The sequence below is a fragment of the Bubalus kerabau genome, chromosome 5 (genome assembly GCF_029407905.1).
Source record: "Bubalus kerabau isolate K-KA32 ecotype Philippines breed swamp buffalo chromosome 5, PCC_UOA_SB_1v2, whole genome shotgun sequence".
Taxonomy (NCBI): domain Eukaryota; kingdom Metazoa; phylum Chordata; class Mammalia; order Artiodactyla; family Bovidae; genus Bubalus; species Bubalus kerabau.
The window spans coordinates 101,943,927-102,011,581 of record NC_073628.1 but is presented as its reverse complement, the minus strand read 5'-3'; the positions used below and the strand labels follow the sequence as shown (position 1 = coordinate 102,011,581).

The 67,655-nt window shown below is 53.5% G+C and overlaps 1 protein-coding gene across 1 annotated transcript; it reads left to right on the top strand.

Moving 5' to 3' along the window:
- Window positions 1–30,783: 30,783 nt before the first annotated feature.
- On the top strand, window positions 30,784–67,248 carry KCNAB2 (potassium voltage-gated channel subfamily A regulatory beta subunit 2). Its single transcript, XM_055582454.1, has 14 exons — window positions 30,784–30,995; window positions 37,798–37,841; window positions 38,666–38,703; window positions 48,401–48,480; window positions 51,066–51,110; window positions 52,979–53,023; window positions 53,811–53,854; window positions 54,836–54,922; window positions 58,674–58,759; window positions 60,473–60,593; window positions 60,833–60,927; window positions 61,816–61,936; window positions 62,278–62,366; window positions 64,402–67,248. Exons 1-14 carry the CDS (start codon window positions 30,784–30,786, stop codon window positions 64,489–64,491), a joined length of 1,197 nt encoding a protein of 398 aa, XP_055438429.1. The 3' UTR covers window positions 64,492–67,248.
- Window positions 67,249–67,655: the final 407 nt, after the last annotated feature.

The window sequence follows — 67,655 nt, the reverse complement described above, 5'->3', positions numbered from 1 at the left end:
CCCTTCAGGTCTGTCCACGGCAGAGCACCCGTGGTCACCACGTGGAGGAGGCACAAGGCAAGTTCCCTGGTGCCTAAGGGGCCTCCTCCAGGCCCGGAAAAGTGCAGCCTCTCAGTACCTCCCTCCCCCACCTCGCTCTTCTCTCTACTCTGGGCCCCAGCAGGATATCGGTGCAGGCTGTGGTCACTGTGGGAGGCCAGGGCGGCGGGTCGGAAGGAGACCCTGAGCTTCCTGGGCTGGGACAGGAAGGCTCTGATGGTTGCTGAATGAATGACCGTGGGGATGCCTTGGCCTGGGCACTTGGGCAAGGTTATGGAGATTCCAGAGCATGTGTGGGGTTTTGTTTCCTGCATCTTGCCCTGACCCACTGCAGCTCACATGGTCTGTAGAGTGCCAAGGCCCCTATTCCCAGGATCAAGTGACCACACCCTTCCACTTGTGGTCACCAGGATCTGGATGGCGCTGGGGGAGCCATGGCCGAGAGATGAGCCCCCATCCCATGAGCCAAGCCTCCATCCCCTCCCAGGGTGTCCCCAAGACTGGGGGCCTTTGGCTGCTGACCCCCAACCCGCAATCACTACGTCCAGCTGGGACATACCCAGGAGCCACAGTGAGGCTTCACCTCAGGTGGAAAGCACCCAGCCAGCAGGTGCATAAGCAGTGGGTGTGGACCTGGGTGGTCTGCACTAGGCGAAAGGCCTTTCATCATTGCTTTGGGAGAGGTGGGTCTGGGGACTGTAATCTTTTTTATCATGGCACTAATTATATATGAGCAGGAACTCTCCCTGAAACAGTCCAGCCCCAGCTCTATGCTGACTGACCCATTTGTAATCAGGGAACAGGCATCTGAAGGTTTCTCTGAAAAAATGGAAACTTTTAGTCTGTGATCTTGATAAGGAATTCTTAATGGGGCACTGATCAGACATGTGAACAGATGCCATCAGGCAGTCTTACCCCTGGGCTCCATGACGGGTCCAGATTTCTCCACTGTTGTCTGACCACATGTGGTCCATGCTATGAAGTGTTGGGTTGGAGGGGTCACCGTGCCACCCATCCCCCCGGCTCAGGCCTCTGGAGCTGAGAGGAGAGACTGAGGTTCTCATTGGCAAACAGCAGGGCGTCCTGGCTGTGACCCCCAGCCCCTAATAAAGATTGCAGCGTTCTCCCCATGAACTCCATCTGACTCAGCAAGATCTGGATGGTGCTGTTTGGTAGTGGTGTTGTTAACCTCCAGCCCCTTCTGGCAACCAGGCCCCTCTGCTTGTTCCCCACGATGACTCCATGAGCACAATGGACACCTCAAGCGCTCACAGATTCGGTAGCTCTCACCCTTTGCTGCCCATCTTGCTCGTAGGGGAGGAGTTGTCTCCCATCTTGGGGCTCCTAGCTTCTGGGAGAGAGAGGAAGGGGAGTTACACAAGCGCCCTTCCGGATCTGTGTGGTTTCAAGCAGTTACGCCTCTTCCTGTCTCTTCTCAGCGCCCTGTGGCCATCGTGGCTCCCGCAGGCTCTGGGCCTGTAAAGGACGGTGGTTTTGTGCTGTGTCACAGTCAGAGCGATACCTCAGGGCTTTGGTAGAAGGATTTCCAGGGTTCGAGAAGCAGCATGCAAAATGACATCAGTTTGAGAAGCAGGAACTTGAGTCCTAACCCTGAGGCCTGAGCCTCCAGGGAGATCACCCAACGCCTGTCACATGCCCATCACACCCAGGCACCATGAGCTTCTCCCTGGTCCCCCAGTCAGTACTCACAGAGCATCTTCCATGTACCTGATGCTGCTGGGACAATCAGTGAGCACAGGAAGTGACGCCCCCTACCCTGTTGGAGCCAACATCCCTGTGGTCTCAGGGGAAATGTTGCTGTTGTTCAGTCACTCAGTCGTGTTGGATTCTGCAGCCCCATGGACTGCAGCATACCAGGCTCCTCTGTCCTTCACCATCTCCCAGAGTTTGCTCAGATTCATGTCCATTGAGTCAGTGATGCCATCCAACCATCTCATCCTCTGTCACTCTCTTCTCTTCCTGCCCTCAATCTTTCCCAGCATCAGGGTCTTTTCCAGTGAGTCGGGTCTTCATATCAGGTGGTCAGAGTATTGGAGCTTCAGCTTCAGCATCAGTTTTTCCAAAGAATATTTGGGTTGATTTCCTTTAGGATTGACTGGTTTGATCTCTTTGCTGTCCAAGGGTCTCTCAGGAGTCTTCTCCAGCACCACAATTTGAAAGCATCAATTCTTTGGCACTCAGCCTTCTTGAGCCATGGAATCACAGCCTTGTCGTGGCAAAGGGACTTTCATAACTCAATGAAGCTATGAGTCTTGATGTGCCACCCAAGACAGACAGGTCATAGTGAGGAATTCCAACAAAACGTGGGCCACTGGAGGAGGGAATGGCAAACCACTCCAGTATTTTGCCGCAGGAACCCTATGAACAGTATGGAAAGGCACGGAAAATGAGGACTGAGTAAGGGCAAGGAAGAGTCCATTACTGGTGTCTCCATGGTGAACCACCAAGATGGCCTCAAGGGGCCCCACCTTCTGGTCCTCACACCCTCTGTCATATTTGGGTTGGCTTCCCTGGTGGCTCAGAGGTTAAAGCATCTGTCTGCAATCGAACCTGGGTCCGATCCCTGGGCCGGGAAGATTCCCTGGAGAAGGAAATGGCAACCCACTCCAGTATTCTTGCCTGGAGAATCCCATGGACGGAGGAGCCTGGTGGGCTACAGTCCATGGGGTTGCAAAGAGTCGGACATGACTGAACAACTTCACTTTCACTTTCTTTCACTTTATGACCCATAGACACGTCTCCTGAGTCTCAGTCAGGTAAGACACAGCAGCTTCTCTCTCTCCATCCCGTTTCCTGAGGGAAGCCAACTGCTTTTACCTGAGAGATCCAGGGAGTACAGGACTCATCCTGTGCACAGCCTCATCCAGGAGACATCTAAGAAGAAGAGCCTTCAAGGGAATTCCCCAGCAGTCCAGTGGCTAGGACTCTGACCTCTCACTGCCGAGGGCCAGGGTCCAGTCCCAGACCAGGGAATTAAGATCCCATGGTGAGGCAAGAAAAAAGAAGAGGAGCCTTCAGATGAGACTGTGGCCCCAGCTGACATCCTGCCCGCAGCCTCAGGAAACACCCTGAGCCATAACCACCCAGTCAAGTCAGTCCCGGACTCCTGATTCCAAAGCTATGTGAGAAACGTTTGTTGTTTGTTGTTGTAAGCCACTAATCCTTGTCATGTGGCAATAGATAACTGATACCGTGTTATCATACTTAAGACCTCAGTGAACTAGGGCCCAGCCTTCTGGACCCTCTGAGCTTCCAGGGTGGTCCAGAATGAGGGTGCAGCCCCAGATGGCCCCGAACCATGGCACTGAGTCACAGCTGCACGTGGTCTCTTCCATAAGCAGTGAGACTTTTTCTGGAAAAGTGAAAAAGATGAGAAGACTTCTGAGAGCAAGGGAGAGAGGCAGCAAAGGAAAAGAGTTGTAGTGAGTCTGAGGACCCTGAAAAGTGATTTTTCTGGAAGGCAGGACCGCTGCCCGGGAGCAGGCTGCCGCTAGGATGGACACACCTGTGGAAGAACCACCTCACCTGCCGTTGGCTCAGAGCGCAAATGTTCAGGAAGGAGCTGTGATCTCAGACTTTCCCAGCGTGGGCAGCACTTTCGCTCAGCCAGGCTGGGCACAGGCAGATCCCAGCCCCCGAGGCCCTGACTGCTCACCCCACCTGCTAACGCATCAGCTCCTCCCCAACTCCTCTTACTATCCCATCTCACAGATGGAGAAACTGACGCTTGGGAAGGTTGCGAGATTTGCCCAAGGCCAGATACCAATAAAGGGCAGTTACAGCTCAAACCGAGGGGTAGATTTGAACCCCAACTGGGCCTCGACTCCCTCCCCAACACCTGGAATGGTCTCCCAGGGTCACTCAGAGTGGAGCCGGGTCACCCACCCGGCCCTAAAAGAAGGTGGAAGCGTGAATAGGCTCCTGCAGGATTCTTTCTTTCTTAATACTAATTTTTATTTATTTACTTATTTGACTGCACCAGGTCTTAGTTACAGCGTGTGGAATCTAGTTCCCTGACCAGGGACGGAACCCAGACCCCCTGCATTGGGAGCACAGTCTTACCCACTAAACCACCACTAAATCCCTCCAGCAAGATTTCGATTTAGAAACAGTTACCCTCTCCAGAAGGGCTTCCCAGGTGGCGCTAGTGGTAAAGAACACACCTGTCAATGTAGGAGACATAAGAGACGTGGGTTCAGTCCCCGGGTCGGGAAGATCCCCTGGAGGAGGGCATCCCAACCCATTCCAGTATTCTTGCCTGGAGAATCCCATGGACAGAGGAGCCTGGCAGGCTACCGTCCATGGGATCACAAAGAGTCAGACACGACTGAAGTGACTTAGCATGCATGCACCCTCTCCAAAGCTCAAAGGGCTAACTTCACATCAAGAAATCTCACTTACATGAAGGTTCCCATCACCCAAGTTTGGGGCTCCAGAGTCTACGGTAGAGAGACAGCCTGACCTCCTCTTCCAGTGACTGGAAGTAGCTCCCGGTCACCCACTGGCGTTATAATTTAGTGCAACAAGAATGACCCTGAATATGAAAGCACAGCAGAACATGCTGCCAGCAGTGCTAAAGTTAAAAGTCCATTCACCATCTGGACAACAGTCCTCGTGGCAGGCCAGTGCGTTCCTGGTGCTGCCAGCTCCACATCACAGGGCAGCTGGCGATGCCCAGTTAAGGTCAGGTGGCTCTTGCATGGGAGCCTGGCCTCTTTGGACCAGAGGTGGTGGGAGTTGTCTCGGGCAGGTTCGTCCATGACAATTGCAGAGGCTCCAGTGCAAGTCTCCTATGGCTGAGGCTAGAGATGACACCTCGTCATTCTGTTCATTCTCCACTGGCCTGAGCATGTGTGTGTGTGTGTGTGTGTGTGTGTGTGTGTGTGTGTGTGTGTGCAAGCACATGCAAGCATGCATGCATGTTTGGGGGAGGTGGCAGAGTCACTCACCAAAAGACCTGTTTATGGGAGGAATGAGGCTTGGAGACTGATGACTCAGTCTCCTAGACCCTCATTCCCTCCTTCTATGCAAATCAGATGCCAGCTCATCAACCAGAACATCTGAGAAACCAGAGCAGGTGGTCCGCCAAGCAGACTCAATCAGAAAGCATCTCTCGACTCACTGGCTTGGTCTGAACTTTATGGTTTATTGGCTTCACTGTGAATTCGTTTTCTTCTTTCACATGGATGCACTGAATTCTTCCCTCTCGTGCAAGTAGCTCTTATCAAGTCTGAGAAGTCAGATTCCATCTTTAATGCTGAGGGTGAAGGATCAGAGAAAGAGGGAGAGAGAAGGAGCCACTTCCAGCTCTGCATTGGACACCCTCAGGGATATCAGCCCCCAGAATAATATAGTCATTTATTCTGAGCTGCACCAGAGAAATTGAGGGTCTTATAGGCCAGCCACCCATTTTGCAGATGAGAAAACTGAGGCTTGAAGAGAGAGCTCGTGTGTCCTAGTCGAGGGTGCCTCACCGTGGTCTGCTGTAACCCTGGACTTTTTGCCCAGTTCATCCAGTTTATTCTGGGGCTTTCCCCCTGTGGGTGTCAGTGCGCATGTCCATGTTTAAAATCGTGTCATGGGTCCACTTGCCCAGAAGACTGTCAGCCCAAGTCTCAGGGCCAATCCCGCCGCTCTGGGGCCCTCAGTCAAGTCCCTGAAAGAGTCTGACCATTAGGGCCTACCTGGGGTTGCAGCTTTGATGACAGCCTGAGACCTGCAGGAGTCCGTGTTTGTGTTTTCTTCCCATTTAAATTCGGCCTCCAGCCCTCTCATGTCATCTATGCTGGGAGCCTTAACCGGATGCATAGCGGCCTTTCTGGGAAAACTGAAGGAGAAAACACTTACAGTGAGAGGTTGCAGGGGAATTGGATCCTCACGAAGCCTCAGAGAGGCCTCATTGTGGTTACCGGGTAATTATGAAGGAAGGAGTGCACCTCGCCGGGTGGAAGCTGTCTTAACCAAGTGACAGAACCTGGCTTGCCCATCATGGGCAAACACACATGTGCGTCCTGTTTAGATGCGCCAGAAAGACACACCTCGCCAAAAGTTTAGCCAGATCTAATCATCAGGCTGCAGTCACAAATGCAAACCATGGGGCCGACTGCAGGACTCACGGCCTGAGCTTTGCAAAAACCTCAATACCATGAAAAGCAAAAATGAAAACAGCGATGAGGGTGGGAGTGGGGGTGGTGCTGGATCAGGAGGGAAATAACCGAGGCCATCTGTGAACCTTGAGTGGATTCTGGAATTTTTTAAGCTATAGAATATATTTTGGAATCATTGGGAAATTTTTAATCTCCATTTTATTTATTTCTTCTTTGATCTTTATTACTTCCTTCCTTCTGCTGACTTCAGATTTTGTTTGTTCTTTTTCTAATTCTTTTATTATGTGGTAGATTAGGTTGTTTATATGAGATTTTTCTTTTTTGAAGAATGAGGAACATTTTAATATAGGCTATTTATCAAATTGTTGTTGTTGCTAAGTCATATCCTACTCTTTGCAACCCCATGGATTGAAGCCCACCAGGCTCCACTGTCCACGGGACTTTTCCAGGCAAGAATACTGAAGTGGGTTGTCCTTTCCTTCTCCAGGGGATCTTCCCAACCCAAGGATTGAACCCATGTCTCCTGCATTGACAGACAGATTTCTTTTCCACTGAGCCACCTATATGGGGTGGTACTGAGTTAATTGCCTTAGTCATGATCCTGGTATTGGGTTATGTAAGACAGAATTCTTATTCTCAGAAGATGCTTGCTGCAGTGCTGAGGGTTGACGTGCATGAGAGCACAACTATCAAATGGTTCAGGAAAAAAAGTGTGTGTGAAGAGGGGGGAGAAGACATGAGGAAGCGGGAGGAGGAAGGGGGAGGGGAGGCAGTTCGTGCAAACGGGGCAGATGTGGACCATGGGGAAGTAGGATGAAGGGCAATAGGTGTTTGCTGCTGTTCTGAGCTTTTACAATTTGTCTGATGTTTCAAAGTTTTCAAAATAATAAGTTGTAGAGAAGACTGTCCACACTTGGAGTCTCCTGACCCTCTAGGTTCCCTGTCATCACTCAGCTCAGCCTGCAAAGGGTAAGAGCTGGGACTGACTCAGCATCTCTCCTCTTGGGCTCAGAGCATGTCTTCTCTTTGCTCCCATGAGAAAGTATGAACAGGCCTTTGTGAGCACTCCATGCTGTGTCTCCAGGTGTAAACCAGGTAGTTTGTTCAAGGTCACATGTAGATCCAGTCGGCGTGCAGGAGACGGGAGGGACCCAGCCTTCAGACTCACAGCCTGGACCCCGAGCCACACCCTCTCAGCTGCCCCTCCCGTCGCTCTTGAGCCTGGTGTGTGGTCACACGGTTCCTGAATAATCCCGGGGAGTTGGGGGGGCATGCCTGCCTGCCTGCCTCAGAGGTGCTGGAGCCCAGCGCAGCCTGGGAGTCACAGCATCCCCACTAGGACGTCAAGTCCTCGGGGATTGGCTGCCTGGCAGATGCAGTGGCTCCTGATTGGATAGTGGCAGCTGCAGAGCAAGGAGGTGAGCTCTGGGCACGTTGGCTGTGCCCCTGAACTGTGTCCTGAATGCTAAGCAGGGGGTTTGGGGAAACCTCACCAATCCTTTTCCCCGTCTGGGGCGGCCAAGGTGCTGACCTCCCCAGGAGGAATGAGACAAGCACGGATCGTGTCTTGTGGTTCTTTTCCTCATAAGTGGGCATCAGAGCATGGCCAGGGCCCAGCTGTGAGCTGAGGAGCTCGCTTCTGACCCTGAGGGACCTGACCTTCCAGAGTCCGGGCTAGGGGTAAGGAGTAGGGCGCCTCCCTAAGTGACCACTGCCACCTGTAGCTGCCGTGAGCACCCCTACTGGACAGAGTGGGCATTGCAACCCCAGAGAAGACTGCCCTGTCGCCTGCTCCTCAGGCCCCAGTCCCTGGCCCTCCCCCTACCCGACGTGTGCCAAGCACAGCTGTGAACCCAGCAGACAAAATTCCCTGTATCCATGGAGCTGACATATTGGGGTCATAAATGAGATAGCAAGTGAAATATAAGATGCTCTAGAAAGTGACAGGTGCCAAGGAAGGATTAAGATAGTGTCCAGAGAAGGAGCTTCCCAGGTGGCTCAGTGGTAAAGAATCTACTTGCCAATGCAGGAGACTCCACAGATGCAGGTTCAATCCCTGGGTTGGGAAGATCCCCTGGAGAAGGAAATGGCAACCCATTCCAGTATTCTTGCCTGGAAAATTCCATGGACAGAGGAGCCTGGTAGGCTACAGTCCATGGGGTTGCAAAGAGTTGGGACAATACTGAGCAACTGAGCACGCATGCACACACATCCAGAGATGACTTCATGACAATGTGACCTCTGTATCAGGAGGTGAAGGTCAGGGTCCCTTAGGTGGGTCTGGGGTCAGAGAGCTTAGGCAGAAGGAGAGCAGGTGTGGACACCCTGAGGTTGAAGTGTCTGTGGGGTTCACAGGACCCTATGGAGCCCATATATCTGTGGCAATGAGCAAAGAGGCAGGAGGTGGGGTGGGATGTCAGAGAGGTCGTGGCTCAGGCGGAGGCCACTGTTGAGACCAAGGCTTTCACTCTGCATAGAAGGGGAAACCACTGGAAGGACTGAGCAGAGTAGAATGATCAGCGGCCCTCCCCCCTCAGTGGGCTGGGGTCAGGGAAAGTGCATGCATGCCATGCAAGCTAAGTCGCTTCAGTCATGTCTGACTCTGCGACACCATGGACTGTAACCTGCCAGACTCCTCTGTCCATAGGATTTCCCAGGAAAGAATACTGGAGTGGGTAACCATTTCCTCCTCCAGGGAATCTTCCCTACCCAGGGATCGAACTCCAATCTCTTACATCTCCTGCATTGGCAGGCAAATTCTTTACCACTAGTGCCACCTGGGAAGCCCCAGGGAAAGTGAATTATCCAATATGATCCTGGATGACTGCAGTGTTACTTCCTGGCCTGAGGAAGACAGCCCAGACCCCAAGTCCACAGATTGGCTCTGGTCCCCCCATCTCTACAGAGTTTAGGCAATGGAGAAGTGCTCCCAGAACCTCAGGAAAGCAGTCAGGGAGGGGTGGGGTGGGAGCGTGGAGGGATGGAGTGGAATTTTCACTGGCACTGAACCAGATCTCAGGCTCATCTGAGCCCCCGTGGGTTTGTCTGTCTGTCTGATGCGTACATGTGTGCTCAATCGTGTCTGACTCTTTGCAACCCCATAGACTGTAGCCCACCAGGCTCCTCGGTGCATGAAAACCTCCAGGCACGAATACTGAAGTGGGTAGCCATTCTCTTCTCCAGGAGATCTTCCCAGCCCAGGGATCGAACTTGTACAGATGCTCAAGGAACCAGGCTTCAGGATCACAGAGCATCTTGACTGTACCTGACTGGTCTTTTTTAACCAGCTCCCCTCTTTCTCTGCTCTCCCTTCAGAACCTCGCCTCCGTGAAGAAGGGAGTGCGCCAGGACAAGTGAGGCCAGCTCCATGTATCCGGAATCAACCACGGGCTCCCCAGCTCGGCTCTCCCTGCGGCAGACGGGCTCCCCCGGCATGATCTACAGGTGACGCCCCTGCACCATCCCCCAAGCCCCTCCCAGGATCAGTCCTGCCTCTGAGGAGGGGTCCCCAAGCCAGCCACCTCCCCGTGACCCAGAGGGAAGGGACTAAGTGAGTGCACAGGGCTGTAAGTTGCATGCAAGCCAGCCATTTCTCCATGGTACCCCATGGACTATAGCCCACCAGGCTGCTCTGTCCATGGGATTTTCCGGGTAAAAATACTGGAGTAGGTTGCCATTCCTCCTCCAGGGGATCTTCCAGACCCAGGGATCAAACCCGGGTCTCCTGCATTGTAAGCAGATTATTTACCATCTGAGCCACCAGGGAAGCCTTTAAGACCAAAATGGGAAAGAAAAAAATGAGAGGTTTGACCAGGTGGGATAGAGCCAGGATTAGACTCCTGCCTTGTCTCTGACCCTTCTGAAATATTCCGTGGGAGGTAACAGAGGCCCTTCCTGGATTCTGTTTCTCTTTTACACGTCATGGCTCCTGTGGTCCCACCAGCTTCCCTGACACCCTGAACGAGGCTCAAAGCCTTATAACCAGTGTGGAGCCTGTGGACAGTGGGGGTGGCCAGGTGCTTACTGGGCCCATGAGAACTTCTCCTGGAAAGCCCACTTCCAGATCCAGCTCTGGGTCTTTCCATTTGGAAAATAGCCCAGGCTGAACCACAGGGAGGCTGTGGGGAAGGTGTGGGGTGGAACAGCTGGCTCTGTGGTCAGAGCACAGACCTTGATGGTATTGCTATCACAGAAGACTCGGGTGCGAGTGCAACCCTGGGGGCTCATCAGTCCTTCAACCGCTGGATCTTCAGGTCACTGTCAGGGCCTGAGCTAGAGTGAGTGTCTACAAAAACCATGGGGAACAGTGGCATCCCTCCTTCGTCGAGATCCTAAAAAGAACCCCATAGTCTCGTGCATACTTGCCAGCAGGTGGGTGAGGGCATTTCCTGGTTTGAATGTTTTCAATCGTTGTTATGATTCGTGAAAACCCAAAAAAAGACTCCCCCAGAGGCTAACCTCTAGGCTTCACCTCCCCGCCTGGCGTGAGAACCAGACCAGGCAGAGACCCCCGTGTCCAAATAAACGGGCCTCTGCCTCCCTGTGCCACTGGGTGGCGCTGCGGCCGAGCGCTCGGTACCCAAGCAGAAGGGGGCGGGGCGGGGGTTGCGGGGCGTCGGTGATGCTCCCCGGGCTGGCACCTCCCTGTGCGTGGCTGATGACAACTGCGGCTTCTCTCTCTTCTCTCCCTGTCTCCTTCTCTCCCCTCCATTGCTGTCCGCAGTACTCGGTATGGGAGCCCCAAAAGACAGCTCCAGTTTTACAGGTAACAAGCTTCTCCGTTTTCCCTAAAACCGGCAGCAAGCACGGGAGCGGGTGGGAGGACACCGCCATCCGGGCCGGGGGCGCTGGTGATTTCTCCGCACGTGAAAATCCTCCCCGTGAGATTCAGGCTCTGGTCCTCTCTCGGTGTTGCGACAGCATCATGATGAAACCGTGCAGTCGGGCTCGTCGTGTGGGTTCATCTGGAACTTGCTTTGATTTGAGCTGGGCACTCGCCAGATCTCTCTTAAAACCTCGCTCCTCCGGCAGTAGATTGAGTCCTTTCCTGTGATCCCAGCTTTGTGCTCTTGGGTGGTCAAAGTGAAAGACATGCCCCCAGCCCCTCATTCTCCCCTTGTCTTTGGATCTGAGCTGATTTGCAGCCTATGGAGCTCCCTGGGGGGTGTGGCTCCAACGGGACCTGGGTCAGAGTGGGGATGGATGCATTGACTTCTTTCTGATTATTTCCCTGTTGGAAGTCAGCACACCTGTGTCCCCAGAGGGAGAGGCTGTCAGCAGACGGATAGGCTTGCAGTCCATCCTGAGGCACATCCCATCAGCAGAATCCTCCGGGACGGGTCCCTTCCTCCCTCTGTGCAGCCTCTTCCTGACCTCTAGGGTAGGGCATGCACCACAAACACACATGCTCTTGAAAATCGCTAACTCTGGGAATTTACTTCGACATTTTCCTCCATGGGGAACATGTCAGGCTTATGGAACTCACAGGACAGCGCCACCAGCTTTAGGACTGGACATTCAGCGGGCAGGGCTCTGTCTGTGGTGCATCGTGGCCTCCAGGCCTGAGAGGTCTCTGTCCAGAGCCAGCTCCCTGGCATGTGCACCCCAGCGGTGACAGAGCCATGGCCTCTTATTGCTGATGCGCCAGGGGTCTGCTCGGGCAGTGGGTGCACCCCAGCAGTGACAGAGCCGTGGCGTCTTATTGCCAATGCGCCAGGGGCCTCGCTCAGGCAGTGGGTGTGGGGGTTGGCGCCAGACTTCCGTGTGATTCTTCCTTCATGCAGTCTTGGTCCTGTGTCTGAACACAACTGTGGGTCTGGGTTCTCAAGCTCATTTTCCCACTGCTTCGGTGCCTCCCATGAGGTCTTCCCCCCTTACAGAGAGCTCTGAAGAGAGGTCCAAATCTGATTCTGCTGGAGGTTTGGCTAGACAGGTCTTGCTCGAAATAGTTAGGGCTGAACTTACTAGGTTTGCAAATGCTCTTACTGGATACAAGTGTTTTTCATCATATACACGTGTATGTGTTTGTATGTGTATGTGTGTATGTATTTGTATGTGTGTACATGTACTGTGTGTGTGGGTATGTGGGTATGCGTGTGTGTGTGTGTGTGTGTATTGTGTATGTGTGTGTGCATGTATGTATGACGTAATATGCCAGAATGAATGTGTGCCATCTGTCCAGAAGGATTCAACCAGTGAAACCAGACATGCACTTAAACAGCATCCTCAGAGGCTGAGGCCTGCCTCACTCCCGGAAGGAAAGGAGTAAGGTGAGACGAGAGCAGGCCAGGCCAGCAGATGAAAGGGCCCATAGGAAGTTCCCAGTAAGTCGAGTGGAAATGAGAGGGTCCCCATCCCCTTGCTAACCCCAGAACCCCCCAGATCCACCCTTTTGTCCACCCTCTGGGGACCCCTCTGGGTGAGCATCTGATCCCTGTGAGGCCTTCTTGCCCCAAGGAGGGGCTCTGTGGGGGAACTGAATCCCTGGATCTGAAGACACCCCCCACCCCACTCCCTGCTCAGCCTCTCAGCTCCACATTCAACGCCACAGGCTCTGGCCATCCTGCCCTTTGAGGCTCCAGCGTGGTTATTTCACACAGACACTCAGGTGTCTCTTGTGGAGCCTCTGGTGATGACCTTACTGGGGTGGGATCATTCAGCATACTGGGTGCCACTCCCAGCAGGGTATCCTCATCACCCAGCTATGACACGGCTGGTGGATGGTTATTTAAGTCAGCCAGAAGGGTGGCACCCCTCCTGCAAAAGGGCAAAGTGTCCAAGGCCCTGCCCTCCAGCAACTCACAGACAGGTAAAAGAGGGAAGACCATGTACCTGTCAGCTCATACACAGGAGGCTGCATAACAAACTACCCCAAGACTCAGGGGCTTATGTGTCTGTGGGTTGACTCAAGTCAGTTCATCTAGGCTGGGCTCAGCCAGATTGGTCTCTGAGCTTCAGGCTGAAGGCAGGTTTCACCCTTTCTCCATTCTTCCTAATCAGGGGCCATCCCAGGTCTCTTCTCCTGGCAGAAGTGCCAGAGGAAAAATGAGTCTGAAGGCCAACAGTTAGAACAGGCAGTCACTTCTGCTCATTCTTTGGGTCAAAGCAAGCTCATGACCAAGCCCAGTGTCAAGGGGAAAGTATACTCCCCCAGCCCAGGGGAGTATCATAGTCACACGACACAGAGAAGGGGGAAAGAGTGGGCCACAGTCATGCAATCCTGTTGTTCCTGTTGTTCCGTCGCTAAGTCGTGTTCAACTCTTTGAGACCCCATGAACTGCAGCATACCAGGCTTCTTTGTCCTCCACTATCTGCCAGAGTTTGCTCAAACTCATGTCCATTGACTCAGAGATGCTATCTAACCATCTCATCCTCTGTGCTGTGCTGTGCTTAGTCTCTCAGTCATACCCGACTCTTTGGGACCCCATGGGCTATAGCCTGCCAGGCTCCTCTGTCCATGGGGATTCTCCAGGCAAGAATACTGGAGTGGGTTGCCATGCCCTCCTCCAGAGGATCTTCCCGACTCAGGGATTGAACCCCAGTCTCCCGCATTACAGGTGGATTATTTACCATCTGAGCCACCAGGGGAGCCCAAGAACACTGGAGTGGGTAGCCTATCCATTCTCCAGGGGATCTTCCTGATCCAGGAATCAAACCGGGGTCTCCTGCACTGCAGGCGGATTCTTTGACAGCTGAGCTACCAGGGAAGCCCTCTCATCCTCTGCTGCCCTTTTTATGATATTGTGGCACTGCAAGGAGATCAAACCAGTCAATCCTAGAGAAAATCATCCCTGAATATTCATTAGAAGGACTAATGCTGACCACAATCTACCCTAAACCTAAATCACTCTAATAGCATCTAGGAGGCAAACGGGTCTTGGGAGAGTCCAGAGAGCTGTTGGAGGTTCAAGGGGGGAGTGGTCAGCTGGCTGAGAGTCGGGGAAGGCATCATGGAGCCTGTGAGCTGGACCTTATTCAGGCTGGACAGAATTCAACACATACACCAGAAAGAGCATTCCAGTAGAGGGGACAGTCTGAGCGCAGCTCAGAGAGGTGCCCAGAGAACAGGAAGTGGCAGTCACATCATCTGGGCCTTCAAGTACAGGACAGGAAAGAGAGTGACCAGAGGCCAGGCTAGGGAGGCAGATGGGGATCAGAGGATGGAGGGCCAAGAATGCCAAGCAGAGGAGCCTGACTGCCTTTGGTGGGCACTGGGAAGACATTGATGGTGTAAGAGCAGGGCAGGGGGCAGGGCTCTGCTGCAGGAAGGAAGCCTAGGAGCAGCGAATGAGATGGGGGGAATGGGAAGGCTAGATGTGCGATCCAGGAGAGGTGAAGGAGGGCTGAACCACTGGGGCCATGGGAGGACGGGGTGGAGGTTAAGAGGAGCCAAGTCCCCAGGGCTTGGTGTCTGAGGGGCAGGCGTGGAGAAGGACAATGTGATGAGAGGGAAATGGTGCCCAGGGGAAGGAGACAGGCCTCATTCCAAGCAGGTCAGGCTAATGAGCACCACCCAGTAGCGAGGCCACAATGGCCACTTCCAGCCTGGGGATGACATGTGACACAGAGGCCATGGAACTGACTGTGGGCTTCGGCCTTTAAGAACCATCCCAGGGGCTTCCCTGGTAGTCCAGTGGTTAGGACTCTGCACTTCCACTACAGGGAGTATGGGTTCAGTCCCTGGTCAGGGAACTAAGATCCTGTGAGCTGCATGGTACGACCAAAACAAACAAAAATCTAAAGAAAAAAGAAAAGGAACCATCCCAGGTCCATCGCGAAGGCCTTTCCAGGTCGTCCCCCACTACCAGTCACCTCCACTTCCATGCCATCCTCCAGCCTCACGTTTCTTTGCACTCCAGACCTGGGGCTATGACCCCCCCACTCCTTGGAGCCACCCCCCTTAGCAGATGTGTCACGAGGTAATCAGCTCGGCCTCTGTCCAGAATCCCATGCCACTGGCACGATTTCTCAGCTGGAAGATAGTGTCACACTGAGTCTTTGGGGGGCAGGGGTCCCAGGATGAGATGAAGGGCCCCTGCGGCCATGAGCCCAGAACAGGGACTCAGCATAGATCACCCCCAGGCTCAGCTGCAAAGCGTCTTCCGAACCCCAGCTCAGGACAGTGAGGAAGGGTCTCCATGTGGTGTCTTCACAGCAAACTGCAGAAACCTTCTGTACATATATAGGTCCTGGCAGCATAGGACATACAATCTGGGGCGCATCCCAGCAGAGGGAGGCAGGGCGTCTATCTGTATGTGCTGAAGGCATGTCTCTCCAGGCCCCCACCCATTCTCTGTGGGTGGTGGTCTTATGCTATAGGCCCCTGGGCTCCCCAGCTTGCAGACAGTTAAGAACATGGTGGGAAGAAAGCCAACCAGCCTGGATCCCTTCCTCAAAGACCAGAAAGCCCAGCCTGCGCCTCCTCCCAGGGTCCAGTCTCTCCAGGCAGGGGGACATGCGCCCAAGGGAACAGCAGGACCCCAGCCGGCCCCCCCTCCCAGCCAGGACGCAGGAGGCTGCCTTGCCAGGCTGCACTACGGAACCGCACTTCCCGGGCTTTTAGGGGAAGAGGTGCGCTCGTGAATAATTCAGCTTCTCTCACTGAGATGCAGACGACCTAATAGGACTAATGGACTCACTGCCTCCAAACCCGACCCTTGTGGGACCTCTCATTCACTGACTGCTTCTGACGTCCTGCAGTGACACTCCCTAATGAAAGAGCTGCCGCACCAGCTCCGTAGACGCCTGGTGAGCCCTAGTAAATCAGACTGTGTCCCTTTTAACCAGCAGACGCCAGCGAGGCAGGTGAGTGGTCCCTTCAGCTCAGGAGGCAAGTGGCAGCTGCCTCCTTGGTGGGGGGGAGATGCTGCTGGGGGACAAGCACCCCAGGAATGGACAGCATTTGGGGATGCCTTTTTGGCTGATCTGAAATGAGACCTTCTATATATTTTCAAAGTGGGAAACCTCAAAAAAAAAGCTAGATAACCACAGGAAGAAGGAGGGTGGGTGTTCTGCTGCTTGAGCTTGCTTGCCTCCCGGCCCTGCCGCTCTGCCCATCTGGGGCACCTGGGCTCCAGCTGATACCCCATCGGGTTCCCCATTAAGACCCAGCATTTTCGAGTTTCCCCAAGAAAAACAGCAGCAGGAGGCTGGGTGCTGTCTGAAAGGTCTGTTTGGAAGCACAGGCCTAAGAGAGCTGGGGGCTGCTTCTCTGGGCCTTGGCTTACTGATGGTTCTTGAGCAAAACTGGTTTTGTTTTTCCCCTGATGCGATGCCCTGCATTTTCTAGCCGTGTCCCGGAATGATGCCCCTGCCTCCACGCGCGCCCGCTTTGGGAATTCTGGCTGGTTTCTCTGGTGTCCAGACACATGTTGCTGTTTCAAAGAGACCTTCTGGGTTCCTTCTGGATCCCACATCTCAGGCTTTGGTGGCTCCCAGTAAACAGATCTCTGTTCAGGAATCCCAGGTGGAAGGCTATTCAGCAAAGTTGTGATTCCCGCGGCTTAATGAGATTAATGTCTTCTTTCCATTTTTCTGTGTCACGCGGTCCATTCACGTGAATTCCCCAGGTCCCCATCCACAGGAATAGATTTGCAAAAGGCAGGCCCCAGTGCATGGGGGACCCTGTAGAGTCTGTAATTAGCAATGGTTGTTAAGGAAAGCTAATTCTTCCTGAGGTGAGTAGGCAGGGTGGCAAAGAGGAGGAGCGAGAGGTTGGGGTCACTGAGCAGTCAGGCGGCCAAAGAAGGAGCTCCAGTAAGGGGAGTCTCTCCGGGGCCCCTCATCCAAGCACCCAGCCCTGCTCACCTGAAGAGGAGCCAGCTTATTTCCCTGTCCTCTCCCGCTGGGCAGCACTGTCACCGCCAAAGTCCCTCTGTGTCTTGCCTCCCTCAAGGACCTTAGGGTGAGGAAGGTGTCCCAGCTTCGTCCTCACCATGCTCTGCCCCCGGGGCACAGACCCCCTTGTAAGCACTGCGGCCTTGCCCTCCACCCCAGGCTAGGGGCCACCGTGCCCACCCACAGCCCCTATCTCCTCCCATGAGTCCCCTGACCCGAGCCTGCCCTGTACCGTGAGGACCCTTTCACCCAATGGCAGGCTCTGGGCACCATCTGTGTGGCTGGTGGCCCTGCCCCACCCACGGGCCCCTCCCAAGGCCACTATAACACAAGATAGGAGAGATGACAGGCAGGGGAGATCCCAGTCCCCACAGAGATAGTTGTTGTTCAGTCTGTAAGTCATGTCTGACTCTTTACAACCCCATGAACTGCAGCACGCCAGGTTTCCCTGTCCTTTGCTATCTCCCGGACATGCTTCTCAGGTGGCGCTAGTGGTAAAGAACCCCACTGCTAATACAGGAGACCTGAGAGACATGGGTTCAATCCCTGGGTCAGGAAGATTCCCTGGAGGAGGGCATGGCAACTCACTCCAGTACTCTTGCCTGGAGAAGTTCATGGACAGAGTCCATGGGGTCGCAAAGAGTCAGACAACAATTTAGCATGCACGAGAACCCGACAGAGAGGCTCCCTCCAATTCCTGGTGGCACCCACTACGTTTGTCTCATTAGGAATGTGTGACTCTGCAAGACCAGGGGCAAGGGGTAGAGTTTACATTTTGTCCTGCATGGCCCCTAGAATCACTCAGGCCCGTGGTCAGGCTCCTGCCTGCTGGGCCGTCTCCCCCCCACCCTGTCTTGTGTATTTTTGTGCCCACGCCACTTACCATGCCTGGTACCATGTTCCACGTTTCATGGTTGGCAGCCACCTCCCACACACAGCACTCTCCCACCACAAGGCCAACCCCTGTCCAGCTGTCCAGGATGGTTCCATTTCACCCACAGCAGCCTGCACAATAGGCCTCTGCCCATCCCATTTCACAGATGTGGAGACTGAGTCTCAGAGTGGTCCAGGTACCTGCCTGGGTCACACCAAGCAGGTGACACACAGGGCTGCCCCTGCCCATAACTGGGCCACTCAGCCACACAGTTACTGCAACCCTGGGGCTGTGGCTAGATTTCTGGAGCCAGACCAGGATGGCTTTTTGTGGGTAATGTCTTGAAAGCTAATGGCTATTGATCTCAGCCTGGCTGGGCTGGGCTGGGAACGTGTGTGTCTGAGTTTAATCCTGTTTTTTGGAAGGTGCCCCTGCAACTGCTCCCCACCCAGCTGGTCTCTCTGAACACAGACCCCCCCCCCAGGGAAGCCAGGAGTGGTCTGCTTTTGCCCCACGCAGGCCATGAGCCACAGGCTACACAGCTGCCTCTGAAGCAGCTGCTTGACCGGTTGTGGGCAGCGTGCACGTGGAGGGGAGGAGGGAGTTGGTGCTGCCCACCCCAAGGGCTTCCAAGGTGCCATTTCCTGGGCCACCCCCACACACCCCGAGCCTGGGGCCCCTCTGTTGTCGGCAATGTGATTCTCCGGAAAAGTGGGGATTTTTGTGTTGGGGTGTGCCTGCCTGCAGAAGCACCCATCAGAGACCTTAGTCTAAACTCTGTGGGAATCCAGAGGTTCCGGGCCTTGCAGCCCCTCCCCGTGGGTCTGAACCATGGTAATGCAAGTCCTGGCCAGGAGAAGGCAGCCTGTAGAGAGCTTGGCTTGATCAGGGGCCAGCCCAGCCCCTCCCTGTCAGCACAGCCAGGGAAATGCCCAGTTATTGCTCCAGGTGCTGAGTGCATGCGCACAGCAGTGAAAGTGGACAGAAGAGTCCCTTTCTTCTTGGACCTGACTCTCAGGAGGATCAGCTCAACAAACAAGTGATAGAGATACCTGTGGTCTGTCCAGTGATGACACCTGCCATGGAGAAAGAGGCATGTGAACTGTCAGGCGGGGGTGGGGAGCTCACACGAGGAAGGACCAGCCCAGGTGGCTCCAGCACCATCTCCACCCTCAGGGACTCTGCAACTGCCTCAGCCCCCAGGACAGCCCCCAGCCCTTCCCAGGATAACGGAGCTTGTTCTCCCTTGGGGCACAGATGGGGACAGAGCTGGTCCCTCCACCTTCCGGGCTGACCCAGCTGAAAAAATGAATCTCACCTGACTCAGTGACGGTGACATTACTGGGGCCACCGTGCAGGCATCCAGGCCAGGGTGGAGGTCCATGGTCAGGTGTGGGGGGGAGAAGGGAGTCCCTGGACTGTACCACAGCCCCTGCCCCCTGCGACTGTGTCCGTGTTGCCCAGTCAAAGCCCCTGTAGGATGTTAATGCACAGCCATGGTGCAGCCCTTCAACTGACCCGTTCACATGTGTGTGTGCATTGACACAGGGCAGCATTCTGTGCACACACGCGTTCCCCTTGCCTAGTCTCTTGACTCTCTGCCTCCTGGGGGTCATTGCCTATCAGTTCATGCAGAGACACCTCACTCCTGAAGGCTGCACAGATTTTCATTCTGTGGATGGACCATCAGGTACATAGCCGGTTTCCCTATTGATGGACACACGTTTTTAGTTTCTGAGTATAATCATCCCTTCAGGTGACAATTTAGCAATGGGTTTTAACATTTAAGCTTTGCAATTTCCCAACCTTTTCCCTCCCCCTGACTCCGCCTCACTCCCTCCTTAAATGCATCCGCTCAGTGTTTTCTGTTGCAAAAACTGAACTGTGACATAATTCATTTGCGCATGGAGCCCAAAGAACTGCGCTGGTGCAATGGCGCTTTCTACAAGCAGAGAATGCCCGTGTGGATAGCATTGCCTTCACCAGTCTGTGAATAAGTAGGGCCTTCCCCGGGGGTGCGACACTCCCGGCAAAATCACACGAGAGTTTGCTTCAGCGACAGGTGTGCTTACGCTGCTTCCGGGTCGGCCCTGTAGCTGGTTTTACCCAGGGCACAACTCCTGGGGGTGCCGTGAAGTCCTCCGCCCTGGGGGCCAGGCTGTCTGCATGCTCCTGCCCTGTTCTCATCTGGAGCGCTCTTTTGACATTGCCCACCTAGAACGCAGCTTCGCCCGGGCTTGTCTCGCGGGTGCAGGGGACGGAGGGGGTGGCTCAGCCAGAGTTCCCTGCCAGCGCAGTTTTGAGGACCAAGAACCTCATGTCAGGAGGTGTTTATATCCTGGGGCCGGGCCCTGTCCCCAGGCGCCAGGACCCCTGGGTGGCCGCTCTAGCTGGATGATGTGTCTCTGCCGCCGCCCCTGCCCCCGGGATCAGCGTCCAGCCCGGGGAAACCCGGGGCAGGGGGAGGCTCTCTAACCCATCACCACTGGGCGTTTCCCATCCGGACAGCGGCGGCTCCCGGGCCGGGTGGGACCATGTTGTCCATGACGTACAGCGAGAGCCTGAGGAGCGTGAGCAGCAGGTGTCACTCGGACTGGGCCCTGCACCCCGTCCGCCAGACCGACACGCTGGAGCTGCAGCGGCTGCGGGAGGTGCGGGCGGCCGCCCAGGCCAGGAACATGGAGAGCTTCCTGCGCATGCACGGCCTCTCCCTGGACGGCTGCACCGCCCGGCGCACTGGCATGAAGTACCGGTAAGGGGCGGGGCGGGGCGCTGGGCTGGGGCAGAAGGTCCCCTGGCCGAGGCGAGGGCTGCGGCGAGAGGGGTGCAGCCCAGGAAACGGGGTAATCACTTTGTTGTCAACCGGGGTAAATTTGGGGGTTTTAAGAATGCTGACCATAGGACTTCCCTTGGCGGTTCAGTGGTTAAGTCTCCGATCTTCCACTACAGGGGTCATGGGTTTGATCCCTGGTTGGGGAACTGAAACCCCACGTGCTGCGTGGTAGGCCAAAAGCAAAAGCAAAAGCAGAATGCTGACTGTGTAGGAATGTGTAACAGAGGGAAAACGAAGGTCTGTGTGGTCCTCTCCTCCAGAGATAAGCACTGTGGTGTTTGGTGTCTCTTCCATGGGGAGATGGTGGTTTTTTGAAAAAACTTTGCAGCAGAGTACACTTACTATGTCATACGTCTTCTTGCTATCTCACTGGGATGTGTTAATTATTACCGGTTGACTAACACGAATTGCTGGAGAAGGAACTGGCAGCCCACTCCAGTGTTCTTGCCTGGAGAATCCCAGGGACGGGGGAGCCTGGTGGGCTGCCATCTATGGGGTTGCACAGAGTCGGACACAATTGAAGCGACTTAGCGGCAGCAGCAGCAGCAACACGAATTGCTCCCCAAGTGGCTCAGTGGTAAAGAATACTCCAGCCCATGCAAGAGTCGCAGGAGATGCGGGTTTGATCCCCAGGTCAGGACGATCCCCTGGAGAAGGGAATGACACCCCACTCCAGTGTTATTGCCTGGAGAATCCCATGGACAGAGGAGCCTGGTGGGCTACAGTCCGTGGGGTCTCAAAGAGTCAGACATGACTGAGCAACTGAGCACAAGCACGAAACACTGATGAGGGGAAAGTCCTCGATTCATCATCTCTACCCACAAATCCGTGGTGGCATCAGACCGTGCGAGGTCCTAGGGACCAAGATGCGCTTGGTTTAGGCTGTCCTTTCCATGGGAAGTGTTTTTCAACAAGTGGCCTCTGAACTGGTTGCTGCGACTATGCTTAAAGCCGTGATTAGCAAAGGCAGTGGTTTAGGTGTCCCTGGTTCCCGGATGATGGGCTTGTAGGGCTCAATTCCGTTGGAACCTCAGAAGGACACTGAGGTTCGCTTAGAGCTTTAGCGAGGTTGTCGTTGGAATCAGCATCTGTGACAGTGCACTGACCCGCCCCCTTTCTCCTCTGAAAGCCTCGGAAAGTGGCCAGAGAGCCCCAGAGCTGGCAGCTGAGTCTATAAATGACAAATACTCAGCTTTATTCCTGTGCCTTCCAGGGACAAGCCCTGGCCAGAGCCAGTCACCCAGAAGAAGCCCCCTCCCCGCTTCTGCTCAGTCCGTGTTCAGTTGCCAGATTTAGCAAATAAAAATACAGAGCACCCAGTTAAATCTGAATTTCAAGCAAATAACAAGTTTATGCCATAATCAGGACATACTTATACCAGAAGTTATTTGTTTTTTATCTCAAGTCCAGATTTAAGTGGGTGTCCTATATTTGATTTGGTTTCCACCTACCACAGGCCCCAGGGGTTATCTGGCTGTTCTCCGGAGAGTGGAACAGAGACCAGCCCTGTTGCTGAACGTTTTCTCCTGCGGACAAGTGTTTGGGTCTTCAGGGATCATAGCGTAAGCACGTGGTTGTCATTTAAAGATAGAAAGCACTTCTGCCCTGAGTCCATTAGGTGGCAGAATTCTTAAGGCTTTGCATTCTAAAAATCCAGATGTAAAAGAAGGACAAAGGGTCAGCGAGACTGGCCCTAAGGACCTCCTGATTCTGTTGGAGATTTCTCAAGAGGGAGATGAGGGTCTGAATTTTCTTCTTTTTTTTTTTTGAGTGGCGAGAGGGGGGGCGGGTGGCTATCCATTGATGTTATTGCTGTTCAGTCATTATGTCATGTCCGACTCTGCAGCCCTATGGACTGTATCACAACAGGCTCCTCTGTCCACGGGATTCTCCAGGCAAGAATACTGGAGTGGGTTGCCATTCCCTTCTCCAGGGGATCTTCCTGACCCAGGGATCAAATCTTCATTTCCTGCATTGGCAGGGGGATTCTTTACTACTGGGCCACCTGGGAAACCCAAGTCATTGATTGTCGCTGTTCAGCTGTTTGTTGTTCAGTTGCCAAGTCGTGTCTGACTCTTTGTGAACCCATGGACTGCAGCACGCCAGGCCTCCATATCCCTCACTATCTCCCAGAGTCTGCCCAAGTTCATGTCCATTGAATCAGTGATGCCTTCCAACCATCTCATCCTCTGTCACCCTCTTCTCCTTCTACCCTCAATCTTTCTTTCCCAGCCTCAGGGTCTTTTCCAATGAGTCAGATCTTCACATCAGGTGGCCAGATTATTGGAATCTTAGCATCCTTTAATTAATTCAGAAATATTTATTGAGGACCTACTTGACTCCAGGCAACAGGCTTGCAGACATTGCATAATCAGGACAGACAGGGTCCCTCCTCACCCTGTTGGATGTTCCATCCTGGTGAGGGGGTAACAGAGAAAAAGCAGGTAAATGCCTAAGAGAGTCAGGGAGGCCAGGGACAGCTGAGACCCCAACCATCTGAAAGGAGGACCACTGGAAGTGGTGGGGAAGAACCTTCCAGTTCAAGGAGACAGGGGAACATTTGAGAAGAAAAGGCCTCGGCCAGAGTGAGGAAGACAAGAGCAGTAGGGGGGAGGCCAAGGGAAGAGGCCAGGGGGTTGCCCTCCTCCTGGGAGACCCCAGCTCCCTCACGTATAGATACCATTTGTGATGAAGGGTGCCCTGGGATGAATTATGTCCCTCCAAATTGCATCCACCCAGATTCCTAGAGGCTACTTGAAAATAGGGTCTGTACAGATGTAATTAGATGAGCTTACACTGGAGTTGGGTGGACCCTAAATCCAGTGCCTGGTGTCCTAATAAGAGGCCCAATGAAGTTGCACAGGGAAGGGGCTTTGTAACAGTGGAGGCAGAAATTAGAGTGATGTGGCCACAAGCCAAGGACTGTGGTCACCAGAAGCTGGCCAAGGCCAGGACAGACCCTCCCTTGGAGCCTACAGAGAGCCCTGCCCTTCCCACACCCAGATTTCAGCCTTCTGGCCCCCGTTGATGTGATAGAACCACGTTCTGTTGCTCAAAGCCCCCCAGTTTGATGAACTCGCTTGCAACAGCCCTAGGACCCGAACACAGCTTGGGGTTGTGGGTACTAGGAAAATGTCCTATTTGCCTGACACTCCAAGGAAAAGGTCTGTGTCGCATCTGAAGCTTGATGGACTAACCGTGGGGATGACCCACACTGGGAACCTTGCTTCCCAAGCAAGGGTTGACAAGAAAACCGTTTGAGCCTTTAGCATCTCATGGTCCAGAGGTGGTCGCACTGTGGGGCCCTTTCTTCATCTGGTGGATTTCATCTGGCTGCACCCGGGAATTTCAGTTAACTGGGAAGAGAGCCTCCGGAACCACGGCCACCAGTTATGAAAGATCCCAGATAAATGCCCTTCCAAGGTTAATGTTCCTGGCAGCAGCTGGTCTGGGACTCTGTTAAACCTGGTCTTAAATATTAATATAAAATAGATAACGCCTCCAGATAAGTGCTGCCTGGTGGAGCAAGGCGAACACCATGCCGCTGCCCCAACACATTATCAGTTGAACTGAGCCTGCAGCTGGGAAAAGATTTCTTGTTAACTTCACCCATTTTTTTTTAAACTGTCCTCAACTCTTGCTGTTTAAAAAAAAAAAAACAAAGGCACTGAATTTTAAAATCTCCACAGTCCCTGTGTCAGCTCCCCCTTCCCACGTCCACCTGGCTGCAGTGATGGAGGGTCCGGATGTGTGGCCTGAGACAGGGCAGCAGCTGCGGTCGCGGGCCCACATGGTGCCAGGTGGATACCGGACCTGGTTCAAGGATGCTCCTCTTCTACCATACATGGCCCTAGGAAGGAACCCAAACTCCCCACTGGATCCTGCACATGCTGCCTCTGATTTTGGCCTGTACTCCTCTTCCTCCCGCTCAGGGTGCGCCTGCCTTTCATCCGTATCTCAGAGGAGCTCACTGCATCCCGCAGTCCTTGCACATCCTCAGTGGCCCCCAGGGGGTGCATCCTCCAGGTTTTCACAGGGCCGGCTCCCTCCCATCAGCGCAACTTTGGCCTCAAAGAGACTTTCCCCACCACCTGGTCTAAACAGATGCCCAGTGAGTCGCCCTCAAATCCCACTGTCCTCTCACCTTGTTTCTGCGCGTCTGCATCCCGCTGACAGCATGACCTTTATCTGTCCTCAGCACCTAGAGCAGTCCAAACCTCTGTAAGTACTGGCTGGATGGTGTTTCCCAGTCTTGGTCTTAACCCACTTTCCAGAACATTCTTTTTCTGGAAATGTTTCTTTCCTGCTGCTTCCTCAGCAGCAGGACTGGAAGCTGCATCTGAGACTCTCTGATACGGCCCGGAGGGCAGGGAGCCCTGGGCAACAAGCCTTGGCCATGAGCTTCTGGCAGGGTGCAGAGTCCTGCCTGCCTGCTATTTTTTACTGTAGAGTGTGGCCTCTTACCACTAGCCTCTTACAGGAATCACAGACAGTATTTGATTTGTGGTCAAGCTCATCAAACAGACTTGCTCATTTATTCACAGGTGTTCACTTCAAGCTGGGCCAGTCAGGGAAGACTTCCTTGAAAAATCTGGGAAGCCAGTGTGTCTTAAAGGATGGGTAGGAAGAAGGAAGAGGGGCAGGAGAAAAGACAGGTGAGGGTTGGTGAGTGGACCAGTCTGGGGTGATGGGAGGGGCAGGTCTACCTTGAGCCAGTTCTCTACCAGTGTTCTGGGGTTACCCTAACACAGCACACACGCAGAAGCTCAGAACAGCAGCTTTTTATTCTCACGATCTGGAGCCGAGAAGTCCAAAAGCCAGGGGTTAGCAGGGCCACACCTCTTCTGAAGGCTCTCGGGAAAGATCCAACTTTGGCTCTTTAAATAATTTTAATTGGAGAATAATTTCTTCACAATGTTGTGTCAGTTTCAGGTTTACAGCAAAATGCATCAGTTATACACACGCACATATCCAGTCTCTTTTAGATTCTTTCCCCACATAGGTCATTACAGAGTACTGAGTAGCTTCCCTATGCTGTATAGTAGGCCCTTATTAATTACCTATTTTTGTATATAGTAGTGTGTATATGTCAATCCCAATCTCTCAGTTGGGAGTGGAAACCATGGCAGATTTTATTTTCGCAAAATCACTGCAAATGGTGACTGCAGCCCTGAAATTAAAAGACATTTGCTCCTTGGAAGAAAAGCTGTGACAAACCTAGACAGCATATTAAAAAGCAGAGACATTACTTTGCCAACAAATGTCCATATAGTCAAAGCTAAGGTTTTTTCAGTAGTCATGTCTGGATGTGAGAGTTGAACCATAAAGAAAGCTGAGCGCTGAAGAATTGATGTGATGCTTTCGAATTGTGGTGCTGGAGAAGACTCTTGAAAGTCCCCTGGACTGCAAGGAGATCAAACCAGTCAATCCTAAATGAAATCAACCCTGAATATTCATTGGAAGGACTGATGCTGAAGGCAAAGCTCCAATACTTTGGCCACCTGATGGGAAGAGCCAACTCATTGGAAAAGGCCCAGATGCTGGGAATGATTGAAGTCAGGAGGAGAAAGGGGCGACAAAGGATGAAATGGTTGTATGATGTCACTGACTCAATGGACATGAGTTTGAGCAAACTCTGGGAGATACTGAAAGACAGGGAAGCCTGGTGTGCTGCAGTCCATGGGGTCACAAAGAGTCAGACAGGACTTAGCAACTGAACAACTATAGCCCTTCCCCTCTGGCAACCATAAGCTTGCTTTCTGTAATATGTCTGTGCTTCCTTGATTTTGTCTATAGACACATCACTCCAATCTCTGCCTCTGTCTTCACATGACTGTTTTCCCTCTGTGTGTCTCTGTCAGTCTCCAAATCCTCCTCTCCTTATAAATACAGCAATCATTGAATTTAGGGCTCACCCCAATCACCTCCTCTTTATGTGATGACATCTACAAAGATCCTTTTTCTGAAGATGGTCACATTCATGGGTGCTAGGAGTTAGGACATGGACATGTCCCTTTGGGGTACATGTTTCAACCCATGCCGGGTCACCAGGGCTGACTCAACTCAAGCCTGCAGGAATGTCACTGAGTGTCCTGGGGGGAACCCAGCTCTGGACAAGTCATGTGGTCTCCCCAGGTCTCAGTGTCCCCATCTGGAAATCAGAGACTATAGTCACTTCCTCATAGAATTGTCCTGAGGACTAAATAAGGTAGTGATGGAAGCCAAAGCTCCAGGCTTGGCTCCTGGTGAGAGAGAAACTGTCGGAATATCATGGGTGCCAACAGAAGCACCTGGAGAGCCAGCTCATGTTCTGTGTGGCCATCAGGCAGATAGGAAGGAAGGGAGGGAGGGAGAGAGGGTGAGACGAGCCAGTCACTCTGGAAGAGCTGCCGTGCCATGATCCAGGGGTCTCCCCAGCCCCCTGGGGCAGGTTGGGGGTGCCTATTCTGAACTTTTTTTTAATTTTATTTATTTGGGCTGCTCTGGGTCTTCAGTACTTTGTGCGGGCTCCCTCTAGTTGTGGCGCGCGGTTGTCTCACTGCAGTGGCTTCTCTCGTGGCCGAGCGGAGCACGGGCTCCAGGCACACGGGACTGACTCAGCAGTTGCAGTGTGCAGGCTCGGTAGTTGTGGCACACAGGCCTAGCTGCTCCGAGGCAGGTGGGATCTTCCTGGACCCAGGGTCAAACTCGTATGCCCTGCATTGGCAAGCAGATCCCCAACCACGGCACCACCAGGGAAGTCCCCTGAACATTTCATATGAATGGAATCATAAAGTACGTGGCCTTAAAGAACCCGCCTGCCAATGCAGGAGACCTAAGAGACAAAGTTTCAATCCTTGGGTCGGGAAGATCCCCTGGAAGAGGAAATTGCAACCCACTCCAGTATTCCTGCCTGGAGAATGCCAGGGACAGGGGAGCCTGGTGGGCTACTGTGCACAGGGTCTCAAAGAGTCAGACACGACTGAAGTGGCTTAGCATGCACGTGACTCGTTTCTTTCTCTTAGCATGATGTTTTCCAGGATCATCCATGTTGGAACGGGTATCAGTACTTCATCCTTTTATGGCTGAATAACATTCTACTGTGTGGATATAGACTACATTTTGTTTATTTGTTCGTTATTTTATCTGTTGTTAGACATTTGGATTGCTACACCTTTGGGGTTGTGATGAGTAATACTGCTGTGGACATTTGTGTTCAAGTTTTGGTGTGGGCGTTATGTTTTCATTTCTCTGGGCACATACCTAGGAGTGGAATTGCTGGATTGGGAGGTGAGATGGGTGACCTTTTACACACTGTGATGACTAAGTCTTTGTGAATCTCACTTAAAGCTCAGAGCGCACCATCTGGTTAAGAGCAACCTTGAGGAATCCATAGTGAGATGCCGTCCCTTGTGGGATCCAATGATTTGCCAGTGCACAGAGAACCGAGGGAGGTGGAATGAAGTAGGGCATCTCCACACCCTCCAGGCCAGTGCATAGCACCACTCAAATCTCTTGATAAAAACACAGCTTCCCAGGACTGCCCCAGCGGTCCAGTGGTTAAGATTTCACCTTCCAATGCAGGAGGTGCAGGTTCAATCCCTGGTCGGAGAGCTAAGATCCCACATGCCTTGGGGCCAAAAACCAAAACATAAAATGGAAGCAATATTGTAACAAATTCGATAAAGACTTTAAAAATGGTCCACATCAGAAAAAGAAATGCGTTTTCCCAGGCCCAGCCCCAGAGCTGCTGATTCCGTAGGTGTGGTTGGGGCCCAGGAATCTGCATTTGTAACAAGCTCCTCTAGCATCCTGCTCAGGTGTTGAGCATCCCTGCAGTGGACTATAAGCTCCACGAGCTTGGGGAGGAGCCAGAGGCAGGTCTTTGCCACCTGCAGCCTCTTCGGCAGGGGTGTGGGCTTCCTGAGGGCCAGGGTCTATTGTCTTCAAGTGCAGGGCCCAGTTGGTGGAGAGCCCAGCTGGTAGAGGGGCCAGAACTGCAGCCTGCCCTTCCTCCTTCCCATCGCCCGTCACCCAAGGGGCTCAGGGACCCACGCCAGGCAGGTGGAACTTTCACGGGCAGATGGAAAAGGAAGGTAGCTCTGGCCTGTGAATCCTGAGGGGCCCCTACTGCCCTCCACAGGTGGCATCTGTGACCTGCCAGGGCCCCCTTGGCAAAGGTATCAGCTCTGCCCTCCGTCTCTCCCCAGGACCAGGTCTCCCCCTGGGGAGTGGTTCCTGCTGCCAAGTCAGGCCATGGGGAAGACAAACAGGATGCAATTACCGGTGGGGGAGGGGAGAGTCTCTCACAAGGGCCTCTCCTAACTCAATGGCCAGAAAGCCCTTCCTCTCTGCTGAGGGATAGTGGGAGTGCTTCCTGAGGACCGGACCCCAGTGTGAGCACTTTTGTGATCTGAACACCTTGGTGACCTGTGCTGGACACAAGATCACTGAGGCTTGGAGAGGGAGTCACTTGCCCCTGGCTGCCCAGCTCAGGAGCAGGGAGGCTGGGACTGGATGAAGCAAGGTTTTATTATTAACTTCTCAAAAAGGCAGGGCCAGATCTGAGAGCAAGTGCAGCCATCCTCTGTGAACATCTTGGGGTAGCTTCTTCTCTGAGTCCTGTCCAGGATAGATACCCAGAAGGTGTGTAAGGTTCCTGCAGAGCCAGGTCCTGAGAGACAGAGTGGTCCTCGGGCCAGCCACCTCATTCTGTCAATGGAAGTCCAGAGACGGCAGGACACTCTCCTGGGATCATAGAGCGAATTAGCAGCAAAGTCTGACCACCAGCCTCCCATCCTTCTCAGTCACAGAGCAGAAAGGGACCTAAAAGTCAGCTACGGCGAGGGCCACCCTGCAGGGTGAGAGTGGCATGCTTGGGGTCAGAGAGCAAAGCCAGCCCTTCCTGCCAATGGGGGCATCTCTCTGGGTTTCAGGGAACCCCTTAACCTTGTTCCAGAAGAGCTTGTTCCCATCTTTATCCTGATCCCCTTAGTGTGGGAAAGGAGGCTGGGGTAAAGCAGAGGATCTTCATTCATTCATTCCTTAGTTCATTCACTCATCCATTCATTCATCCATCCTTCCATCCATTCATTCATTCCTTAGTTCATTCATTCATTCACTCTAAAAGTGTTTATTGAGCATCAGCTGCAAGCTAAGTACCGTGCAGAGTGCTGAAGCGTCTCAGGTCTCTGAGACCACAGGGTTCTTTCCTCACTTCACCTGGGTCATTACCATCCAGAAAGAGTGGCCCTCTCTCTTCAAAATCTCTGGTGATTTGACTTCCTATGCCAAAACCTGGTGGCAGCCTTATTTTCTTGGGTGAGAACCGCAACGGGACAGAACTGGCCAGGCCGACTGCCTGCACACTCAGCCGTCCACCCGGCTGCAGTGCATTCCTCGTCCAGTCCCGGCTGAGCGGCTGTCAGCCTGGAGAACCGGTGCTGGCCTCCCAGGGATCGGCCAGGGCAGTCGGGTGGCTTGTGCATCCGCTTCATTAATAATGAATCGCCAGACGCCTACCGCACCTCCCGCGCCTCTCGCCAGTCACCTCGTTGACTTGGTGGGAGTCTCAACAGCCACCGTCCACAGAGCCAGGCTCCCTCTGAGAGACCCGGGGAAGCCTGAAGAAGCAGCTGCTCCCTGAACCCCCAGGCTGCCACCCTGATGGGAAGCACGCTCCCTCCCCCTCCTGCTGTCAGAGGACGGCAGTGTCGCTCATTGGTCGGAGTTACTGGCAGCCCAGCCCTGCCGGACACAGCTGGGCTAGGGGCTCAGGCAGGCAGAGCCAGACCAGGGTGGGGCAGAGGACGGACCTGCAGAGAAGGGAGAGAAAATGGCATCGCCCCCCACCCCTGGATTTCTGAGTTCTATCTGATCAGATCTTTTCTAGCACATTTCTGGAAATTTGACTCCCTTCTGTCTGAGACCACATGGGCTTTTTCTACATCATTGCCTTTGGAAATCTTCACTCCTGGCAGCTCCCTCAGCTTCTGGGATAAAGTCTTGTCCCAGGCGGAGCGGGGCTTCCAGGGGCAGATGACCTTGGAGCCCGGAAGGAGAGGGGACGTGGTCAGGAGCTGAGTGCCGGCGATATGCAGGTGTCCTTTGTATGCTCGGAGCACGGCCTCAAGGGCCGGGGCCCCGAGGACCGGCTGGGCCGGCCAGCGGCCAGCAGCCCCAGCCTGGGCACCCGAGGCCGCTTCCGTGCAGTGGCCATGGTGGCCCGGAGTCTGGGACAGCTGTCAGTGCAGAGCCTCCCGAGCGCGGGTGACGCCAGCGTGAAGCAGCCCGGGATGAAGTATAGGTATGCAGTGCGCGGGCCTGTGCGGGACAGGGGTGCCCTCCCCACGGTGTCTGGGGTTGGGGGGGCTTGGCAGAATGTGGGGGGAGAAATAAAATCAAAGTCAGGGTCAGGCCCCAGTCTCATCGGTGGTGGGGGATGATGATGCCTCTTCTCTCCTTCTGCCTGTTTGTTTCCCTTCCTGGGGGCGGGGGGTGGGGGTTGTCACTAGAGCTGAGTCCCCCCATTTCAGATGCTGTGTGATACTTCCTCTTCCTGGCAGCCCCAGGGCAATGACCACAGGTGCCCTGCCCTCGCCCTGGGCACACAGGCCCTCAGGAATGCCCACTGAGTGGTCTGATGTCTTTGCAGCTAAGCCACCTTGACAAACCTCAGTTTAAGAGTCAGGGATATAGGGTGAACCACGTGGTAGAGTTAACCTTCCCCCACTCCTTGACCTGAGCCGAACCCCAGACCCAGGTTCCTCTACAGCAGGATTCAGGCTCTGCAGCTGGAGTTCTCTGCTAAGGGCTCAGGCCTGGCTTCTCTGTGTCCCTCTGCTTGGGCCCAGCGCCCCACGTGCTCTGGGTGCACTCGCCCTCACTCTGTACATAGAGAGCATGCAAAGGGCCAGTGTCGGCAGGGGGGGCCTTCCTGACATTCCTTGCATCCCCCCTTGGCCTACCCAGGGTCTTGCTCAGATGTCCAATGGGATGCACCCAGATGCAAAAGGAGGGCTGGATCTGAACCCTGGACCCCTGCATCACCCGGCTAGAGGTCTGGCCTTCCTTTAATTTTTTAATTAATTTTTGTTGAAGGATAGTTGCTTTACAATGCTGTATTAGTTTCTTCTGTTTACAGCAAAATGAATCAAGTTTATATATACATATGTCCCCTCCTTTTTGGATATCCTTCCCATTTAGGTCACCGCAGCACCTTAAATAGAGTTCTCTGTGCTATACATTCCGTTCTCCTTGGTTGTCTATTTTATACGTAGTATCAGTAGTGTATATATGTCAATCCCAATCTCCCAGTTCCTCTACCCCCTCTTTCTCCCTTGGTACCCATATGTTTGTTCTCCACATCTGTGTCTCTATTTCTGCTTTGCAAATAACAATGGAATATTATTCAGCCATAAAAACAAATGAAATTGGGTCATTTGTAGAGACATGGATGGACCTAGAGAGTGTCACACAGAGTGAAGTGAGTCAGGAAGACAAAAACAAACATCATGTATTAGTGCATGTGCAATCTGGCTGCTCTTACTCACGAGTTTCTCTGTACTTAGAGCCTTGAGCACTTTGAGAATGATGTTCCAGGGAGAGGGTAGTTCTTACCACAAATCATCTTCATGAACCAGAAAAGCTAAGTTAGGTCCCTGGCTCCCAACTCTGCTCTCTGAGACTCAAATCACACAGGCCACCAACCTCAGAAAAAGCTGCAGAAGAATCTGGTTGTATTTGAGGAGAATGGGTTTCTAGCTGGTATTAGTTGGTACCAACTTGGAAAGTATTGAAAGAATGGATCCTAAGAAATGAGCTGTGTGGCTTAAATCTCTAGCTTAAACCTTAAACCAGTGCCCAGAAGATGGACCTCATGTGAAGGACCCGTGTCATAAGTCCCAGGCCTCCTCGAGATGAATTCTGAGATAACAAGGCCTTTTGCATCTCCACCTGTAACCCTCCTGCCCTGGATCTTTGGGGACATTTGACATGCTTTTATGGGTCTCTGGGGTACAGAGCTTTTGTTCCCATCCTCTCAATTCAGTAAGGACAATTTCTTTTCTAGAAACTCTGGTGGTTTATCTTTTGTTAAGTGGGAACCAAAAACTAAGAGTAAACAGAATCTGTTTTTTAGTTTAGATACATGTTACCTGCCGAGACTTTTAAGTCAATCCTAAGATCAAAAGAGTGAGACCATTTCTAAAAGTATGAAGGAGAATGTACACAGGAAATGTGGCTATTGACAGGATTTCCCTGCCAAGATCTTAAGATGCATTGAAGACTGGACATCAAAGAGCCTGAATGCTTAAGATTCCTGTGTGCACCTATGTGTGTACATCCGTGTGTGTGTGTGTGTATCTATGTGTGCACCTATGTGTGCATCTGTATGTGCATCTGTGTGTGTGGATCTTTGTGTGTACATCTCTGTATGTGCACCAGTGTGTGTGGATCTGTGTGTGTGTGCACTTGTGTGTACATCTGTGTATGTACATCTGTGTATTTGCACCAGTGTGTACGGATCTGTGTGTGCATTGGTGTGTGTGCATCTATGTGTGCATCTGTATGTGTGCACCTGTATGTATCGATCTGTGTGTGTGCATCTGTGTGTGTGGATCTCTGTATATCTACAGCTGTGTATGCATTTCTGTGTGTGTGCACCAGTGTGTGTGTACCTGTGTGTATGTGTATCTGTGTGTATGCATGCCTGTGTATGTGTGTGTGTGACATGCTGGAGGCACTGAAGGTGAGACAGGCAGCATAGGGAAGTGCTCGCTGGGCCAGAGGGTTCAGAATCTGAGAGCCCAGCCCCAGCTTTCCATCCTGGGGGACCCCACCTGTCCTTACAGGTGGCAGGGCCTAGGAAGCTTGCCCTGGCGGTAAGAGGGAGAAGGTGGGCTCATTTCCCTGTAGGTGTGCAGTCTCAGAGCTGAAATGGAAGTCAGAACCCAAACCATCGGACAGCTCTGCTGAGTATGGGGTCCCTGCCTGACGGGGTTGTTCCATGATGACTCTCCCAGGATCACAGCCAGGGTACATGCAAGTGGGAGCTACAGGGGGCCTGATCCAGGACCACCCGCTACTGACCACCTCCTTAAGGAGCTGGCCCTTCACAGTGGCATTGAGGGTGATGTGGCCTGTACCACCAGGGTGCCACAGTCTTGCCAAAGGGCCCCTTTGGCACTGAGCAATAGAGGTGCTCAGTGTGGAGGAGGGGAGACACCAAGATCTGTGAGTAAAAAGAGGGCCCTGCATTGGATCCTGAGGGTCTGGCCCCAAGGCCTGGGCTTCTCAGCCCCACCTTACACCAAAAAGCACCCCCAGGACCTGTGGCTGCCGGATGCAATCTGATGGCAAATGTCTGGTAGCCCAGGTCCGTCGTAGGGAGCCTGGAGTCTGGGGGCGGGCAGAGCTGTAAACAGATAATGCCCCACAGGGTGACAGCCAACAGAAAACCCCAGCATCCCTGTCCATCAAACCATCTCCAAGTTGCTTCCCATCACCTGACCACATTTTTGTCCTCCTCCCAGATGGCTGAAGTTAAAGGCCCTGAACAGCTATTTTTAAAGGATGTGTAATTGCCTAGAATGTGAAATGCAGTGTTTAAGGGTGTGGCCCATCGGGGTGGGAGGGGGGTGGTGCTGCATGATAAACATCACTGTTTTCCTCCAGCAAAGGTTAAATCCCTGAGTCCTCATTAGCCATTTTTCCAGACCACAGGAGGGACAGGAGACAAATGAATAAAGACTAACATTATCGGGGTTTAGGGATTTAGCCAACTATTTTATCACTGTGGCGAATTTTAATTAGGGGAAGAAAACCTGTAGGAAATGATTTCCCCATGTAGAAAGTTTTGAGTGGCAGCGTGTCTCCAGCCCAATTCCACACGAGGCTGTGCTGTTAGGCTGCCCCCACCCTCACCAAGCTGCCGTATTTATAAAACTTCCAGCCCGGAGATACCCTGTCCTTTCTCATTCCTCCTCCGGAGGCCTGGCAGCGGATGGCAGAACTAATACCATCATTTTAACAGGGAAACAACTTGAGCGGGGTAATTGCAGCATGGCGCGGTGTCCTAGTTTTGCTAAATTATTCCTGTGGGCGGTGGGTGGAGCCACAGCTGCATCACCGAGCACTCGAGCACTCGGAGGAAACTCGGAGCCCCTTCTCATGGGCAAGGGCGGTCGCCTCTCTTCAGCCACAGACACAGGTGGGCTCAGCCTGCTGTCCTGGGTCCTCACCTGTCTGCTGCTAAAGCCGCCCAGCCCCTGAACAAGCTGTATGTGCCGGCACTTGGTTGCACGCTGATAAAGGGCAGTTGCGGGAGGACAGGCCTAAAACTTCACCTTCTGCAGAGCCTGGCCGGGAAATCGCTCCTCCACCATCATGCCTGGGGATGGTTCTAGAGAGGCGGGGCGCTCAGTCTCCCTCCCAGCACCTGGATTTATCCAGACCAGGTGCCCAAGTCTTCAAACACCCAGGCATCACAAACAAGGTTCTAAAGGTTTTCATGACTGTGCTCATTTCCAGGGGAGGGGCTTCTCAAAGGGGTTTATGACCCAAAATGGTTAAGACCACTGATTAGAACTTTTAGTCCCTGATGCTTTGTTATCAGACCACTCCTAAGCAGCGTTCTAATTTCTCACAAGTATTTTCTCACTTGTGTGAGATAAACTAGCTACCCTACTAAAAAGAACTGGCCTGATGCAGGGTCTATAAGTGATGTCATTGTGCTTTTCTTTCTTTCTTTAATTTCTTTTTAATTCCTATTTCTTTATACATAACAAAACACAAGTTCACTTTCTACTTAGCAAGCAACATCAATTCAAGCATGATTTAAACTATATAAGAAAACGTTTAAAGAATGTGTTCGACTCATCAGCTCTTGAATTTCATGCATACTGTATTTCAGACCTCTCAAGTCAGAAGCTAATCAAGAATATTCCAAGTATTTTTTCCTTGTTTTTGGAGATATAATTGAGCCATAACATTGTATAAGTTTAAGTTACAATGTGATGACTTGATACATTTACCTGTTGTGACGCGATCACCACCATTGGTTTAGTTAACATCTGTCACCTCACGGAGTTATGAATCACACCTCTTTCTAAGTTCATAAACCAAGTGGCTCTGGGTTGGAATGTGCAAGCAATGCTGAGGGCATTAGTAGATTATTTCATTGATTTATAGGGTAAAAAAAAAGGGGGAGGGAAACTTGAGTTCCCTTTTTAACGTGGTAACATTTAAAGCCTATTTGATTTATACATTGTTTCTCGAATAAGGAAAAGGCTGCAGTCCACCCCCCTCCCACCCCACCCTACCCCAGTTCTGTGCTCTCTTGAAAATGAAACTCCTGCAGAGTCAGTGTTCTGCGTCCCTTTGCCCAGGCACGTGTTATCCCATTTCATCCTCACAGCAATCCCCTGAGAGAGGCAGCATCGCAAGCCCATTCTGTAGATGAGCTCACTGAGGCTTCAGGTGGTTACATGATACACGCAGGGGCAAGCATACAGCCAGGAAGGTCGAAGCAGGGCTTGATTTACAGCTTCTGAGCCTCTGCCTGTAGCCACTGCCGATCCACTCCCCTCCCTGGAAAAGAAAACAGCTGCTATTATGTCCTCATTTAGGAAAACTACCAGCATATCCTGTAGGAACAGTGGGCCAGTGGCTGGGCTGATTTTAATGGAAATGTAACGAGAAAGCTGGACAATTTAGAACTATTTATATTTGGTGACAAACTGTTATCAAACTGCTTACAAGTTTATTCTATCCACCCCCGATCAACAACCAGCTGTGATGTGGGCAGGGTCCAGGGATCTTGTAACTGGGGAAACTGAGGCTGCAGAAGGTCAGAGAGGGGAGGGTCAGGCTAGCCCCATACCTGCTTCCCAGGGGGCCACCCACGTGGGGTAGAAAAACAGGACACAGCACCCACTGAAGTTAGAAACATCCAAGGGCCCTGGGAAAGGAGGCTGGGGTCCACCCTGTGCATCTCTCACAGCTCTCTCGCTTCCCACCCGTGGGGTATCACAGCTCAGGCTGGTCCCAGGACCGAGATGTCTCAGGAGGGAGGTGGACTCGCACCCTGCCACTTGTCAACCTCACCATCTGGCGACTTCCATAAAGGGCTGGAATGAGGGCCACCACTGGGGTGGGGAGCGTGTTCTCAAAGTCTGGGTGGAATCCAACTTCCTCCCCAGGGTGCTCTTCTGTAAAACAGAATATCAGAAAAAGGGGATTGCCTGCCGCCCTGAGCTTTTGGGGAATCGGTGACAGGGCCACCCTGCCCGCTGCTGTCTGGCAGGCTCCAGCCCAGCCAGCCTTGGCAGGAGGGACGGGCCAGGCCGGACAGGAAGCCCAGGCCTCAGCAGGACACTGCTGACCTCTGTGACCCCCTGAGGGCATTAATGACAGCCTGCAGCTGGTCCCCATGGACCTGGGACAGACCCCATCTGGCAGGTGCTAAGTAGGCCTGTGGTGGGGCCCCGGGCAGTCTGCGCAGCTATGGCCACTAATCCTGACCAGGACGTGTGCCTCCAGGAGTCAGTCTAGCTCTCGCCCTCCTCTGTGGCTCTGGCTGGGGGTCAGGCCTGCTGTGGGGCATGGGCACCCCTCAGTGGAGCTCTCATCTCCCCCCATTCCTCCTGCAGAGAGACAGGGCCGGGGGCCACATGGCCCAAGGGATGTGGAACTAACTTGTCCTGTACTCCACAAAGAGGGGAAATGAAGATACACAAAACACAGACGTGACACTAAAGAAATGCAAAGAGAAGCTTCTCACGAGAGCGGGGTCGCAAGGCCTGAACCAGTCTTATTTCAACCCATGAAACAACTCGGGGCCCGGCCCATTCCATGTTTTCTCCCCACGGTGGCTTCCGGGGCCCTGCGGTGGTCAGAGCATGGCCTGGCCCAGCAATATGGCCGTGCCCTGACATGTGGGGGACAGTTGGCCCTTTACCCCAGGGTGGGTGAGCAGCAGGCTTCTCTCCAAAGGACCCCTGGCCTTCAGAGCCTTAAATGACATGCATGGGGGGTTCGGGAGACTGGGCAGTGGAAACAATGGGTCCTGCCCTGAGCTGCTGAAAACTCATACCACGTTTGTCTTCCAGGAACCTGGGCAAGTCGGGCCTGCGGGTCTCCTGCCTGGGGCTCGGTGAGTGTGGGGGCCTCTTGGTGCCATGGTGACCATGGGAACAGGGGCGGTGGGAAGGCTGAAGGGGTCACCTCTGGGGGTGAGGGGAGGGAGCTGCATCCAGAGCCAGGATTGTGAGGGAAGGAGAGGCTTGGTTGCCATGGCAACCAGGAGGCCATGGGGGAGGGGCCTAGGACAGGATGGGGACAGAGATCCAGCCTTCGTGAACACCAGGGCGCTCTACACACACAGCCCCCTGCCCAGCAGCAGAGAACCAAGGAAGCCCCCTGTCCCTGAAGCCAGCACCTTCTTTCCTTACATAACAGGGTCCCTCGTGAAGAGCAGTTGGATTTTGCCCTTTTATTCCTTTTGCCAGATATGACCTCTGTTCCGAGAACATGCTGTCTCTCCACCTCACAATGCACACATACACCCACACACACACACACATATATACACATACACACCACCCAGCAAGCGTGAGGACACGGCTGTCAGACCAGCGCATCTTCAAAGAGACAGCCCTGGCCCCGCTGCCCACAGGGTGTCCCCGGAATAGGAGTTGCAGTGGCAAGAGCCCCAACAAACCCATCACAGCCCGCCAGCCAGCTGCCTGCTCTGGGCGCTTACTGTCCCCTTGGTTCCTTGACCCCAAGAGACAGAGACTTGCCCCAAAGGCCAGATGTCCACACATGCCCAGCACACACTCTCACAGAGCAGCAAGGTGGCCCATGGCTGCCTTCTCCCCCCACCGCCATGTCCTGCTACCCGAGATCTAAGCACCCTAGGGAGAACTAGCATCCCTGGGGGCATTCTGTGACTTCAGCCTGTGTCTCTCCTTCCAGGAACATGGGTGACCTTCGGAGGCCAGATCACTGACGAGGTGAGATGGGGCTCCCTCGTTCCCCCAGGCCCCAGCGAGGGCCACCAGCACCCCGAGCACGTGGTAAAGTCTTCCAAATGTACCAGGTGGTCTGCGCTCAGGGCGGCCTCCATGGCTCCCTCCTTCTGTTTCTCCAGGGTGCCCTGGGGACAGCAGAAAGGGTGAGCCAGACAGTGGTGCTAACACCTAGCAGCTGGGTGTCTTGAGACTTCAGCAGATCCTTTAAAGTCCCAGAAACTCAGGTTTCTCATCTGTGTGACACCCGCCCCACAATTAGGAGAATTCCAAGACAGCTCACTTTCCGAATCATCAAGCCCTAAGCGATCTCTGCTGCTGCTACAGAGGATGCCCACGTGGCTTTGAAACTTCAGCAAATGTCTGTCAAGAGCATTTAGAATGCAGATTGTGGGACTTCCCTGGTGGTCCAGTGGCTAAGACTCCCCGTTCCCAATGCAGAGGGCCTGGGTTCCATCCCTGGTCAGGAAACGAGACCCCACATGCCACAACTAAAGATCTTGCATGCTGCCACAAAGATCAAAGGTCTTGCATGCTGTAACTAAGACCCAGCAGAACCAAATTTTAAAAAATTAGAATGCAGATTTGCAAATTTGCTGCAAACTGAAGACCAAGCAGATGAATGTTTGACTGAGCTGCAAAGTGTGCATGCCCCAGGGCCAGCTTTCGTGGGACACAGTGCCACGGGATGGACCTGCTGGGGCTTCTCTCCCCACCCTGGGATGCAGCATGGCCAGTGTCTGTCCTGAAGAGGATGATGATTCCCAGGCTGGTATGCACTTCTGGGCAGGAAATGAGTATCTTGGAAATGAGAACGATGGTATTTGCTCAGAGAGCTCAGAACCTCTGCATGAGATGCTGTCTGCCTTCACATCCACCCTGCTTACTGTTGGGAAGGTTGCATTTAAAAAATGAATAGGCACTCAGTCATGTCTGACTCTCTGAGACCCCGTAGACTGTAGCCCACCAGTCTCCTCTGTCCATGGGATTCTCCAGGCAGGAATACTGGAGTGGGTTGCCATGCCCTCCTCCAGGGGATCTTCCCAACCCAGGGATCGAACTCGTGTCTCTTGCATCTCCTGCATTGGCAGGCAGGTTTTTTACCACTGTGCCACCTGGGAAGCCCTTAAAAATATAAATTAGTTCATTTGCTACGTTTAGCTATGATTGCTCAGTTACTTTTCGAAGGGAAAGTTTGGCTTCTGTCACCATCTAGATGCATTTCATTTGCGTTCTGGCTCCTTCTGTGACCATAGCTGTTACAGAACTGTTGATATTCGCCCCTGCTCTGAGGCTCTAGGTCTGAGCTATCTCAGGATAAAGTTGGCAGTCTTTAAGGTCCAGGCAATTGTTCCACTTCAGCCACCAGCTTGGTTCCGAGTACTTAGAAGGTCGGAGCCCTGGAGCCCACCTGCTTTACCCCAAATAAATTGAGTCCGATTCCCCTGCTTCCCTTTCGATGTGGAAGAATTCTGTCAAGGATGTGGCTTCATTTCTGAATGGCATTATTAGCTACACTGTGTGTGATGTCCTTGTGGAAAAGATACAAAGAAGCGGTCGGATGGTAACCATCCAATTAGGTGACTTTTTCAGCAACAGATCCATCGCAGCCAAAGAGTATTGATTAATGATCCGATGACAGCCACAGCTGGCTCCAGCCTCCCCCGTGTCCCCATCAGGGACATAGTGACACGTATGAAGACATTGGAAGTCGTTTGCAAATGACACAAAGCTGGAAGGACGGTGGATACAACAGATGACAGATTCAGGGTTCTAAAAGGCCCTGACAGGTGAAAATGACTGAACAAAAGAGCAAACAGAATTTTTGTATTAAATCCTAGAGTTAGTGTCCCAAAAATTCAATACATCAAGACTAAGGGGCCCACCTTGCTGTGATTCACATGAAGAATGCCTGGATTTTATTCTTCAGCTGACTGCCTGGTCTGAGCCAGCGGGGTTAGTGCTGCAAGGAGATAAAGCAAAGACCATCTGGGCTGCAGAGAAACACATGTGCGGCCCCAGGCCCACTGGGCACTCCAGCTGCGTGAGCCCACCTGGAACACTGTGTCCCTTACTAAGTTCACATCCAAAGGAAGGCATTCAGCGTGCTGTGGAATTCAGAAACAGAGTTATGTTTTTAGAGTTACTTCCTGTGTACAAGACACTGTGCCCAGATGCCAGGGAGACCCAGAAATGAGGAACCAGTGGATTTACTGTGGCAGAGGGGTGTGTCCTGGCTGGACTTGGAAAATATTAGTAAGTGATGGCCCCGGGGAGTTGGTGATGGACAGGGAGGCCTGGCGTGCTGCGATTCATGGGGTCGCAAAGAGTCGGACACGACTGAGCGACTGATCTGATCTGATCTAATCTGATGGCCCCGGGACCAAAGCTGGTCCCCAGCCTGATTTCTTTTTATTTTTTGTTTTTCCTTTCTTCTTAAATATATGAAACGTAAAATTTGCCATTTTAATCACTTTTCCTGTAGTTAAAATGAGCATAATGTAAAATGTGCCATGTTAACCATTTTTGAAGTATGCAGTTATTAAGTATACAGTTATCTTGAAGTAAACAGGTATTAAGTACATCAACTTTGCCGTGCAACCATCACCGTGTTCTATTTCCAGCATTTTTCATCACCCCAAGCAGAAACTCTGTGCCCAGTAAGCCAAAAGCCCCCAGTCCCTGGTCACCTCTCATCCACTCTCTACCTCTATGGATTCCACAGCCATTTTTGTAAATAAAGTTTTTTCGGCAGGCAGCCACGTCAGTTCATTTACATATTGTCTGTGGCTGCTTTCAGGCTGTGAGGGCAGAGTGGAATAGTTGCCACAGAGACCATCTGGCCTGAAAAGCCTGAAATATTTCCCCTCAGCCTCTTTACAGAAAAGGATTGCTGTCAGCCATCCTTTGGGGTCACAGCAGCATCTGCAGATATCTGTGGGTTGTTGTCCCAGGGAAGGGGACTTCCATGGGCCAGGCAGGGAGGCAGGAAGCACTTGGTGTTAGTAGACCTCACGTCACCTGGCAAAGTGCCAGAGCTGCCCTGGACAGAATCAGGTTTCCAAACTCTAGTTCAGTGCCCTTTCTGTGATCTCACACAGCTGCTCAGGTAGAAAATGCCCCCTCGGGCCCGTGTTCCAAGCAGCCTGGGCAATAAAATTTACTACAAATAGTGGCTGAGAACTTTACATTTATTATGGCTCTCAATCCTCTATCAACTCAGAGAGGCGGGTGCTGTTATCCCATTCTGAAGAAGCAGAACCTCCAGACTGAGCAGGTGCCCAAGGTCACACCTGGAGAGCCATGCAAGGGGACCCCACCTGGGCTCCTTGCCTCAGAACCAGCAGCCCCTCCCAGATCTGGGGCAGGACGCTGTCCCCTGGGGGGGGGGGTGACAGGGAGGTGGCCCATGTGTCTTCCAAAGTTCCTTCTGCCTCCAGCCTCTGAGACTCTGACATTGGAAATAACTGAAAGTCAAAACAGAAACTCCATTACACAAAACAGGATGCACCCACAGAGAGAAAGTCTTTAGAAGCCATGTTTGATGACTGACAAGGAGACAGGACCATGATGAAACAGCACAGAAGACAGCAGAGACAGCCGTCTGTATGCCACACTTGCAGTGCTGCAGGGAAAAACCAAATGATTGTTGTTCAGTCGCTAAGTTATGTCTGACTCTTTGCAATCCCATGGACTGCGCACACCAGGCTTCCCTGTCCTTCCCCATCTCCTAGGGTTTGCTCAAACTCATGTCCATTGAGTCAGTGATGCCATCCAACCATCTCCTCCTCTGTCACCCGCTTCTCCTCCTCCCCTCAATCTTTCCCAGCATTGCGGTCTTTTCCAAGAGTTGGCTCTTCGCATCAGGTGGCCAAAGTATCGGAGCTTCAGCTTCAGCATCAGTCCTTCCAATAAATATTCAGGGTTGATTTCCTTTAAGATTGACTGGTTTTATCTCCTTGCAATCCAAGGGACTCTGAAGAGTCTTCTCCAATACCACAGGAAAGCATTTACTTAGAAAAATCTGGAAAAGAAATTGCACCAAAATCATAGCAGACCAAAAATCAGCCCTGAAAATTCCCAGATTCCCCCATTCTCTTTCTGTTCACAGTCACCCAGGCACTGTCCTGGGTGTAATTAGGATTGTCTTCAGATCTTTCTTCCTCTGTCAACTCATGCTGTCTGAGCACCTGCCCAGGGCCAGGTCCCTGCCCTTGGGCTGCTCTCTGTCTGGAGAGTGGGACAGATCACAGATCCTAAGCATATCCTTAAAAAAAAAAAAAAAAAAAACTGAATAATCAGAGTAATTTGGTTTTTAATTTTATTTATTTATGTATTTGTTTTTGGCTGTGCTGACTCTTTGTTGCTGTGCACGCGGGCTTCTCATTGCAGTGGTTTATCTTGTTGTGGAGCATGGGCTCTAGAGTGTGCGGACTTCAGTAGTTGCAGTGTGTGGTCTCAGTAGTGGCAGCTCCCAGGCTGTATAGCACAGGCTTAGGTGCTCCGCAGCACGCAGTGTCTTCCTGGATCGGGGATCGAACCCTTGTCAGGGATCAAAGCCGTGTCTCCTGCACTGGCAGTTGGATTCCTTACCACTGAGCCCCCAGGGAAACCTCGTAAGCGCATCTTAGTCCCGATAAGAATATGTTAAGTGAACAATGAAGAATGCATTCTTTTCCTGTGGCTGCTGTAAGAAATTAACCACTAACCGCGTGGTTTAGAACAATAGACATTTATTCTCTCATGGTTTTGGAGGCCAAAACCCAAAATTGGTATCACTAGGCTGAAACTAAGGTCAGCAGGGCCACACTTCCAGTGGAGGCTTCAGGGGAAAATCCTTCCTGACTCTTGCAGTGTCTGGGGGCTGCCTGCAGTCCTCGGCTTATGGCCACACCACCCCAGCCTCTGCCTCTGTGGTCACATCCTCTTCTCCTGTCTGTGTCAAATCTCCTGCAACCTCCCTCTTATAAGGACACCTGGGGTGGCATTTAGGACTCACGTAGCTCATTCCGGTGCTTCCCAGGTAGCGCAGTGGTTAAGAATCCACCTGCCAGTGCAGGAGATGCAAGAAACTCGATTTCAATCCCTTGGTCGGGAAGATCCCCTGGAGAAGGAAGGAAATGGCAACCCACTCCAGTATTCTTGCCAGGAGAATCGCATGGACAGAAGAGCCTGGTGGTCTACAGTCCATGGGGTCACAAAAAGTCAGACACGACTGAGCGACAGACACAACTGAGCGACTAAGCACGCGTAGTTCATTCAGGAGAATCTCCCTTAATTTAATCACATCTGTAAATGTAACATGAATGTTACCTAAGGTGACATTCACAGATTCTGGGACCTAATATCTTTAGGAGCCATTATTTAGCTGACTACAGACAACAGGGAAACAGAGAAAGGAGGACTGGGAGGCAGACATGAGAGAGTAAGCCACTTGATAAGCCAGAGCATTCCAGCCCAGGGGACAGAGAGGAAGAAAGGAGGAAAAACAGGAGGAGGAGGAGGAAGGGAGGGCTCCTGGAGAGAAGGCAGTTGTTTTGGAAATGTTACACTTGAGCCCCAGGAGGGAGAAGAGGAGCCAGTCTACTCTGGTGGGGGACGGGAATCCAGAAAACTCCCCCACCAAAGAGCCTTCCTACTCTGATGACAGCAGCTGACTGATGGGGGTAGCTTTGACCTGCTCAGCCTCTGAAACCTTTGGGATTCACTGCCAATATTTGAAATAGATTTTACACCCTCTCCCCAATATCAACACCCTCAGATAGGTAGATGACACCACATTCCTGGCAGAAAGCGAAGAGGAACCAAAGAGCCAGTAGATGAAGGTGAAAGAGAAAAGTTAAAAGGCTGGCTTAAAACTCAACATTCAGAAAACTAAGATCATGGCATCTGGTCTCATCACTTCATGGCAAATAGATGAAGAAACAATGGAAACAGTGGCAGATTTTCTTTTCTTGGGCTCCAAAATCACTGTGGACGGTGACTGCAGCCATGAAATTCAAAGACGCTTGCTCCTTCGAAGAAAAGCTATGACCAACCTAGACAGAATATTAAAAAGCAGAGATGTCAATTTGCCGACAAAGGTCCGTATTGTCAAAGCTATGGTTTTTCCAGTAGTCATGTACGGATGTGAAAGTTGGACCATAAAGAAGGCTGAGTGCTGAAGAATTGATGCTTTCAAACGCTGGTGTTGGAGAAGACTCTTGAGAGTCCCTTGGATAGCAAAGAGCTCAAACCAGTCAATCCTAAAGGAAATCAACCCTGAATATTCACTGGAAGGACTGGGGCTGAAGCTGAAGCCCCAGTACTTTGGCTACCTGATGCAAAGAACTGACTCATTGGAAAAGACCCTGATTCTGGGAAAGACTGAGGGAAGGAGGAGAAGGGGACAACAGAGGATGAGATGGTTGGATGGCATCACCGACTCAATGCACATGAGTTTGAGCAAACTCCAGGAGATAGTGAAAGATTGGGACTCCAAAGAGTCTGACATGACTTAGAAACTGAACACAACCCCAATATCCTGGATTTCTGGCTTCTCTTGAAAAATAAAGGGATTTGGTCGCACCAGTCACCTACCCATAAGCAGCGATTGAGCCTCCCCTTCACCCCACTGACACCCACTGAGCACTGGCCTCCCTCTCCATACCTTCCTGGCCAGTGGGGCTTCTGTGTTTGGTGTTATGAGAAGCTCCTAGAAGCCACAACTGGCTGGCTTTCTGTCCTACAGTTTTTGAGGGTTAAATAGGATTGGCCAAAAAAGTTCATTCAGGCTTTTCCCATAGGATCTAGGGACTTCCCTGGTGGTCCAGTGGTTAAGACTCCATGCTTCCAATGCAAGGCACATGGGTTTCATCCCTGGTCGGGGAACTAAGATCCCATATGCTGTGCAGCACGGCCAAGAACAAATGTTTTTTTTTTTAAAAAAATCTTATGGAAAAACTCAAATGAATTTTTTGGCCCAGCCAGTATTACTCACTGTACCCTGGGCTGGCCTGAGAGGGAATATTGGTGCTCTGAGTTGAGCTTCGAGAAATGGCTAGTGGAGGAGTTTGGATCCATGACCCCCACTGAGAAGGATGTCTGCTGTGTCCAGAAAGCCAGAGAGTTCATTCTGCACTGCACCTTGGAGGGAGCTGTCAATTGCAGGCAGATTTCCTCGGCTCCTTGCCTGGAGAAGCACAGGCCAAGGCCAGAGAGTTATCGGAGGAGGACAGTTTCTCCATCTGCAAACAATCACTTCACCCCCTGCAGTTGCTGGGAAGAATTCGAGGGATTTGATCTCACAGAAACATTCTAGCTGTAGTTTGCATCTGGTCCCATCACTTCATGGCAAATAGATGGGGAAACAAAGGAAACAGTGACAGGCTTTATTTTCTTGGGTTCCAAAATCACTGCAGATGGTGACTGCAACCATGAAATTAAAAGACGCTTGCACCTTGAAGTAAAAGCTACGGCCAGCCTAGACAGCATATTAAAAATCAGAGACATTACTTTGCTGACAAAGGTCGGTCTCGTCAAATGAAAGTCACTCAGTCATGTCCAACTCTTTGCAACCCCATGTTTTGTACAGTCCATGGAATTCTCCAAGCCAGAATATTGGAGTGGATAGCTGTTCCCTTCTCCAGGGGATCTTCCCAACCCAGGGATTGAACCCAGGTCTCCTGCATTGCAGGCAGATTCTTTACCAGCTGAGCCACCAGGGAAATCCAAGAATACTGGAGTGGGTAGCCTATCCCTTTTCCAGGGCATCTTCCTGACCCAGGAATCAAACCAGGGTCTCCTGCATTGCAAGAGGATTCTTTACCAGCTGAGCTACCAGGGCTATGGTTTTTCCAGTAGTCATGGTCATGTATGGATGTGAGAGTTGGACCATAAAGAAAGCTGAGCACCGAAGAACTGATGCTTTTGAACTGTGGTGTTGGAGAAGACTCTGGAGAGTCCCTTGGACTACAAAAAGATCAAACCAGTCAATCCTAAAGGAAATCAATCCTGAATATTCATTGGAAGGACTGATGCTGAAGCTGAAGCTCCAGTACTTTGGCCACATGATGCAAAGAACTGACTCTTTAGGAAAGACCCTGATGCTGGGAAAGATTGAAGATGGGAGGAGAAGGGGACAACAGAGGATGAGATGGTTGGATAGCATCACCAACTCAATGGACATGAGTTCGAGCAAGCTCCTGGAGTTGGTGATGACAGGTAAGCCTAGCATGCTGTAGTCCATGGGGTCACAAAGAGTCAGATATGACTGAGCAACTGAACTGAACTGATACTGCCAAGGATCAGCTTTTATCATGCCCCTGTTGTGGTCTGTGTTGATTTCCCAGGACAGTCGGAACAAAGTCCCACAAACTGGGTGGTGTAAAACAACGGAAATTTCTTCACAGTTCTGGAGGCCAGAAGTCCAAAGTCAAGGTGTCCGCAGGGCCGCGGTGCCTCCAAGGCTCTGAAGGAATTCCATTCCTGTCCCCCACATCTGCTTGAGGTTGGCCATTCTTGGCATTCCTTGAACTGTAGACCCTTTACCCTAACCTCTGCCTCCATCTTCACACGGCCTCCTCCCTGTGTGTCTGCATCTATTCATATAAAGACACCACTCATGTCGGATGTAGGACTCACTGTAATGCAGTGTGACCTCATCTGAACTGATCACATGTGCAAAAACCCCACTGGCAAACAAGGTCACATTCTGAGAGTCTATGTGGATGTGAATTTGGGGGACAGGATTCAACTCAGTACAGGTGCTAAGCCCCATGATGACCCAACAGGCAGGGTCCCTGCTCACAAGAAATTCACAGTCCATGGGATTTCCCTGGTGGTCCAGTAGTTAAGACTCCACACTTCCACTGCAAAGAGCACGGGTTCAATTCCTGGTCAGGGAACTGAGATCTCATTTGTCGTGTGCTTGCCACGTTGTTTCAGTCACGTCCAGCTCTTTGCAACCCTATGGACTGTAGCCCGCCAGGCTCCTCTGTCCATGGGATTCTCCAAGCAAGAATACTGGAGTAAGTTGGCATGCCCTCCTCCAGGGGACCTTCCCTACCCAGGAATCGAACCTGCACCTCTTATATCGCCTGCATAGGCAGATGGTTTCTTTACCGCTAGTGCCACCTGGGAAGCCTACTGCTGCTGCTGCTGCTAAGTCGCTTCAGTCATGTCCAACTCTGTGCAACCCCATAGACAGCAGCCCACCAGGCTCCCCCGTCCCTGGGATTCTCCAGGCAAGAACACTGGAGTGGTTTGCCATTTCCTTCTCCAATGCATGAAAGTGAAAAGTGAAAGTGAAGTCGCTCGGTCGTATCTGACTCTTAGCGACCCCACGGACTGCAGCCTACCAGGCTCCTCTGTCCATGGGATTTTCCAGTTAAGAGTACTGGAGTGGGTTGCCATTGCCTTCTCCATGGGAAGCCTACTAGTGAAGCCGAAAAAAAAGAAAAAGATATTCACAGTCCAGAGGCTGTTTCTTCATTCATCCTGGCTTCTTTCTTTGTGGGTCTGTGGCTGAGCTGCTTCCACATTCGCCTTGTGGCAGGAGAGGACGTGGGAACACAGGGACAGGGCCTGGGCACTCAGAGGACCTCCCCAGACCTCAAGGTTCAGCTCTGAGCCTCCAGGCCCCACTCCTCCTGGGTTGGCAAGACAGTGCTGCCTGTGAGTAACCCGGATTTTCTCATTTCAGATGGCAGAGCAGCTAATGACCTTGGCCTACGACAATGGCATCAACCTCTTCGATACCGCAGAAGTCTACGCGGCGGGCAAGTACGTTCCTTTTCTCACGGGAAAAAGCAGTGCGGGCCAACCATGGCTTCCTGGGGAAGAGCCGGAGCCTCTGTTGCTCCCAGGACATGCTCTTCGTTCCCAAGACAGTTTGCACCTCCCACTCCCTGCGTGCTCTTCCAAACTCTAAACGGCTGGAGGAGGTGGTGTTTTCATGGGGTCAGAATCACAGAGCACTCGGTGACTTGCCAAACTCACGTGTGTTCAAGCAGTGAGCTGACCACAGCCCCTCTGGTGCCCAAGATGCCACGCTGGGCGAGAGCATGATTAAGCTGTAGTTCCGGCTCTCCTGCTGCGCCCGCGACCTGCAGCCAGCCCCGCATGCCTGGCACTCTCACATCTTAATGGCGCAATTAGGGCTGCAGGGAACGCAGGGCCCCTCAGGAACCGGGGAGAGTGGGGTCTGCTGAGCCAAGCCCAGCGCTGTAGGAAGCGCTTCCCATCTTGGCAATGAACTTTCCTACTCAATTATGTAAAAGCACTCTTCAGCCAAGGCCTCTGGCTTCAGTTTTAAAGACTGGCCTGTAATCAAATCATCCACTCTCCTGCATTGGGTTTCCAAAAGTCAGCTTTTGTTTGTGAAATCATTTGTTGGCTCGCTCTCCATCCTCCCTCTGGCCCCCTGCTGCCTAGGGCGAGCCAAGTTCCCATCAGCTGAGCCACTCAGCCTGGCCCGTCGTGTGCCATGGCCTTGGGGCCAGCACCTGCCTCTTGGGCTCCGGGTTATTACCTGCAGCCCAGGATAGAGTCCAGAGGACCAAGAATCAGGACCCCAGCTCAGCCTTTGCTCAAGTCCTAGCCCAGGGGCCGAGCATCTCACGTCCCCAAGGGCCTCTGCTGGGACCCCCTTCCTGAGTCTCCTCCAGTCCCCATCAGTGGCCCTCTGTCCCCTGTTGCTGCCACCCCCCAACCCCTCTGCACTGGCAACAGCTTTCAAGCAGAGTGAAACGCTTTCCAGACAGATGAGCTAAGCTGAAGGGTCAGAGGTGGAAAAGCCAGATGCAGATGCCAAGTCCAGAGGCGTCCCCCGTCCCAAGCACCCCAGCTTGTTCCCTGGCCCTGCGCCTGCCTTGGCTTTGCTGCCCACGAGAGTGTGAGAGCAACAGCTCCCCACAGCCTCCCCCAGCTCCAGATGGCCCTGTGTCCAAGTCCCGCACACCCCCTTTCATGGCAGCCACACTCCTCGAGGCATTGTCTTCACTCCCCTCAGCCTAACTGGACACCCAGGGCAGCATCGCAGGCCAGCACACTGAGTCCCTCTTCTAACCAGAGTGCCAAGCGCCCATCTTACTGAGTCCCCCTGTTTCTCATGCTCTGGGCACTTCCCAGAGAGCTGCAGGATTTCTGCACCCCCACTGGACAGAGGCCAGGCTTACCAAATTCGCGGCCAGCAGAATTCAAAGCTGAAAGCAACAGGCTTCAGTTGTCACTGCCTGCAGCTCCTATAGCCCCAGGACCTCTGCCTGCTGCCCATCTCCTTCCTTCTTTCCTAATCTTTTGTCCCACCAAGGAGAGACCCAGGAATGAAAGGAAAGAGGCTCGGGGCTGAATGACTTTCTGTGCATCTTGACCATAAATGAAGAGCCTTCAGAATAGATGCTAAACAGCTTGCAAATTAGAGCCCATGATTTCTGAGTGGATGACTCAGGCGCTGTTATAATTGGAATGGAGCACTGGGTATGGATCATTCTCCATCTGTTGTTTTTTGCTCAGAAACATTTTGCCACGAGCAGAAAGTTCTTCAAAGTTAATCCAGTGCTGCAGTGCCAAACACGGCTGGAATGGTCAGCGCATGACCCTGGCTGACACGAGTTTGGTACAGGGCCCAGAGTGACACCAAGCAGACCAGACAGCGGTCAGCATGGCATCCATCTCTCTATTGTTAAAAAAGCAAGAAATGAGAGGGACACACACCCACACTCAGTGCACACACTCATGGGTGCACACCCCCGCAACTCATGGACACACGCCCACACTCAACACACTCACACTCGTGGATGCACACACCCACACTTGTGGACACACCCACACTTGTGGACACACACAAACACACTCGTGGACATGCACACACACTCATGGGCACACACAAACACGAACACACTCTGCTGGAAAGTCAGCCCTGAGTACTTGTTGATTGTCTCTGCAAACAGAGAATGTGCTCGGTGAATAAGCTATGTTTTTTTTAAAAAAAAAACACACTTGTTGGAAACTTCGCCCATGTAATGTTGCCAAGCGTTTTCCCTGGTGAATTTCCGAGGGGCCAGGGAAGCGGCCGCTGCTGGTCTTTCCGAGCAGGACGTCGCTCCTCCCTTCTCTGTGGGAGCTGGAGCCACTGTGCTGGGACAGTGTCACATGGCTGTGGCCACCCCCATGGGGAGCAGCCCCCGCTGCTCCCAGGTGCTCTCCTCACTCTGGAATGAACAGCCCGGGCCAACGCAGACATTAGCAGCCCTGGGCCGGGTGGTGTTTTCACCCAGGGGACCCTGTGGCTGATGAGCAAGGTGGGGTGCGGCTTGGGGTTTCTGTTACCCAGTAATGAAGTCCCCATGTCTCGGTCTTTTCTGCAGAGCTGAAGTGGTGTTAGGAAACATCATCAAGAAGAAGGGATGGAGGTAATTAATTCCTCTGCTCACATGCTTCAGCTCCAGGGCAATGCATGCACACACGCACAGGGAGAAGGTTGGAGAAGGCTGCAGGAAGGGAAGAGGCCTGCTCTAGGGGCCCCGGGCGGGGTGGGCAGGATCCCATGGCTGTTTCTTCCTATTTGCCGGCAGAGTGCCCACTGTTGGCCTCATGGCCCTATGCAGCCAGCCTGGCTTTCTAAGACCTGGTGGTCCCAGCATTGTTCTTGCTGGGAAGGGGAGAATGTCCCAGAATAGAGGCAGTCCCTGTGCTTCCTGCAAGGGGAGCCAGCGTTCACAGCATGGGTGGCCACCCTCAGGGAGCCAGGGCCTGAGCCTGGGGGTCAGGAGCCTCCATCTGGCTTGACGCAGAGTTTCCCACGCATCTGGGGTCAGGCCAGGCTGAGCACTTGACTGCACTTTGGGGCCACTTGTGGCCTGTGTGTCTTCATTTTCAGCAAAGTCAGAAGCAGTTATAAGGCTGGGCCTCCCCTACCTCCACCAAACCCCTCCATCCCCTCCCCTGGTGCACACACTCAGGTGTCCCCCACACCCTCCTCTGGTACACACACTCAAGTGTCCCCTATCCCGTCCCCTGGTGCACACACTCAGGTGTCCCCCACACCCTCCTCTGGTACACACACTCAAGTGTCCCCTATCCCGTCCCCTGGTACACACACTCAGGTGTCCCCCACACCCTCCTCTGGTGCACACACTCAAGTGTCCCCTATCCCGTCCCCTGGTGCACACACTCAGGTGTCCTCCACGCCCTCCCCTGGTGCACACACTCAGAGTCTCCACCAGCCCCTGGGGCCTGGATGACTGACACCCTCCTCTTGACCCAACCCAGGTTGTTTCTTCATGGCTCTAACTGATCCCCAAATAAATCCCAGGTCACTCTGTAAGTAAAAGAAACTACAGGTATGAGTGAGTCCCGATGGTGTCTTAGGTAAACACACGAGGAGATGCCTACCAGGTCATCCCACCTGCCTGAAGGTGATACTGGCAGCAGCCAGAGCCCCTGGCTTTGAGGAGCTGTTTCCTGAGCAGTAAACTGCACCCCCTCCCACCCTCATGGGAAGAAAACACAACCACAGGGGCATTGCCCTCCCATCCCTTGGGAATGGTCAAGGTCAAATGTGGATAGGAGGAGCCATCATCACCCCACCCACCTGTCCCTCCAAGACAAAGTAACAGATGTCAGCATTGCCTCTTGTGGATTTGCAGCGGGAGATCTGAATCCATTCCTTTCCCCCAGGCTGTCAGCCACCCAAGTCTGAGCTCCCAGGAGCATCACCTGCCTATCTCTCGGGTCAGCCTGGTGGCACCCACGATGCTCCCCAAGGCTGTCCCACACAGCTTTTCTGAAATGCTGCCTCAGCCAGTAGAAAACAGCCATACCGAGTAGTCCCTTATCTCACTCCATCCTCACCAGAGCCCTCCAAGCCCCGGCCAGTCCTGACACTTGACCTCCTCCGAGTCCCCACAGAGCGGCAGCCTTCTGTTCCCTGGACCCTCCCCCGCTCCCAAACGTGCCCCCTCCTCTAGGCTCCAGGCTCCAGTCACACTAGACTCCATCTCCACCTGGCCCCTCACCGCCCAGCCCTGGTTCCACGGTTAGTTAGTTGCATCCACATAGTTAATCATGTCTATAGGTTTTCTCCTGGCTCGATCCAGGCCCCCGGGCTAGGAACACCCCAAACACTGAGTGATAGAGAAGCACCCTGTTTCACACCCTGTGCTCCCAGGTGAGAGGGTTTAGGACTCCTGGGTAAGGGCTGAAGACAGTGGGATGGGTCGGGGAGGGAAGACCCCAAGGGGTTGCACCCAGGAACAGCCCTCCTTCTCTTGTTCCACAGACGATCCAGCCTCGTCATCACCACCAAGATCTTCTGGGGAGGAAAGTAAGTACAGCCACAGGCAACCCCCTGGCAAGGGGCCAGGTCTGCGGAGACCCCTGTGGGTGGGCAGGGGGCAGTCATCCTGGAGGAACGGAGGCTGCCTGGGGTCCGTCCTGGACACACCAGCCTCAGCACCTGGGCAGCACGCTTTCCTATCTCCTGGAGCAGGAAGCAGGGTACAGGGTGGTGTGTGTGTGGCCATCTTCCCTGGCTCGTGCCGTCCCTGTTGAGGGACCCCAAGTTCCAGAAAAGCAGCTTTGGCTGAGTTGCCTTGTGCTCAATCCTTGCTTCCCTTTTATTTTTACTTTTGTGGTTTTGTTTGTTTGTGATTACCAAGGTCACATCCTAAAAATTCTGGAAAAAGCAGAAAATTCCTAAACTGTCCTGTTCACTCCACTTACCCTGGGCCACAGACCACCCTTGCTGTCTTCCGGGAATCTGGCCCCATAGTTTCTCCGGGGCTGGACAAAATAGTCTTCATAGGAATTAGAAATATGATTCATTTTAAGTTTTGAAAAATTCAAGTCAGAGAGAGGGCAAATTGAAAAGCAGACACCCCCACCCCTCACTGAGCCCCACCATATCCAGGGCAGCCGGGATCGAGGGCAGCCCGGCTCTGCCACAGCTTCTCCACACAAGCAGATCCTCATAGCCTTGTGGTTTTATCCCCAAAGTGGAATCAGACTCCAAGTGGCACGCACTGACCTACTTTTTTCACCTAACATTGCATCATAAACATCTTCCCCGAAAACCGCTTGAAACACTGCACACACTGTCACCTGTTTTTCAGAGCCGAGACGGAGAGGGGCCTTTCCAGGAAGCACATAATAGAAGGTGAGGAGGGGGCGGGCCTTAGGATGCCCCCAAACCCTTGGCATCCTCCTGTGGATGCAAAAGTGAAGAAACCACTGTGCCCCGGCCCCATCCATGCTACAGGCCTGGAGCTCTAGCGACAGCCCGAACCCTGGTCCACCCAGGCTCACACGGGGTGGTCCCTCTGGGTCACGAGAGAGGGGCAGGGGTAGGAGTGGGTGGGGCTCACGTGACCCTGGGAAGACACAGACAGGCCTGGGTTTCAACCGAGGCTGGGCCCTGTGCCCACTGGGCGACCTTGAACAAGGGACATTATTTCCCCAGACCTCTATGGCAGCATCTGTTAAACGCAGGGGAATAATGCCCACCTCTGGTGTTACAGGAATCAAGAAGGACCCCAGCGAGGTCCTGCGTGTCAGACTCAGCCTGGGGCTCAGCACACGGGAGTCCCACACGGGGGTGGGGAGTGGGCTGGAATGCCTCGCGTGTCCCAGTTGTTATTGTCTCAGTGCCTTTTCACCCATGTTAATTTTGTCGAAGTAATACAGTCACTCCATTAAAAATAAAATGATTAGGAGGACTTGCTGCCTGCCCTGCCCTGCTCTGGTGCCCGGCCCTGCACTCTGGCTCTGCAGCTCCATTCTGAGCTGCTGCCAAGTGCTCAGTGGGCCCCACTGGCCTTCCATGCCATGGATGATCCACTCCGTGTCGGGTGGCCTAGCTCCTCCCAGTTCCCTCCCGGGCCGCTCTAGGAGGGGTCCCCTCCATTCGGTCACAGGACATGTGGCCTGTGGACCCCACCCCCCTCTTTTTGGGGTGTGCCACCTCTTCTCTCATGGCTGTTCGCAATCTCAATGGCCTGTGCCCACATGTGCACCCCACCGTCCACAGGTCCCGGGGACTGCCTTGTCCCTTTCACCTCTTGCTCACGGGTGAGAGCCCAGGAATGTCTGTGAAGATTGTAACTCACCCCCGCCCTCCCCCTGCTCCTCCCCCACACAGGTCTGAAAGCTTCCCTGGAGCGGCTGCAGTTGGAGTATGTGGATGTGGTGTTTGCCAACCGCCCGGACCCCAACACACCCATGGAAGGTATGTTCTCCTTGGAAGCACCTGGCCGGACATCGTGGTTCCAAAAAGGGCAGAAGGTTTTGAACCTGAGGTTCTGATGGCACCATCCCAGGGCCCGCTGGGCACCCAAGCCTAGTGGGGTGGGAGGTGGGGCCTACCCAGTGTGGGGAACTCAGCCTCTGATCATTCCCCCAGCTGCCCCCAGCACCTCCAGGCTGAGTCCCATCCTTGCTCCAGGTCCCCGCCCCATCCTGGGCTTGAACGCATGCTGTGTTAGCTAAAGTCATGATCCCATGACTCCTTGCTGCATTCTTTTCAATTCTTTCAGTCACCATCCACATTCTATTGGGAGGTTTTAGGGGCCTTTTGCTCTGGGAAATAAACTATTACTTAGAGGAGGAAAAGAAATGTGCAATGCTTTGAAAAGCAGTTTTTGTTTCTCGGACGCTTATTTATTTTTTGACTCCTGTAGTCTCAGCCCCTCCTATCTCCTCCAGCTCTCTGCTTTGGGCATTTTCTCATCTGTGCTTTGCTGCTTCAGGGTCTTGGAAAATTCAGTTACATTCAAGTTACTGTTTCTTCATTTGTTTGTATATATACCATGTACCCATGCATGTGTATATATATGTGTGTGTGTGTGTGTCTGTGTGTGTGTTATCCAAACCAGTAGTGTGCAAAAAGTGATTTGAGCCTGCATCCCCATGCCCTTTGTCAGACTGCGCCCCTCAGCATTCCCACAGCTGTGAACTCTGGTCTCTTTCGATCTTTCTTTTATCACCAGGGGATCCATTTAGTTCCTCCAAGTCAAGGACTTTCATCATAGAAGGTACACAGTACCCTCGGCCTGACCACTGACCTCTGTGTCCGAGTTGCATTTTATGAGACAGTGTTTTTATTTACACAACTCTCTTCCCGCCCCCATGATACAACTTCTCCATAAAATGCACAAAGGAGAAATAAGTGCCTTATGGGAACATCTTGCAAGTGAAGAAAAGCAAAGCGGAGCAGACCCCCGCCACCCCCTCCCATCCCCATCCATGCTGTCACCTCTTTCCTCCCATCCTCCCTCCCATGCATGCACGCCCCCTCCTCGCCCCGCCTTGCATCGCCATGATCCATGACCCAAGGGGGCTTCCTCTTGATTTGGGGATGCTGTGATCAGCGCCTGACACCTTGACCCCGGATGGTCTGGGAGAGGGCTGGGGAGACCGGGTTTCCACAGAAGTGAACACATCGGGGACCCCAGAATATTGGCCCCCAGCAGGTTGTATCTTCTCCATAGTCCACTTTGCTAAGCCCCCACCTCAATCCAAAGCAAAAGGACCAGCCACCAGCTGCCCCATTTCCACCCTGGGCAGGCTGGGCCACCTGTCACTCTCACCCCATGCTATGCAGTCAGAGCTCGCCATTGAAATGTGATCATTTTTCTCCTGAAGAATACCTACATGAGCTGGGGATACTCTGAGACCTGGGGTAGCCTCTGGCCAGGCAGTGGTCTCTGCCCTGCCCTAAACTAAAGGACCCTGGGTGCCCCCACACCAAGGGCACATCTTGGTCTCCCTGGAAGCTGGACTGCATTCCACAATGGAAGGGCTCCCGCCTGCCAGCTGGCACTGCCACCCGACCCCTCCCATGTATTATTTGTGACACAGCAGGCGATGCCCTGGGTTTTGGCAGCAGCTGGAAGGATTTGGTCCTCCCGCTTCTATTCAACAGCATTAAATATTGAGGTAGACAGTCATCCCTAATTGTCCCTGTTTCTGGTGTCATGACACCCAGCTTAGGCAGAAGCACAAGGGCGATGCTCCTGTGCACAGGCTGCATGCCCAGCCTGCCAAGGACCTGGACCCTCAAGGTACCCAGCAGCGTTCGCGCAGGACCCCTTCCCTCCCAGGCCAGCCGTAGGCTCGCATACCACCCTGGCCCCCGGGCTCCCGCTGGACCCTCCTCTCTGCATGGAAGGGAGAGAGCTGTGCTCGAGGAAGCCAGGCTGGCGAACGGGGTGTCGTCTGCTTCCCCTACTCCAGCATGTGGGCCTGAGCCTTGGCTGAAGACTTGGGTGGTCACACTGCATGGTCACAGGTCCCCCCAAGGCTGTTTCTAAAGAACCCGATGAGGACGGCCGGGCTAGCAGCCTGGGCACAGGGCTCGAATGTGGGCAGGTGCCTTCCTGGGACCCTCAACCTTGCAACCAAGTGCTGCTCTTCATGTCGAATAGTCTTGGCCATTAAAGTGGTGCCCTGCTTATAGCCCACGGGTAGGGGGCTTCCCTGCCAGACTCCCTCCCTGGGATGGGTGGAGAGGAACTCAGTCCCCAACCTTGGAAGGAAGGAGAGGGCAGGACTTGGCGTACAGACCTGGAAGCTGAGGTATAATTTTTCAGGGGTCCTGGGCAAGGCCACCAAGACCACCACCCCAGAAGTCCCAGCTACATTAGTTTTCTACTGAAAAGGGGGACCTTGGCAAAGAGACACTCAGGGATCGAGAATGGGTGGAAGAGACACCCCAAAAGAGAGGTACCACTCTGCCAGAGACTGTCCCCGTGGCCTGGGGCCTTCCAAGGTGGAGCTCAGAAAGGACCTGCATCCTCCTGTCTTCCTTCCTTCCACCCGTGCCGTTTTGAGGGGCCTCTGCTTCCCGACATCAGTGGCCACTTCAGGAGAGATGGGATTTTCAAAGAGCCCCAGAAGTTCAGCTGAAGAATGAATGTTTCCCAAAACAGACACTGCTCCTTAAGGCCAAGTTCAGTTGTAAAGACCACAGTATCCCCCTGGGGCTGAAGCAGCCTAGGGGTGACTGTGGCAGATTTTTATTTCTCAGAAAAACTTCTTTTGAACTGAAGAAAAGTCTGTCACAGTGGAGATGGGGAGAGGGTCCCTTGCTGGATACTGACTGGTTTGAGAATCCAGGGCATGGTCCGCAGGGGGCTTTCCATGTTTACCGCTGGCTCTCTTGGACATGAGAGGAACTCCGCCCTACTGCCCTACCCTGCCCTTTGTTGGGACAGACACTGTTATTACCTCTACATTCAGTTCTCCAGATCCCAATGACAGTCTGGAGTAGCCCCAGTAGGTGGCTCAGACGGTAAAGAATCTGCCTGCAATGCAGGAGACCCAGCTTCTATCCTGAGCCAGGAAGATCCCCTGGAGAAGGGAATGGCAACATACTCCAGTATTCTTGCCTGGAGAATCCCGTGGACGGAGGAGCTTGGCAGGCTACAGTGAATAGAGTCGCAAAGAGTTGGACATAACTGAGCGACTAACGCTTTCAGAATACTAGAGAAGGCAAAAATTGAGTTTATTTCCTGTTGCTGCCTGTCAATCTGATCATAACCTTAATTTGTTTATCTGGTTTTTCCTGAGCAATAAGGGTCCCCAAATCTTTCCCAAACTAGAGAATGCCCCCCATTCTAGAGTCTAGAGTCACATTCTTTGATCTCACCTCTCCTTCATCCCTCTAATCTGCCATAGAAACATTTCAATCCATCCATAACCCATATTTTCAAACATTCCATAAGGCCTGTAACTATTTGGGGACACTGTTTTCAAGATCAGCTTCTTGGATAACAGCTCACTTTTTTCTGTCATCCCAGAAAACCCCAGCCACCCACACCTCTGGAGCCAGGAAGCACACTGCTTACAAGCTGTCCTGGCAGCATCCTCTCCCTGCTCCTGGCCTTTTTTTTTTTTTTTTTTTTGCAGAATGTCCCCAGGCGGGGCCCTGTGCCCTCGGCCATCCCCCCAACCTGCAGTTTCCCCTTCTCTCGTGACAGAGACGGTGCGTGCCATGACTCACGTCATTAACCAGGGGATGGCCATGTACTGGGGCACATCGCGTTGGAGCTCCATGGAGATCATGGTAATGTGACCTCTTGGTGTGTGTGCGTCCAGGGGCTGGGCTCCCGGCCCCGCTCCATGGGCGATGACCCTGGGGCTCTGGCAGGTTCGGTGCCGTTGGTCCCTGACGCATAGACTGCTGGGTACTAAGGGGAGGGACGGTATGGTGACTTGTGGCAGTGATGTCTGCAGACTTTGCAGACAGGGCTCTGGGCTTGAATCCTAGCACTGTGTGGCCCCAGACTGATGGCTTCGGCTCTCTGAGCTTCGGTTTCCCCACCTGTAGAACAACACTGCTAGGACGACCTACTGTCATGAGGCTATGTGAGGATTATCTGAGAGATCAAAGGTGAAGCTCTTAGCAGGGATCCTGGAGCTCAGCCAGCACCCAGCAGTGGTGGCCGTGCCAGCCACTAGGCTGAGCTCCTGCAGTGTTCCAGGTGCCATTAGATTTGACGGCTTCGTGCGGACTAACTCCCATTTCATCCTCACAGCCTATGAGTAAGTGCTGCTGGCACTCTGCTTCTCAGATGTGGCCACTGAGACACAGAGAGGTTAAGTAACACACCCAGGCTCACACCAAACGATGGGTACCCCAGGCCGTGCAGCGCAGAGCCTGAGCTTCCATCTCATAGTCCATGAGGTTTCTCCCTCACCTGCACTTTCAGGAAGGCATACCCTTCCTTGTTTCCTTCACAGGAGCCATCAGAAGCTGAGGGTGAAAGACGTTTTATAATATTCCTGGGGTATCCCAGAATGGTTGGCAGAGCGGCTCCCCAGAGGCAGACAGCTGGTTGGTGGGGGAAGGGCAGAGGCCTGGGGACTGCGTCTTCTCAGAGTAGCTCTCAGGCTGACTCCCTCACCCTTAGCTCCAGGCCTCCTCCCCATCCCAGCCCTTCCCATGCCCCACCTCCCAGAATTTCCCACATCTTGGCATGCCTCAGAGGGGGGCTTCGCCTCTAGTGAGTTCCAGATTTCTGGTTCATCAAAAAAAAAAAAAATTAAGCAGGATCTTCGACTTGAATACAACTCGAGAATCCTGTGGTATCAATCAGCCTTTGGCGTCTATGACTTTCGTATCATTTGGCATTTTTCTGAAGCTGCCTGGATGCAGCGCAGAACTCACTGAGGTGTCAGGATCTCATCCCCACTTTACAGATGTGAAAGCTGAGTCTTAAGCTAAAGGGGAAAGGGCCTCTCAGGCTGGCAGACGGGCTTCCCCAGGAGCTCATGCCCATCCAGTCTGCAGAGTGGAGGCCTTGGGCTCCAAGTCCCAGAAATGAGCTGATGCCAGCCACTCCCCCGTCCTAACCTAGCGTTTCCTGCCCCTGCTGTCATTCCGGGTCCAGGCCCTAGACTGACAATGATAAAATCAGTAACAAGAAGGCACTGTCCTGAGGGCGGGCAACACGTGACAGATGGGGAAGCTGAGTCACAGAAGGGTGAGCCCCTTTCCCAAGGTCACCCGCCAGTAAGTGCCAGAACCTAAGCCTCACTACAGAGTCATGCTTTCGCCCCAAATCCCTTTGTCCTTGGGGCTCCACAGCCCACCCGGTGTTCTCAGCTCACGGAGGGGGAGCCTAACAGTCTTCCAGGGAAGCTGAGAGGAGCGGGCAGGGGGCAGGCGGGCCAGCCAACTTCCTGGAGATGCCTTTGTGTCTTCTCCCTGCTGCTCAAGAGGGCCCCCAGATCGCTGGCCCGCAGGAACCATCGGTGCCCCTCTTTGCTTCCACAGGAGGCCTACTCCGTGGCCCGGCAGTTCAACCTGATCCCGCCCATCTGCGAGCAGGCGGAGTACCACATGTTCCAGCGGGAGAAGGTAGAGGTGCAGCTGCCGGAGCTCTTCCACAAGATAGGTGGGTTCCCCCGCCCCGCCTCGCCCCACCCCTCCCCAGCCCTGTTCCAATCTTATCCCCAGATTCCCCATCTCCCTCTCCAGCCCCTCCCCCTTCCGCCCCGGCCCCGCCCCTCTCACGCCCTGCTGCTCGGCCTCGTCCTGCCCTCCCTTCACTGCTCTCTTCGGCCACGCTCCTTTCCTGTCTCTCTGCTCCTTCTCCGGGCCCTGGGCTTGACCTCTCCCGCTCTCCTCTCCCAGGAGTGGGCGCCATGACCTGGTCCCCTCTGGCCTGCGGCATCGTTTCAGGAAAGTACGACAGTGGCATCCCGCCCTACTCTAGAGCCTCTTTGAAGGTGAATTGGCGGCGGGGGCTGGGGGAGGGGATAGGCAGGGACAGGCATTTTGGAGGGATGGAGCCTTTGGGTGGACACCTTGGTGCTGGACACCTTCCCTGGGCCACTGTCTGCAGGGCGGTTCCAGGCGTGGGAACTTGGAGCCCCAGCTGGCCTGACCCCATGTCTAGAAAGGCTGCCCATCTGTGGGACATCCGCCAGCTGAAGCCCCTCACTCCCCCGCTCCCCCCCCTACCCACCCCGGGCCTCGCCCCAAGTTCAACACTCACAACCCGGGCCAGGGCTACGTGTTCCGTTTCAGGTGCCTCCTCCCCTATAGACACGCCTACACTCTCTGGCCCACCACTGAACCTCTGGGTGGAGGGCTGCGTAATTTCTTCAGTATCCCTCAGAAGTGCCCCAGGGAAAAGTGAACACCCAACACATACACCTCAGAGTGGAGACTCAGAGGGTCTCCAGACTGAAGGGTTGGGGGGCACAAGGAGCAGGCAGAGAAAGGCCTGACCAGGCCAGGACAGAGCGAACACTGGAGCCCCCAGCCCTAGGGATCAGGATGGCCTGCCTCCCCCATTTCTCCCCAAACCACAGAAGCCTCCCAGAGGGCTCCCTGACCTTGCTGTGGGCACACCTCTTGGGCCGCCCAGCCTCCCAGAAGAAGGGAAGATCGGTTTGTCCACCTCCTTGTCCAAGTTCACGGGCCCAGTCTTAGCTTCCCACAGCCTTCAAAGGCAGTGGTTCCCATCCTTCCAACCTGCCTGGGTCTGGACCACAGCATCAGGGCCAGGGCGATGCCACCCTGGCACAGATCGTCATTTGTGCCATGCATGCAGTGGCCCAGGTGACCTGCCCTCACCCATGGGCTGTGCTCTCCCCACATCCCACAACCAGGGATACCAGTGGCTGAAGGACAAGATCCTGAGTGAGGAGGGCCGGCGCCAGCAGGCCAAGCTGAAGGAACTACAGGCCATCGCTGAGCGCCTGGGCTGTACCCTCCCCCAGCTGGCCATCGGTAAGAGGGCTAGGGTGCAGGGGGGACCAAGGTCCCCAGAAAGAAATCAAGAGTCTCTGAGTGCCTGGGCCACCCCCTTCCATCAGCCAGCCATGGGTAATGGGCTCCCATATTCATGGGGAGGGAATGAGGGTGTCCATGAGCACTTGGGCCATCTCTCCACTGGAGGCAGCTGGTGCCAGCACTGCTGAGCCCCTGGCTTGCCAGGGCCCTCCTGGGACACCCTCAGTCCTATGCCCAAGAGGCTGGGTCTCTCTGGCCCCATCATGGGTAGGGTAGAACCAGGGAGGGCCCTGGGTGGGGGTGCCTTCCTCACCTCTGCTCTTGCTGCCCACCCCCAGCCTGGTGCCTGAGGAACGAGGGGGTCAGCTCTGTGCTCCTGGGTGCTTCCAGCGCAGACCAGCTGATGGAGAACATTGGAGCAATACAGGTGAGTGGCGCCTGCCAGCCTTGCTGGCTCTGGACAGAGTTCAGGGTCTCAGCCAGGCATCTGTCCAGCATGTACTTATTGAGCACCTACTACATACCAGGCACTGTTCGAGGCACCTGGGCTACAGCAGTGAACCAATAAAAGCCTTGCTCTTGAAGGGCTGGCTTTTTATCTGGATAAACAAAAAACATAAAATGCAAGGAGTAAGATTAGAATGTGTGTCGGAGGGTGATAAGCACTCTGGGAAAGGAAACCTAGAGCAAGATCAGGGGTATCCAGTAAGGGCAGGGAAGGGGGGAGCCAGGGACCCAAGTTAAAGGGGGCTACAGGGTAGCCTTGTTGATAAAGTGACTTGTGAGCAAAGGCTTGAAGGATGAGGAGTGGGCGGTGCAAATACAATCCAGGCTGACGCGAAGGTGCAAGGTAGGCACAACCCCAGGACAGCAGTAAGGCCAGAGGCCGGGAGCAGAGGGGCAGGGAAAGGTCCTCCGGGCACTGCATGCCCTCTAAGGACTTCGGCGACAGTCGAGTGAGATGGGAGCAGAGCGGGGGCAGTCTGACTTAGATTTTAAAAGGCTGCCTCTCACTCTCTGGCTGCTGAGTGGAGGAAAGAGTTGGGGAGCAGGAGGGGGAGCAGGGAGATCGCTGGGAACTGATGACAGTCTAGGGGTGAGGGATGGCCTTGGTACAGATGGACAGCTGGTTGGGTCCTAGATTTCTGGAAGGTGGACCGACAGGACTGGCTGACAGACTGGATGTGAGACAGTGTGGGACAGTGCGCCAGATCCTGGGGACAAACCATGAGTTTGTCACCTGGAAGGGGGTGTTGCTGTCAGGAGGGCTGGGAAAAGCAGTTTGGGGGTGTGGATTATCAGATGTTAAGGTCCTGAAATCTGCATCTTATGCCGCTACTGTCCATCCATTCAAGGGGCAGAGCTGCCCAAACCTGGAATACAGAAGCAGCAAGGCCCCCTCTGCTCCACAAGCTGCAGGCAATGAGGGTGGGGCAGACCAGGGCCAGCGGACAGCTGGAAGAATGTCTCCCTGTTACCGAAGTGAGGTTTGACTGCTCATCATTCAAGAATCCAATACTGAGAGATAAGTGTTGGGTAAAAGGAAAGACATCTTTATTGAGGAAGCCAGCAGTCCTGGGGAGAAGGTGGACTCCTGTCCCCAGACAGACTTCCCCTTGTCAATCAGGGAGCAAGAGATTTCAAAAGGGAGTTTCAAGGGTACACAGGTTGAGGAGTGGCTACAAGCAGAACAGCACAGTCAGCTCCAACAGTCATCTTGAAATTGATCATGCGATCATCTGATCAGGGTCATCTTTTTATTTAATTGGAGGATAATTGCTTTACAATATTGTTAGTTTCTGCCATACATCAACATGAATTGATCAGGGTTCATCTTAATTGTTTTAAGCACAATTAATCTTCAATTCTGTCCATGGGATTCTCCAGGCAAGAATACTGGAGTATTCTTTTCCTTCTCCAGGGGATCTTCCTGATCCCCCGACCCACAGTCCATGGGATCGCAAAGAGTTGGACATGAGTGAGCAACTAACACACACACACACACACAATCTTCAGTTCTAGGGTCAGTTTGTTCCCATTTCTCTGAGGCTGGTTCTCAGAATTGTGCATGATGGAGCAGTTCATGTCATGGCTACAGTCTGGTAATGATGTTGTTAACTTCTTCCACGTGATGGGAGTTTCAGTATCTACAGAAGAGCTCAAAGGACATGGCTCAGAATACAATCTACAGCCCTTGAGGAGGAACTAAAAGGTCCCCCTGACTTTGCTTAATGGCTACACGATTATTATTTTGTCTTATTTCACTGCTTTTCTTTGTTTTTGCATTTTCTCACTTCTCCAATTGAATTTATTCTTTGGTTAAAGTCTTTCTACAGACAAGAGGCAGGTATGGAGGACATGGGAGGGGTGGGATCTGTACCAGGAAGGCCCCATAAGGTCCTGTCCATTACACATCACCTCGTCTGCAGGTTGATTCTGACTAGTCCCGTCTTTGCACACAGGTCCTTCCAAAACTGTCGTCTTCCATCATCCACGAGATCGATAGTATTTTGGGCAATAAGCCCTACAGCAAAAAGGACTACAGATCCTAAGAAGCCCCCAACCATTTGCCTGGACAGTTTCATCTCCCTCCTAGCCTCTCTGTTTGCTCGCTTAAGCTATTTTGAAGCCAAGAGTGTGGTTTGCACCAAAAACAAAGCAACACACCAACGTGTCATCAGGAGAAGATCTCAAAAGTCGCTGCCACACGGCACCTGCTGCTTCACAGGACTAACGTTAGATTCATGCCGGAGGGTTGGCATCAATTCAAAGGCATTCGAGCCGTCCCGCCCAAGCCTGCCGCCTCTGCTCATCTTCCACCAAGAAACGACGTTTCTCCCAGCCACGCCCCATCTCAGAGACTCAAGTCCAGGCCAGGCCGAGACCCGTTGGGGCCTAGGAGCAGGCAGAGCTGGCCTCTCCTCTGCCAACAAGCCCACCTGGTACTGGGGAGGGGAAGAGGAAGCCAGGTCTGGCTCTTCCTGTGGCCCCTCAGCTGGGCCCTGGTTGGGGTGGGCCTCCCACTGGGGTCTCCCTCATCCCCCCTCTTGCCAAGGGCTCCAGGTACTGTCATTGGGCCTGACATCAGGTTCTCCTACACCCCCTTCTCCACACCACCTGCCCCACTGGGTCTCCGAGGGGCCTTCCGAGCTGTCCTTTGACCCCCACCCCAACCCTTGCTGGCAGAGGCAAGGATCCAAGGGGGTTCGATTGTTCCAGGGTGGACCCACAGGAAGTCAGGGGTCTGATTTCAAGCTTATCACCCCCACTGACTTCCTCCTCATATACAACTAATGAGCCCCAGTGTCCAGACTCTAGCCCGGGTCCCTCCCCACCTGGTGCCCAGTCCATTGCCCCTCTGTCCTTGCCCTGGAAGGCCCCAAGGTCATGCGTGCTTAGCTGACTGTGGCTGCTGACCATACATGGGGTGGCCAGCCTCTGCTCTGCCCAAGGTGGTGGCCTTGGGTTCTGCAGAGAGGACATTCTGGGACCCTTCAGTGAGGGCAGGTTCCTGGGGTTTTCTGTGCTTCATGCCCAGGGCCTGGGCAGCAACCCCCACAGTCCAGGAGAAGACCCCCGTAGCCTCTCCCTACAGCAGCGTCCCCAGCAAGGGCTCAAAGCAGGTCAGGTGGGGTGCTCAGAGCTTGTTGCCAGGGCAGCGAGGCAGCAGTTCTTCCCCCAGGACACCCTCACACAGCCTCTGAAGAGGAAGGGATGGCTGGGGTTCATCATTCCTTTCCACACCCCACACCCCAGCCTGGAACAGGTTGGGGACAGGGACAGAGGCCAGAACCTTCAGAAGTGTCAGCCCCTTTACAGCCAGGCCTGGGGCTGCAGGGATAGAGGAGGGGAGGGGCCCTCAGCCAGCAGGCCCAGCCCCCATGGTCCTGAGCGGCACCCCAGCTTTTGCTGGCTGTGCAGGGGGCCCGAGCCAGGCCCTGTGAATGCACTGGCCTTCTGTGTATGGGCCTGGGTGACTCCTACACTGGACGCCCCCTGCCCTGGGTGCCCCCTACATTCTCACACTCACCCCTGGGCAGACATGGACCTCCCTGCCATTATTCCCAAAGGCCTACCGTCCAGTCCTGGCAGAGCTGAGGCCTAGGAAACTGACTTTAGGAAAGCCACACGGTGGGGGGAGAACAACTTCCTCCACTCCAGACCTTTGTGCTGACCCTGGAGTGTAGAACCTTCTCCCTTCTTGTAGACTAGGCCCCTGGGGGTCTTCCTCACCAAGTCTCCTGCAAGTCTCACCCTAATGAGCATGAGGAGGGGACAAACCTGTCCCAACAGACTTGCCACCATCACATGGGTTGGGGGCTCCAAGGACAAGACGCTACAGTCCACCAGGCAGAGCCCAAGTGCCCCAACAGCTGGCCATGCTCAGGAGCCGGCTCACCTGCCCCTCCCTGGAGTCTGCTGGGCCCCTCCACAGTGCTGCCACCCTGCCCACCCACCAATGGGAGAGGGACCCGGGCTTGCAACTGGGCCCATGTTTGGGCCTGCCGCCCCCACCCCATGAGCTTTACATCTGGGAAGGACAAGCCCAGTGGGAGACGTGGGCTCTCAGGGCCATGCTCTTCCAAGGCCGAGATGCCCAGCACCAAGTCCCAAGCCTATTCCAGGCCCTGGGGTGCTGTCTGCAGCCTAGTTCTGCATCGCCCCCCAGTAAGTGGGTATGGAAGGATGGGGCTCCACTTCCTGAGGAAGGGTCACCCAACTTAGTGGGAGGAGGCTGGAGTAAGGAAGGGATGGAGTGGGGCTCGAGGGCAGGGAGAGCCTGGAGACAAAGAGCTTGGCCAAGGCAGGCCCTGGAGGGGAAGCCTGAACTTCAGCATGGGTTTGAGACCAGCCATCCTCACCCTACCCTGTTGGGGAGAAGCCCCCCCCACGGTCCCCAGCCACCGACCAGCCAGCCTCTCACCCTCCCCTAGAAGCAGAGTTTGCCCCCAGGGGTCCACCTTGGGAGTTCCCCACTAGGGAAGAAGGCCCAGTCTGCGTGGGAGCGGGACCAGTCTTCCTTGCTAAGGACACATGCAGCCCCTACCATTTTTCATCCCAAATCTACAGCAAGTTTGAGGTCCCAAGAACGACAGAGGGGTTTACCCTGTCTCCTGTTCTCTCTGGCAGTGTAAATAATGTGCTGTTTCTCTCCCCCTTTTTTTTTAATGACTGTGGCTCCTCAGCTAACTGCATCACCCCCCCCCCCCACAGGCAGAGACACCGTACGCCTCACGCTTCCAATGACACAGCGGAGACACAGTGCCGTATTTATGGAATGACAAAATAAAACCCAAGCCCGTCAGGGTCTGCTCCTCTCCGCTCCTCTCCTTTGCAGGGTATTCAGGGTCAGGGCTGGGTCGAGGGCAGTGGGAGGAGGTATCTTTAAAGGCCAGCAGACCAAATCCTGAGCCTGGAGCCAAGGGGAGGTTGGGAGACTTGGGCCCTGTGGGGGAGGAGCAAAGACTGGGGACCAAGAACCCAAGTCTGTCCCAGGTGATTGGGGGTTGGAATGCCCTGCCTGCCCCCCTCACCAATACCATCTCTCTTGCCATCGCAGGTTGGTGGCAGGCTGCTGGGCCCTCAGGGACAGAGAGGTCGGGGTCCAGGGAGGCCTGCAGTCCCGTCTAGGGGGCTCAGTGTTCCTGAGCAATTTGATTTCAGGATGCAGCGGGGAGGGGCTGGCACCACCCCTGAACACCCCTTCTTGGGTGCC

Bases quoted from the DNA above. Each gene is read 5' to 3' on its own strand.
- KCNAB2 (XM_055582454.1), top strand. From the start codon at position 30,784: ATGCAGGTGTCCTTTGTATGCTCGGAGCACGGCCTCAAGGGCCGGGGC. The intron at 38,704-48,400 runs GTGAGATGGGGC...TTCTCATTTCAG, and splicing joins GAGGCCAGATCACTGACGAG to ATGGCAGAGCAGCTAATGAC. The intron at 60,594-60,832 runs GTGGGTTCCCCC...CTCCTCTCCCAG, and splicing joins GGAGCTCTTCCACAAGATAG to GAGTGGGCGCCATGACCTGG.